Genomic DNA, 67,613 nt, shown 5'->3' with positions numbered 1-67,613 from the left:
AATTGTGTTATATCCATACCATTAAATTCTGTGAAACTGTCCAAAAATATGGTAGTTATTTGTGCAACTACATGTAAACATGCCCACAATATATTGTTATATTAAGAAAGTCAGTTTTACAGTATGTAGAGAATGACTTTATTTTTAAAGTATATACGTGTAGATATTCAAAAATATATTTGTACATAGTAATACACAGAAGTGGGATAAAAGGGTTGATGATTATCTTTGAGGGATGAGATTTCAGTAGATTTATGTTTCCTTTATATTTGTCACTGTCTTTTGGATTTATTAAAATAAACAACATTTGTTGCTTTTATAATAAAAAGGAATATTCTCATTTGAAAAAATTAAATCAGAAAACCATAAAAATAATCCATAAAAATTATTTGAAGGTCACAACTCTCTTCTGCATACATTTTCCATGAGGATTTATAGGATTTTTCATCCCAACTTTTTGTTACACTGAGAAATTTGCTTTGTCAGTTCTCAGCAATCATTTTGGTGGGCATTTCTGTAGGGTCAGACCCTGAGATTCACAAAGATGACTAGGATATGATGCCTAACCCTAAGGAGCTTGACATCTTTTATATAATATGATCAGTTTGATGCAGTAGGAAGAGCCTTGAGCTGGAGAAGACTGTTGATTCAGTGGCAAAAGCACCTACGGGGAGTCCTTAAGAAATGTATTTGAGGGCACCCAAAAGATCCATAATAAAAAGGTTCACAACAGAGTGCAGCCCACTGTCTGTCTTTGGCCATCCTAGCCTAGAAGCATGTCCTTCTTTCATAGAAGGGACCAGAGTTAGGTGACATTTCCCTGAATGCACTGATTGCCTAGTGGCTCTCTTGGTTCGGTATGTTCAGATCAGCTCTTAAATCCCCTCTTCTGTTATCACCTCATTCTTTCGCTCTCCCATTTCCTAAAAAAAATAAAAAGTTGCCGTGAAAACACTGGATAGTGGCAGGCCAATTCTTTTGGCGTGTAGGAAAGTGGACAATTTATCTGAGCATCAGTTTCCTCCAGGGATGGGCTAGCTTTGTTCCTGGGTAGATTGACCAGAGTTCTGGTTCTTGAACCCATGCTACAAACCCCACTTTTGTGATTCCCCTGGGATCAGAAACTCTCCTGCCTCCTGCCTTTATTGGATAGTATAAAGTTCATCTGGTTTCCTGTGATAAGCAGAGCCTTTCATGCTAGTTTGCTGTGGCCTAAGAGCCTGACATTACTTGATAGAACTCACATCAGTAAGAGTACAAATGTGTCAACCCAGAGAGGCATGGGTTTAGCTTTGTTCTTTTGGGTCTCCATATATCCTGTGGGGGGGGGGAGGGGGTAAGCCATTCATACAGATGACTGAGTGTGCAGTACAGAATGAAGAACAAGCAGGGGGCTATGGAGGCTCAGAGGAAGGAGAATTACATCCCACTAGAGAGACATAGGATGATTAAAGGAACAGGTAGCATATAGGATGTATAAGATTTCAGTGAACGACAGTGATAGGGAAAATGTGAAGAATGCCTTAGATGTCCCCTTCCTATAGGGGTCGGATGGCCTCTGGGATGCAAGTTCTGCATCTTTGTGGTACTTGAGATTTATGTGTCACTAGAAGGTACCTGAAAACATATGATTGTTCTTTAAAGGGTTTTTTGGGCAGAGGAACATGAAGGGGGTTATGTAGAACCTGAGAAGTGCACATCATTGGGGTCTGAAAAATAGCTAAGTTTATGATGCCTCCTTGTCAATAGTAACAAGAAAAGAGAAGGTCATAGGACTTTCAGGGACCTTAACAAGATATCAGAAACAACAGGATCATTGCCTGAGTAATCTGAGATTCTACTTGAATCTTTCCCACAGATGCTTCAAATATTTTTTTCTGAAACCATGACCTCTTCCTAGAATGCCCTTCACTGCCCGTCTGTTTATATCAGGTCCATTCTTCAGTGCCCAAAGTATATCTTCCATGATGTCTTCACTGATTCCTCACAGAAATGATGTACTCATTCTGTGAACTCTTGTAGCTTTTTATATTTCTTTTATGTATAGCACTAATTACACACTACTTTGTGTACTCTTGATAGTATACGTTCCGGGTCCCCTATGAGAATGTAAACTCTGGTCCCATAACTTAGTAAGCACCATGCTCGATACAATTAATTATGCAATTTGTTGAATGAGTGATGAGTGAATGAATATTCAGACAGATTTTTGTCTAGATCACTGGTTGTGTTACTACCTTTTAAGGGGTGTTTTGGAAATTTATGGGGGGCACTTTGGTTTATCATAATGATTTAGGGAAATCACTGACATGTACTGGACATGAACCAGGCATCCTAGATGTTCTGCACTATGTAGTACAGTCCTGCACAGTGAATAATCCTGTGTTCCACATGATTTTTGAATGACCCACCAGATATTCAGGTAGGTGAAAAACATGTTCATAATTAGTGAGCCTGGAAGCAAACTCCATTCTATGTATAAACACAAAGTTTATTTTTTCACCATTTTACTATACAATGAATTTTCCAAGAATGCAACCACTATGTAAATTGAGAGAAAGTTGTATTCTTTTTTATTTGAAATTTTACCAAGTGTTGGTTCACCGTTTTGGAAAATCACATCACTGACAGCAGTGCTGCTTGTAGTATCTGAATCACCAATACAATACACTGGCATAGATTTTTACTTGTAGAGGTTGCGTTTATAAGGCACCCGTCTGGCTGCTTTGTGTGTGCTTGGATAGGCATGCCCAAGCACTGAGTTATTAAAATACTTATTTTATTATAAATTACTATCTTTTTATTTATATTTTATATCACCAATAGGACATTATTTTAAAATCGTGCAGAGGAAGTCTATATTGCCTTTGAATTTCATTTCGGGCTATTAAAGGTAGCATTAGGTCTGATAAGGTTGAAAATTGCAGATCAGATTATCAGGTTTTCTAGCTATTAACCATGGAAAACTTGGGTACCTTGCTGCAGTCCAAGAAATGTTGTCAAAGGTGTTCTCAATGAAAATAAACTCAATTCACACCTATGGCCTCAGTTAAAAGCTAACATTTCAGAATAGCTTGATAGATATCTGGGAAGTTGTCTGCAATATAATCATTGGAAGTTACATAGTAAGTTGAAATTTTCCAAAGTTGTTAAGATGACCAAATCATTTAATCCAAGGTCATTCCACCCTTTAAGCTCTATCTGCTCTCTTTTTCGGGGCCTCCCTCATGATTCCTGCAGCACTGGTAAGCTTATCATCTATTAGGACGGTAGTTCTCACACTTTGGTGTGCATCAGAGTCAATAGAAAGCTAACTAAAATACAGATTATGGAGCCGTGTCCCCGAGTTTCTGACTCAGTATGTCTGAGGTTGAGTTTGAGATTTTACAATTTTAACAAGTTCTCAGGTGGTACTGCCGTTGCTGCTCAGGAGCTCACACACTGATAACCACTTAGGAGATGCTAGAAATTAATGTATATTTATTTGCTCCTGCCTTATTCCAATATGGACGTAAAGTAGGTAATATATTTTTGAAGGAGGAGAACAAAGAAGAAAAACATGGAACCAACCATGAGTCTAATACAAAATGTAAATCCAAGGATCTCATAAATTTGCTGAGGGGAGGGGTGTGTACAAATATAGTACTAAGTTTTTTTTTTTTTAATCCCTCTTCCTGTTTTAAACACCCCTTCTTTTTTTTCTTTTCTTTCTTTTTTTTCTTTTTGAGGAAGATTAGCCATGAGCTAACATCTGCTGCCAATCCTCCTCTTTTTGCTGAGGAAGACTGGCCCTGAGCTAACATTCGTGCCCATTTTCCTCTACTTTACATGTGGGATGCCTGCCACAGCATGGCTTGACAAGTCGTGTGTAGGCCTGCACCCGGGATCTGAACCTGCGAACCCCAGGTCGCCGAAGCAGAACATACAAACTTAACCACTACACCACTGGGCTGGCCTGTGCTAAGTTTTTAAAAAGTTTCCACTGCCAGAAATGCTGCACGATTTTAAAATAGGAATCATCTAAGGCACCTGGAAAAGGACCATTAGACTCTTCAGATCTTCTGTTTGGGACAGAATTCCCATGGCCTGCCTGAGGAGGGGGCAAGTCTGGTGCTTCATTATAATACATTTTAAAAAGATAAACACACACAGACACACACACACATACACATGCACACATGTATGGGATGGATTAATAGATCCACCATGTGCTTTAATTCAGACAGTTGTGTCATAGCCATTTAATTTTAAGTAAATGGCTATAATTAGAAGCCCGTACAAAATTTTTGACTGTTCCATCAATGTCGTTCACTTTTTACTTGTAGATATTTGACTGCAAAACAAACTGGATGGTAATTGGAGGAAACTGCCAGATTAAACATTTTTCCCAAAGGAAAAGGACAGAATTCCATTTTTTATTGTCCTTTATAAAAATCAGGTCTATGGGGCTGGCCCCGTGGCCGAGTGGTTAAGTTTGCGCGCTCCGCTGCAGGCGGCCCAGTGTTTCATTAGTTCGAATCCTGGGCGCGGACATGGCACTGCTCATCAGACCACGCTGAGGCAGCGTCCCACATGCCACAACTAGAAGAACCCACAACGAAGAATACACAACTATGTACTGGGGGGCTTTGGGGATAAAAAGGAAAAAATAAAATCTTTAAAAAAAAAAAAAAAAAAATCAGGTCTAACAGTCACAATGAATCCTTCACACATGACCAAGCTATTCTTTGTTTCTCATCGTCTCCTACAGCGTTTATCCTAAGGTTCTTCCATGTGTATAATTTCCCAGAAAATTTAGTACTTAATATTCTGATGGTTTCCACTACATGTTTTGTCTCCCTACTGAGACAGTAAGTGATTCAAGGGCAAAGTCTTTGCCTTACACCATTTTTTTAATCTTCCAATGCTGAGCCCACACAAGGTGCTAAATAAATAGAGCAGTAGTTCTTCATGTGGGGCGGAGGTGAGGGATCACATCAGAATCACATAGGGAGCTTTGAAAAATCGAGGCACACACAGAAAGACCCATATAATTCTTAAGGTATCAGATTTTAAATTTTTATTCATATTATTTATATTTCCAATGGTAATTTTGGCATGCCTTTTCAAGATCTAGTATCTTAAATATAGGAACTTGGCATATAAAGGCAGCTCCACAAAACCAATAGGTAAGTGATGGATTATTTTGTAGCAAATAATAGGAATACTGGCTCACTTATTTGGAGGGGGAAAAAGCTGAATCCCTCAATTAAATCATGTAGATTCATTTATTTAACTGAATTCCACACCATATGCCAAGCACTCTTCTAGATTTTGAGGAAACAAGACTGAGCAAAAGAGACAGTGAGGTGCTGGTCTCATGAAGCTTTCATCTTAGTGGGGTTCTATGGACAATTAACTTTCACATACACATATATATGTGTATTTATATATATATATATACACACACACACACACACATACATATTATTTCAGTTTTCCCTAGTGAGAATGCTATAAAGAAAATGAAAGCAAGATAAGGGAATGCGGGGAATGTTCTTTTAGATAGGGAAAGCCTATCTGAGAAGGTGACACCTGGGCAGAAATTTTAACAAAAGGCAGAAGTGGGGCATGAAGCAATCTGAGAAAAGGGCATTCTGGGTGAAGGAGGACATTCTGGGTGGAGGAAACAAGTGACTGTAAAAGTCTTCAGGCAGAAAGGAGCTTGCTTGGCTCTTTGAGGAACAACACAAAGGCCAGGGCTTGGAACAGAATGAGTGAGTGGGAGTGTATTAGGAGAGTGGTGGGGGAGGGATGTGTCTTTGTCCTTGATGGTTGAGAGTGGAAGTTGGAGAGTGAGCTGGAGAAAGGTGAGGGACTAACAAAATCCAGAAATGGAGACAGAGACTTCTCCAGATGTGTGAGTGGCACATCTAACCCATCATAGGAAGGCCACTAGACTCCATTAGCAGATGTTAATTCTCATGCCTCAGACTTGAAGCTGAGTGATATGACTAATGGTATTGAGCAGGGTGTGGTGAGTGCTGCTAAGCATGGAGAGATCTTGGTGGCTGTCTTTGGGCTGCTGTAACAAAATACCACAGATTAGGTGGCTTATAAACAACAGAAATTTAGTTCTCACAGCTCTAGAGGCTAGAAGTCTGAGATCAGTGTGCCAATGGTCTGGTGAGGCCCCCTTCCAGGTTGCAGACTTTTCATTATATCCTCACATGGAAGCATGGGCTAGGGAGCTCTGTGGGGTCTTTTAGAATAGCACTAATCCTATTCATGGGGCTACACTCTCATGATCTAATCACCTCCCAAAGATCCCGCCTACTAATTTTGTCATCTTTGGGGGTTAGGGTTTCAACCTATGAATTTTAGGGAACACAAACATTCATACCATAGCAGTGTTCAAAATAGATAAGCGAAAAATAGTTCCTCACAGTGGGCACTGTGTAAGCTGATGTGTCTTGGGAAAACAACTCTGGGTATGGCAGAGATTGGCTTATATGAGGACCAGAGTGTTTCCCAGGACACTCTCTGCACAGGAGTATGGATCATCTTCCCCTTGGTGAAAGTTCCACTGGGGTAGAGTGTGGAATAATGGGGTTCTGAAAACCCCTCACCGCTTTTATTCCTGCCTCTTTCTTGGAAGTGTTTCTTTCAGTACAATTAAGTGTGAAAATTATGCTTGGATTGGCATCCCATATAGGCAAGATTTTAAAGACTTGAGAGACCTAAGCCTACTTAGATGCTATAGGTCTACTCCCACACTTGTAGGAATAGGCTCATTCAATTGTAGATTATAGGTGCTGGTAAGTCTGAAATTTGTAGGGTGGGCTAGTGGGCTGGAAGTTCAGGTGAGAAATGATGTTGCTGTCTTTTGTCCTAATTTTCCAGGCAACATGCTGGAAACTCAGGCAGGGTTTCTATGTTTCAGTCTTTTTTTAAAAAAAATTTTATTTATCTGTTTGTCTGTCTATCTGTCATCTATTTATCTATCTATTTCTCTGTGTCTTTAACATTTATACTCATTTTTCCAGCTTTACTGAGGTATAATTGAAAAACATTGTATATATTTAAAGTATACAATGCGATGATTTGATATATGTATATGCTGTGAAATGATTATCATAGTCCAGTTAATTAATACATCCATCATCTCAATGGTTACCTTTTTTTTCCCCCCTGTGGTAAGAATGCTTGAGATCTACTTACTCAGCAAATTTCAAGTATACAGTGCAGTCTATGTTGTGGTCTTGAGGAGAATTCCTTCTACTTAGGGAACTTCAGTCTTTGCCTGTAAGGCCTTCACTGGTTAAATGAGGCCCATCCACATTATGGAGGGTAAGCTGATGATTTACTTAAAGTTTACTGATTTTCCCAATTATTTACTTGTTATTTACTCATTTACTCATTCACTGGTTTACTGATTTTCTTATTCAAAGTCTATATCTAAGAAATGCCTTTACAGAAGTATCTAGACTGGTGTTTGACCAAACTACTGGGCACCATAGCTTAGCCAAGTTGATACATAAAGTTAACCATTACAGAGCACTAAACTGCCTTATATATTAAAATGAACTAGGTCTTCCTTGGGTATAGAGATGGTTCTTTGGATGTGCAGTATTAAGAAAGTAGTTCAGACCATCATCTCTGGTGTCGGACTCCTAGGTTTTGAATCTTACCTTTACCACTTAACCAGTTAGCTAAACCTTGGATAATTTACTTAATATATTTGTGCTTTAGCTACCCCATCTATAAAATATGAATATAATATTATTCATCTCAGTAGGCTATTAGGAGTATTAAATGAATTAATGCAGATAAAGGGCCTAAAACAGTGTCACATTGAAGTGATCAGTAAATGTGAGCTATAGTTATGAACATAATTATCATTATTAGATGGTTTTAGGGACAAGGACTGGGGGCCCAGGAATTAGGCAAAGACAAATCAGTGGAAGGAAATCTGATATGAGCAAGGGTAGACCTCAGCAACAGGGCCAGGACTCAGGAGAGAAAGGGTTAGTGAAGGTACGGAATGGGTTATAGCTAGTCCATTTTAGGAATGTTTAGGTTTTCTTTTTCAGTACTATAATTTCTTATGATATCTCTTCAAGTGTTCAGGAAAGTCGGTTAAATCCTACAATCTAGTGTCAGTCATGGTTTGCAGTTGCCTTGGGGACTAGCAGCAACCACATGTTTGTGTTCGCAAGGAAGTGGTGTGGTAGGAAAACAAAATAGGGACTCTGATTATTTTATGTGAATATTAAAGGAAAGAATGACTCTGGAATTGGAACATTCGGGGACATTTCCGTTATATACACATAAGCCATTGCTTTCCATCTGATATCTTGTGCACCAAGCAAGCTCACTGCTCACTGTGTGCATTGTTGGCCTATTTCTGTCTCTTGCTTTGTGTAGATGAAAACATTCCCTTTGGATAGTTTTACTTAGAACATAGATAGGCATAATGATAGAAGTAAAGAGGGGGAGAGATTAAAAGCAGGTGCTTGGAATGCTATCTTGAAGCTCTGGTCAGGCTAAAGTTGGTAGAGACAAGTGGTTCTAAAAAGTGGCCAAATGACCTTGAGCACATAGTGATGAGGCCCTGGAGCAAAGTGGGTAAACTTTAATTACTTTCCTTAATTTCCCACCCCACCCTGGGGAATTCCAGGCTCAGCCTTAGCACTGGGAAAGGCCAAATTGACATTGGTCAGACTTGAGCACCTTGCAAACAGCTATCACAAGCCAAGTCACTGGTGCCTGGCAAGGAAATTAGCATTTATCGCATTTCAGTAAAAATGATGTGGCCCAGTTAAATTAGATTTCCTTTCATTTACAATAGACTTAAAATCTTATTTAGCTATAATCCAGCCATTGTAAAATTGGTTACAAGGATCCTAATTTTCTGAGATATTGAAGCCTCCCTATTCTATCAGAGCATCTTGATTTTATCCATTTTCATCCATCGTTAAATTTCTTATGGCTGAGAATGCCAGAGGCGACCTACCTTTCCAATTCGCTGCTGCATTCAGCAGTAACTGGATTGAGATCAGAAACATTTATTTTATTCAATGCCTTATCTGCTCTTTTCCACTATTTTAAACACTACTGAGGGTCAAACTGAAAATCCTTCTCTGATTCTAACTGTAATCAAGCAGGAAATGGTTTTATTTTATATTAAACTAATATCAAGCCTAGGAAGACAGCATCATTTCATATAGTGGAATTGACTGGCCCATTCTGCCATTGCTGAAAATTTACAGTTTGCATATCTTAGCACAAAACCTATGCTTATGTGACATTTTACTTAAAATTCTCCAAGCCTTCTTTGTACTCAAATTGATGTCTCTCTCATTTGGGAGCCAGCTCAGGGTTTGCCACCTTTAGGAACCTACAGTTGCAGGTGCTCTCTCTCCTTCATGTGAATTCCTGCTGCTCTGAAAGTCTGTGTTACCTGTCCAGTCTATTCATCCACAGTATGATGTCCTTAGCTTACTTCTGTGTGTCTTGCCTCCCCATCCAAGTAGGGCACTTGTGAAGCCTGAAACTATGGCTCAAATGGCTCCTTGTGCATGCAGTGGTCTGGCTTTTCTGGGTTCCTGACATTAGGATCCTTAAAATGTTAGTTAGATAATCCTATGAGAAGCTTGTTGCTCCCTCCTTCCCTCCAGTTTTCTCTGGGCCTTAGTAACTTCCAGGGAGATGTCAGTAGGCTCAATAGTGCAAGGTGTGAGGTACTGTGTGATCTGGGAGGCGGGGATGGGGTGGAGGGGGAACAGCTGTGTCTCATAGGCCATGCTGGGCTCACTGGTTTCCCAGCCACTGCAGCTTCCTTCTGTGTAGAGCAGGGGTTGACTCTGCCGTGATTACTCACTGTTCCTCCTCCCTGCCCACCCTGCATGGTGACCGCTTAAGGCTTTCCCCTGGGGCCATCTGCAAAGAGATGGGAAGGGTAGGATTGGAGCATTTTGGGTGAACTTGGCTTGCTCTTGTTCATAGCTGGAGACAGGGCAGCAGGCAGTGTTCATGATCCTGACCTTGGTGGTCGATACTCTCACATGACCTGGGGAGCTGGCATACACCAAAGTATGATGCCACCAATAGCTGCGCATCACTGAGGCAAGGCTAACTGAATACATGCTTTGAGTCCTGCTCTGTTGGAGGTGCTAGGGTTGAGAGTACAGAAACTTGTCCAATATGAACCCTGCATTTGAGTTGCTGAACTCTCTACCTGGAAGGACTGAAACTGAGCCCAGTGCCAGGCCACATATCTCCTGGGTCCCAAAATTCAAAGAAGAGAAAATCTCTGTGGTCTGTAGTGGGATAGGGAGATGGACACAGGAGCATCAGAGAAAATGGAACTTTATCTGTTTATTATTCAGTAAACCTAATGAACCTCCCATCAGCCAGAATATACAAAACTGAAAATGTTCTTTCCTTGAGGGAGAGGAAGCAAGGGACAGTAACAATGTGGTGTGGCACGAGTTGTGCTGTGGATGTCACGAGAGCTGTGTGAGCCCCAGGCAGCTGCAGTTCGTCAGCCAAGACTTCCTGGAGCTGAAGAAGCAGAGGGCATGAAAAAGACTGAGAAAATGCCTTGCTTTTTCAAACTTATTAAGAAGAATATCAGCCAGAGTGCCAACAGAAAGAACTGTTCATTGTTCCAGAAAGTTTGGGTCAAGTGTTTTGTCTCTTTTTAAAACTTTGTTTCCCATAGTCAAATAGCCTATTATGATGACTTTATAAAGAAAGGATCTTCTGGGTCTCTCTCTGGCCTTGGTCACATTTTATCGCAGAAAATACACTGAAGGAGAAGTTAGGAGCCTAGACTGCTCCCAGTTTCTTCCCCAATTACGTGGGAGCTGGGCAGCTATGGTTGCAGCCCTGTGCCAGGTGTCCCCTTCAGGCAGGGCCCATACCTCCTTCCTTCCTTTCCATGTGTCTGTCCTACTAGATGGCACATAGGGTATGGAATGAGCTAGGAAGAGGGAGCCATCCGCTGGAGACAGTCCTGACCTGGCCTGGGATCTGGGCCCCCCTTTTTTGTTGTCCTTGTCTACTGACGAGCTCCTGGGTCCTGCTCAGGAAGACTTGTCATTTCACATTCCATCAATAAGCAGCCCCATTCTCCAACATTAGCTAATAATGTTGTGTCAGCAGGATTAACATCAGACGGCAGAGAGAGTGGTCTCAAGATAGCTTTATTGCTCTAGCTACCCTTGGAGTTTGTCTACAAGAGGAACACTAGGATTCTGAATGCATTGAATGTGGGGCCTCCTTCTGAGTAATCCAACAGGACTGGAAGGGAGGCCCTCAGAGAGGATCAGGGCTCTATCTGGCCTAGCCATTCAAACTCTTCTCTCTTCTACGTTCCCTATTCTTATAGGAGTTGGCTCCCTAAGCTCTGAAGGGCAGGGGCAACCTGGCCAGGAAGCTGTGGTATAGCTGAGGAAAGTGACAGTGTATTTCTTCTTCAGTGGCAGTATGACTGAGGCAACTCCCTCTGCATTAGTTGTGTGGGCCAGAGGCACTGTTACTAATCGGTCAGCATAGGGTGAGCAGCCCTCTTGCTCCTAGCCTACCATAGAACTGCCTGCTGAGAAGGGGTCTGGGGAAGCCATAGTGAACCACTAAGGATAAGGGAGCTCACAGTCAGACTCAAGGGAGAATTTCTCCCCTTTTGGTCCAAGCTTTCCTCCCTTGACTTCTTGCCACTGAGGTTTACTGAAACTCGGATATGCCATTCTGAAGATAGGCCATTAAAGATAAGGTAAGATTTGAAGTCATGGGCCAAGGACTCTTGAGTTTGTTCTCCCAGGGACACTGAAAGCTTAGTTCTGCACAAAGCTCTTGCCTAATTTTCACTGTAGCCCTCTTGCAGTTTTCATGGCGGTAATTTACAAATGGTAGAACTGAAACCCTAGAATTGGAATTAACCACTTGGACGTTAACAGAAGACCTTGGGTCCAACACGATGACCTCTGTCTCATTTATCTGTATATTTCTGCCACCTGTCAGGCCATGTGCTATGTAACCTTGAGAAAATTATCTTATCTATTAGAACCTTATATGTAAAGTGGGGTGATCAATGCCAATCTCACAGGGTCTGCAGAAGAGTATATCAGAATAGAGTATTTTGCCTGGTGCCTCTTAAAATGGCAGTTATTATTGTAAGACTTTTATCTTGAAGACTAAGTGACTATAGCTACTCCTGAGGGCCAGGATACCACAGCCTTTGAGGGTAGTGGTAGAGGGTGGGTAAGGAGGCCTGGCACCATGCTATTTGACCCTATTATTCTACTCTTTCTGGTTGACAGACTTGCTTCAGAGATGATTCAGCTTAGTCCAGCACCAAGGCTGCTGGGATTCTGGATTGTATTCTACTGGGGCTTGCAACAAAGTCAGGGAGACACAATGAAGGATGTTTCCCTTTGTGTATACAGCTGCTTCCTGGTTACAGTGGGCCATTGTTGTGCTAAGCCACACTGGAAGGGAAGTGTAACTGATTGGCCAATTGATTGTGTCTCATGTTCTGGCCTCAGAGGTCCTGCTCTGTCAAGGTCTTCTGAGGTTTTGGGAAGTTGTCTCAAACAGTAGTTATTACTGATAGTAGATGGATTGTTGATCTTAACTCTTTTCTCCTTCCCTGTAATGGAATAATACCTTCATGAGATTTGCCATGTGACTTTGGTATACCTCCCATTAGAGTAGGAGTCTATGTCCCATTGATGTTGAGCATGGCTTTAACCAATAGGATGTTAGTATATATGATGTGAGCAGAGACTTTGAATGTGCTAGGGTTGTTTGGCCTGGCCTTTTGTGTTTCTGCTATCTGCCATGGAATAACATGCTCTGGATAGCTTCTGGTCCACAAAGAATTATGAGATACATACATACCTGAACTCTATGCTTAGTCCAGATCCAAGCCTAATGGAGCCCAATTGAGATCAGCTGAATTCCAGCCTACTCACAGACCGATGAAGGAGAAAAATGAATGTTTGTTCTTATAAGCCAATGAGATTTGGGGATTGTTTGTTATGTAGCATTGTTTTGAATAGCTGACTAATGCACTGACACATGGATCCTCTAGTAAAGAAAGGATCAGCAGCAGAATGCAGATTAGCTGATGTAATCCTCTTGGAGAGGGACTGAGAATTTTCAGAACTAGAATGCTCAATTATCTTTTCCCCTTGAGGAGACTATAGTGAGCACTGGTTGGGCATGGTTTTTCCCCTTTCTGCTTCCAGTACCCAACTTAATGCCCTGCTCAGAGTAGAGAGTTGATAAATTGAATGGAATGAATTGAAACATAGCCAGGTTAGGGAGGGTTTATTTCTGAAAATAAGGCTTTCTGTAGGAGCATCCAAGATGAAAATCAGAGAAGAGGCCATGATAAGGGCGGGCCTAGCCCACCCAGGGCAAGGCCAACTCCAAGAGAAATTTTAGAAATGCCCTGAGCCTTTGAACAACATTGATAGCTTCTGTTCTTTGAGAGTTGCTAGACAATACACTTAGAAATGTATCATTTTCTGTCTCAGTCTGGACTGCTGTAGTAGAATATCATAAACAGAGTAGTTTAAACAACAGGAATTTATTTCTTACAGTTCTGGAGGCTGGAGAGTCCGAGATCAGGATGCCAGCAAGGTTGAGTTCTGGTGAGAATTCTCTTCCTGGTTTGCATATGTACATCTTCTCGGTGTCCACATGGGTAAGAGCAGAGAGAAAGGAAGCAAGCTCTTTCCTGTCTCTTCTTATAAGGCTCCACCCGCATGACCTAATTACCTCTCAAAGGCCCCACCTGCAGATACTATCACATGGGAGATTAGAGTTTCAACATTTGAATTTTGAGGGGACACAAACCTTCAGTCTCTAGCATTTTCTCTTCTATTTTTTTTTTTTTTTGAGGAAGATTAGCCCTGAGCTAGCTACTGCCAGTCCTCCTCTTTTTTGGTGAGGAAGCCTGGCCCTGAGCTAACATCCGTGCCCATCTTCCTCCACTTTATATGTAGGACGCTTGCCACAGCATGGCTTGCCAAGTGGTGCCATGTCAGCACCCGGGATTCGAACTGGCGAGCTTCAGGCCACCGAGAAGTGGAACGTGGGAACTTAACTGCTATGCCACCAGGCCGGCCCCTTCTCTTCTAGAAACAACTCTTGACTATGCAATTAAATGACCTCCCCCCTCCTTCTTCTGTGCTCTGTCCCCACTTCCCCCTCCCCGCAAAAATATCAGGTACCAACAAAGACTGGTTGTCAGCTGATCCACACTAACCTGATTTCATATAGATGTGAGAAATAAGGCTTCTCAGAGATACTTGTATTTTTAAAACGAATTCTAGGAGTCGCAAAAGACTTCTCTAAGCAAAGAGATGAATTACCAGTAACAGACTGTCAAAAACTGTGTCCGGCTATCAGGCTTTTTGGGTGGGAAAGTTCTGTGTGTTCCCGCTACCTCTTTACCCTGATCCCTCTATATAGATTCCCTAAATCCTTTTGTATTAGGGTGAGACCTGCTCATCTGCTTCTATGGCTCCTTTTCCTCTGTGTTTGGAATGACACAGGGAGGCAGACAATGAATTGTAAAAACTGTTTCTATTTAAAATTTAAAATTGCTGAGGGGTCTCAGGGCACACATGTTTTTAAGAGTGCCTGGTTGTGCTGACATCTGGTGTTGCAAGGTAAGGTGATGCCTGGGGACTTCTTTAGGAGGTGGGACTGTGGAGACTGCTTCCTGCCACTTCATCAAGCAGCCAGTCCTGAGGTCTGGATGGACATCATCCCATCCCCTTCCTCTGGCCGGCCCCTTGGAAGGACTGGACTTTTAGGTTATTGTTTCCAGGTAAAGGCCAACTGGAATTAACGAAGGACCAGCATTTAAAAACAACTGTGTTACTTTCCATTAGTGCAGGAAAGCAGCAGAAGAGTGGGAACATTAGATGGCAAGAGCCTAAGATTTGGAGTCTGAGGGCTGGAAGCTCAGTGTTCTCATCTGGGAATCATAGGAAATAAAAGCTTGTCTCACAGGGTTGTTGTGAGGATCAAGTGAGATACAGTATGTGAAAGCCCTCTGAGGGACAGAATTCTGTATAAATATTAGTTGTTAATGGAGTTATTACAGAGATTAATATAATGTATTAAGGCTGATGAAGTTTACTTCACCTTCCTTCCGCCAGATGGAGTGTCATGAAGCAAAGTAGTAGTCAAGCAGAAATGCTCTGGTACCGGACAGCCTGATCCTAATCCCAGCTGCATCGTCTACTTTCTCTCTGTGGTGGTGATCAGATTTAAGTGAGTCGATACCTAAAATGAATACCTGAGTTTTAATACAAAAAAGTATTTAAACAGTGCATGGCAGACAGTAATCTTTCAAGAGATGCCAACTATTTTTTTAACTTATTACTTTGAAATAACCATAAATTTGCAGGAAGTTGCAAAGAAATGTATAGGGAGGTCTTGTGTGCTCTTCACCCAGTCTCCCCCAAAGCTGACAACTTGCAAAACCCAGGTTCAGTATCAATACCAGGATATTGACGTTGGTACAATCTACAGAGCTGGTTCAGATTTTACCAGTTTCACCTGGACCCGTTTCTGTGTGTGTAGGTCCATGCATATCCTTATGTGACCACCACCACAGTCAAGATACAGAACTATACAATCACCATAAGGCTCTCTCTCACCACCCCTTTATAGCTACACCAGACAACCGTTTTTAATTCGTTGAGTAGTCATGAAACAATTCTCAGTAGAAGTATATTTTTATAGTAAGAAATGCCTGACACTAAATTTGTGAAATTGTAAGCTTCCTGTCTTTGAAAGCATTCTTTTTTTAAAGATTTTGTTTTTCCTTTTTCTCCCCAAAGCCCCCCGGTACATAGCTGTATATTTTTAGTTGTGGGTCCATGTGGGACGCCGCCTCAGCATGGCTTGAGTGGTGCCATGTCCGCGCCCAGGATCGGTACTGGCAAAACCCTGGGCTGCTGAAGCAGAGCGCATGAACCCAACCACTCAGCCACAGGGCCGGCCCCCTGAAAGCATTCTAATAGAAGCTGTTCTTTATCAGGGATTCTTTAAAGTGGTAATAATAGGAGAGGGAGGGGGATGGGGGAAATTGAACTCTGAGGTCCCAACTCTAAGCTTCTAGAATTATACAGGGACGTACCCTAAAGGAGATGAGGTTTCAAATGCACCTTGAGGAACAGGAAGGCAAAGGGGAGAGGGGAGAATATACCAGGTGAGTCAAGGGAGAGCCAGCTTTTCTCTATTCCCTGACACTGGCTGATAAAGGTATACTTTTGGGCTAAAAGATTAGGTTTCTCTGAAAAAAGCTTTCTGGGCCATATGGAGCCCAAGCATTAGGCTTCTTTATCTCTATTCTGGGCCAGGGAGTTAATAGGTGGGCTGCCCAGGAGTCAAGGTATCTGCCAAGTGGCCAACACCTAGAGAGGCATCCCAGGTGAAGGCATCCTTCTTGCTCTTCTGGGCTGTCATGCCACAGTCCATGTCCCCCAGTCAGTCTGCATGGAGTGGTCCCATAATTGTTTCTTCTTTATAACCCAGACTAGTTTTTGAAAAGGAAATATGAGCAGGCCCAATGGGTCTGCTTCTTGTAGCACCCTCTATGACATTCTTCTTTCCCCAGAATGCATTTGTTTGTTCTTTTTCAGGGGACCTCAGCAGGTAATTTAAAAGACTAACAAACTTTGGCATAGATCACTTTAAGAGCCAGAGAGCTGGCTGGAATATTAATGAAGTCGTTTAGTGATAGAGTTGCTTCCTGATGCAGGAGCATATCAAAGAGGTTAGGTCCATGAGTGTTGCTCTGCAGAGCCCCATCTCTATTATCTCGCTCTTAATTACTTCATTAAAATTCAGCAGAGAAGCTGCCCAAATCCAGTAAGCACGCCCAAGGCTTGCTGGGTGATTTCCCTGCCTCTGGCCATACGTGATTTTTAGTTCTTTGGGTCTCCAGAGATGGGAGGCCAGATCTTAGGCAGACGGATCTGCTGCTGCTGGCTATGTTAACTCACAGTGCTGGGACAGCTGCCTGCCTTCTGCACAGCTGGGTTTCTGCTCCCTTTCCCACAGGTCCCAGGACCCCTTGCTTATCCTGTGTCCTTCGGGAAGGAGTTGCCCGACAGAAGTGTTTTCTGGATCACAGAAGTCTCTTGGGTTAAACATACATGCTTTCTGGAACTCTTTGGAAGAGATAGATTGCCCCCTGCCCTTCTTTCTTAAAACAGCAGTCAGGACACCGTTTCAGCTTGAGTGGCTCATCTCGAGGAAGAAGTGGACACAGTGGGCTATGAATGAAAACACTTTGGCTCTATCCCTAGTTTTCTGGCCTCCTTGGGCCTCAGTTTTCCTATCTGTATAATGAAGCTGTTGAGTGACGTGGTCCCTCCTTAGATCTAAATTCTCTTGGTCTTTAGGAGGCTTCGTTTTCTCCTAGGGCTATAATATAGCGACACCTTCTGGCTTGAAACTGCACCAGTCAGCTTCTATCTAAATTGTCCCTTTTGGCTCTTACTTCTAAATGCTGTTCCTTTCAGTGATAGCCCCCCTCACTGCCTTTTAAACTAACCCCGGGATCAGGAAAATTGCCTGAAGTATCCTTATGTTTAAGCATAATTTTTAGCCCACCAGGGAATGACATGAAGGTGGTACTACCTCTTCTTCAGAGTCCAGTGAGTACATGGGCTTTCTGATGGCTATTTTTAGATCCAGAGGGCCTTTTAATTTCTCTGGGTTTCTGTCTGTGCTCCAAAGGAGTGGATGTTTTAGAAACACACCGAGTCAGCAAAAGACAATGCATCTAAACATGTCTACCACTTACTGGAAGCATCATGAGATTATCAGTAAAAGTTGTAGAGTTTCATCTGTCTTTTCTTATGCTCCTTCTGCTTTCCTGTGTTTATTTCACTTTTTTCTAATCACTGTATCTGTCAAAGGTCCATCAGGGAAGAACAAGGAGAGTTCAGAATCTCCTGGGTTGTGGCTACTGGAGCCTCCACGAGGCCCACCAAGGAGATCTTGATGTGACAGAAAGCTTCATGGAAGGCTCAGCACTAGGCAGGCTCAGGCAGAGAGTGCAGGGTCCATCCCCCAAACAGGAGGTCAGGGAGGAGCACAGGCTTTTAAAGAACAATTAAGGAGAAGAGCTTGTGCTGCAGTTGGAACAAGTCATACAAGTGAGCCAGACTGAGATTTCTGACAGACAGAAAAAAAAAAAACAAAACAGAAAAACAACCAACCAAGTGTACATCATCTTCTGAGTATTTACAAGGTAACAAGAGCCTTTGACGGGTCCTAGTCCTCCTTGCTTTCTGTCTCCCCAGTAAGAAGAGAGTCTGGGACCCTTTCCAGCCCCAGCCCTTGGGCTTCCTGGGGGGCATTTCTAAATCCAGGAAGTATAGGTGATATTTGAGGACTTAGTATTTGGCAAGTAATTGGCTACAGAGCCACATCTTGCCTCTGGTCTCAGAAAATGCTGGATAGAGAAAGAGTTGCTGGCATTGGATAGCATGACATTACTCAGAGAACTTCTTTATGTTTCTTTTTCTTTGTTTGGTGGTTAAAACTTTGGGGAAAGAATGATCTTTTGATAATATTTCTTTCTCCTGAATTTATTCCTCACGTGAAATGATCATATTTCCCACAGTTTTATTTGAACTCTCAGATTTATTTTTAAAAAGTAATTTGCCTTGTTTCTCTGTCTGGCTCAATGTCTTTCTGTCTCTTTGGTAGTAGAGCACATATACCGTTTGGTAAAAGATGGTCTCTATACTGTGTGATTGGTCTTAAGGACATGTGGCATTGAATTACTGCCTGGGACCTCTATTATTTTAGCTGTAATGGTCCCACAATAAAGGGCCTGGACTTGGTATGAGTTTGGGCAAGTCATGTCACCTTTGCAAAGCCTTGGTGTCCCTGTGTGTTAAATAACTGTTAAATGGAAATGCTATCTACCTTGTCTGCTTTGGAGACTAGCTATGAGTATCAGATGAACTATAGTCTGTGAAAGAGTCTTGAAAGTTGTAAAAGTCTGAAAAGTGATATGATAGTAAATTTTATGTGTCAACTTGACTGGGCCATAAGGATGCCCAGATTAAACATTATTTCTGAATGTGTCTGTGAGGGTGTTTCTGGATGAGATTAGCATTTGAATTGGTGGACTCGAAAAGTAGATTGCTCTCCACAATATAGATGAGCATCATAAAATCCATTGAGGGCCTAAATAGAACAAAGAGCAGAGGAAGGGAGGATTCTTTCCCCTTCCTGTCTGACTGCATGAACTGGGACATTGGTTTTCTCCTGCCTTCAGACAGATTTACACCATCAGCCCTTCTCAGGCCTTCAGACTCAGACTAAATTACCCCACTGACTTTCCTTGGTCTCTAGCTTGCAGATAGCAGATTTTGGGACTTCTCACCCTCCGTAGCATGGTGGAGCAACTCCTCATAATCAGTCTCTCTCTCTCTCTCTTTCTTTCTCTTATATATTATATATATATATATATATATATATATATATATATACACATATATATATACACACATACACTGTTAGTTCTGTTTCTCTGGAGAACCCTTACTAATACAGGTCAGTATATAATGCTTGACCCTTCCCAGGGCTTCTTGGAAGTGCAATTACTCTAAGAGGCAGTGCTAACTGAAGCTCAGAAGCTTGTAACTCACTTCTCTAAGTAGAAAACATTTTTGGGGGGTTCAGGGTTATTTCTGGTTCTGATATACTCAATCTAGTACAATACATTTCAGCTCTTTATGGAATACCTACTATATGCCAAGCTCTATGCTAAGCAAAGATGAGGTGATATGGCATAGAGATGAGTCACATAGAAATTCTGTCCCCCAGGGTCACATTCTGGCTCTGATGGGGCCTATTATGGCTTACCTGACCTTCATAATTGGCAAAGCCACATGTACTTGAGCCCAGGTCCTTAGGAAAGGAGTGCCTGTGGCAAGAATTAAAGTACTAACACTTTATTTGGGAGGTGCAAGCCCAAGGTGATAAGAGTGAAGGCCGTAAGGGAGAAGTGAGGCAAGGAAAGATGTAAAAGTAATGCAATGTGACGTGTAACTGTGCTGGCCAGAGGTTTATGGTAAGCATTATAGGGACACCTTAGAGTCTCAACAGGCACGTTTACGTGGCACACTGGACGTCTTGGGAAGGTTTGCAAGGAAAAAACACACTTTGAAGCAATTTACATTGAGGAGAAGAGAGAGTATTTATCTGTCCAGTTTCCTTCTATTTCTCTTTCTCTTTGGTCAAGGCTACATCCAGAGGGATTTGACCCAATTGCACTTTCACATTGTTCATCTCACCCCTAGTGGATGTTCAGAAAGCTGGATCCCAGGCCCCATGGTGTTGTACTTCATACAAGGGCAGAAGTGAGGGGGCAGCTTGGCACAGGTGGGGTCCAACCAAGAGAAAGAAAGAGACATTTGAGGGTGTCTGAAACGGTATACGCCAACCCTGTTCTTCTCAAGGTTAGGAGAACTTGAAATCCACTGGAGTGAGGGGGTGGATATGGCTCAACTTCTAAATTCCTTCCTTCATCTCCATCTGCTGGAAATGATTGCATCCTGCTGACAGGCGGCTAAGCTCAGAATCCTCATCCAGGGGCTTAACCATAACAGAAAGGCTTCTGTTGCCCCACCTTGGCCTCCCCTGGGGACCCAATCCAGCTTTATCCTTTCCACAATCCCTTACGAGAGGCCAGATTCTTATTAAGAAACACTATGGATTTTTAGAGTTAAAAATCTATAGAGAGACTTCAGAAACAGTCTGGAGAGATTATAAAGAAATGTGGGCCAGTTTTCCAAGGAGATTTTATAGAATATTCAATAGCACTCATGTCATAAAAGGCCTATGGAGGTTTCCAAAGCTGAGGTTGGCCCTGAATTATGATTCCCTGATGCAGAGCCCAGCAAAAGGTCACAGCATAACAGATTAGGGCTTGATTCTGTGGCGCTTGTAAAAATAGAGCCACCTCACTAAAATGCAGTGCGGATATTAATTTCCAGGGCTGAAGTTCAATGTAACAGAAAGACAGAGTAGAAAATAGAGCTGTCTTTTCAATCCCAATGGTCATAATAGAACCCCACCCTGTACCTCTCTGGAAACTGTCTCCCCGCCAGCTCCCAGACATTCTAAAACGTGCCTTGTGCTTTTCTCTTGATGATAACTAGAGCTGGGTAGCTGTAGGGACAGCAATTACTGTCCACAGATGAGGAACCTGAGGCATTTGGAGGTTAATCTACTCTCTCATGGGCACAGAACAAGACAGAGGATGAACCAGTTTGCAGTTACTATAATTCTACTCCCAACTGGGAGCAGATGAACACATTTACATTTAACTTTTATACGAGAAGGAAGGGTATTAACATGTATCCCTACTGTGTATTATGCCCTGTATGAAGGGCCTGAAATACGTCCTTTCACTCAGTTTTACAGTAAATTTGATAGATAAATATTCTCTCCATTAATTAGGAAACTGAGGCTCAGGGATGCAAGAAAATTTGTCCAAGTAAATCACATAACTCTTAAGAGATCTGGAGCTGAGGAGAACTGGTGTCACATGGCCTGACTGGTGTAGATTCCCTCTTCTCTTGACCCCATGGATGTCTGTTCTGTTTCTCAGCTAGACTGCAACCTGTGCTAGATTATGAACTGTGGCCCGGCTCTTCTCCCCTTCAGTACCCAGCTCAGGGCAGGGCTCTCAAGGCTGCTGAGAGCAGGTGAGTTGGTGGGAACTCATGAGATTTCTGGGGTGGTGGGAGGATCTGGCCCATTATTCTTTGAAGCTGGTCTGGAACTTTAACTGGAACTTTCACTCCTTACCCTAAGACTCAGTGAAATGTCAGTATCTGCACAAATAGGGAGAACCTAAGTGTGAATTAGTCTAGTTAAATGAGAATGGGAGCATGAGGACAGAGACATTTGAAGGTTAGACAAGGGATCTCAGTTTATGGGGTGCAGAATGATGAATGGAGAGGTCCTGAGATGTCACCATTTTTAAGGTGGACTCAAAGTAGGCACTTAGTCAACATCTTCTGGGCCCATGACAGTTTCTTCCTTGGATTTTCACCATTACTCAACAATGGCTACTAGCCTGGGGTGGAGCCCAGCAGCTTGGCTAGCCCCCATGCTCAGTGGTGGTAGGAGGTTCTCAGCTGTGTTACGGTCCAAGGCACTCCAGCAGATTTTGCCCAAACAGGTGTTCTATGTAGAGCCTGGTGCCAGGTGCTCTTTCCAGAGAGGAACAGAGGTACAGGCTGACTCTGGGGCTGTGGGTCATGTATGGGCTTTGGGCTCAGCCCCATCTAGGACTGAATTGAGGGAGGCACTAGTGAGAAAATGCACATGAATGCACCACAGAAATAGAATGTGCTCTCATTCTCTGCCTCTCCTGCTGCCTTGATTTACCAGCCACCCTCCTGGTCCCTCTCATGAGCCAACAGGAGGATGAAGGCATTCTCCTGTTGCCACGGCAGTGATGACTGTGGTGAACTAATGAGGGCATTATCTGAGGCAGTGATAGCCATATGACCATGATCATGGCCTGGGATTACAAAAGGAACTCAGGTTTGGCTATGGTCTGTGACACTTGTTGCTATAATCTATATCACACTGAGAAAGGATCTCATTAGCATCTGAGGAAATATTCCTTCCTGGCCCTTTTCTCTTCTAATAGTGAGCAGTTTTAATTGCATTCAATCACCTTTTTCAATGACCTTGATGTCATCTAACCGTTTTCTTATCTTCCAACTATTCTGAGACTGTATTTACGCCTTTCGGCTGCACCTAGTGGGTGTAAAATGGTTACACACAGGACTCTGAGCGGGGGAGTAGATTGATGTTTAATGGCATTATGCAGGAAGTGTCATGGCCTCCATATTTGTGCACAATGGAGAATCTATTTTCAGCTCACACCCCATCTGCAAGTTACTTTTCTAGGCAAAAAGAGCAGAATTTACCCACCCACTTCCTATTACCACAGTATGACCAAAACACAGAGCTAGCTAGGGAGAACAAAAGATTTGGATCAGAGTGGTTGGCTTTCAAATTTCAGTGTGTGTCACACCTCCAATACCTGGGAGGTGTGTTAAAATGCAGGTGCTTGAACCCTATCCTTGGAGATTCTGGTTTAGTAGAACTGAAGTAGGCACCACGCACCTGCATTTTTAACAGCTTCTTCAGGCCATTTCTGATCGTGGACCACACTTTTAGAACCACTGGATTCAAAATATGAATCAGAGGCATATAGCTGTAGCACTCTACACATGGAGAGAGAAGCCTTTCCTGGGTAACAGTTAATTAGCAGCCGGTGGATGTAAACCTCTTCAATGAGACAGTGATAAAGCCTTAAAGTTCGGGTGACCATATGCCCTGTTTTGTCTGAGGTCATGGTTGTTGTAGATCAATTAATACCTGTTAATTATTTTTAGTGCCTCCTCTTCCCCTCAGAAAATTGGGTTTGGACGATAAATTACATAGTTACCCTATTTTAAATGAACTTTGAGCAAGCTTTATACAGGAAAGAGACATTTCTCCTGCAAATATATAAGCTCTGGAGATGAGTTAATCATCTCCCCAACCAGTGTCCTTGGAATCCGAGGGTGGGAGGAATGAGCACATCATGTTTGCTGACTGATCCCTTCTAATGTCCCCAGCTAAGGGATCACCCCAGGAAGGTTAAAAAGCCTCTGATCTTATTGAGGTTTCTATGGCATAAATGATTCAAAAAGACCACAGGCGTGTTTCCAGAAGCATAACAATCTTATTAAAATCATGGCTTACTCTCAATAAATTCAAATCTATTTGCATCCAACTTACCACATATGGTGGCAACAGAAAACCTTTATTTTTTCTAATCTCAACAATCTTCTCTCTTGTTCAACATTCAGATTTTATTTCCACAAACACAGAACTGCATTCTACATTTGAGGATGTCATTTAAGGCCAAGAAACTCCAATAAAAAAGCATTTATCAGCAGTAAAGTTTGTTTGAGGATTACCCACTGCGAATAAAGCCAAGCTCCCCTTTTAAACTGAAGCATGCTATTTCGGGAATGTGACCCCTTTCATGAATAAATGACATGGTGACATTTACAGATAAAGCAAGATTTAACTGCTATGAAAGGAGGTGACAAATGTCAGGATGTCAATAATGATCTGTGAACATAATGGTTTCTTGCCTGAGTGCTGAACAGATACATAATGTAACTACTGCCTGCCAGCATTCTGCAGAGAATGAACCCCGCAGTCTGGAAACAGTCAAGAAGGCTCCCAGAACAAGGAGAGCCACGAGTCTGGGGTGGTGGGTACATGAGGTGGGGGTCTGAGTGCAATCTGACTAATAAGTGAGGATATTAATTCTTTCATATTGCTCTCATGTTTGCACTCCAGGAAGGATAAAGTTTTTCTATCATCTATGGCTAAATGTTGTCTGTCAGAGGAGGATTCAGATGTTGTGAAAATAGCTTTCTGATTATGCCTTCGTTTTCCTGAACAGTCAAGGTTTAGAGAAAATGTGAGGAAAAAGTGTGTGCTGTCGCTCGCATAGTAAGGCCAAGGCCACGACCAGGAGGTGGAGGCATAGAAGCCCACACCAAGGTCACCTCTTACTTGGCATGGGGCTAGCCAGCTGTCTCAGCATCACGTGACCAGAGTCGCAAAGCACGCTAACCAGAGTGCAGATGGCTTAGCTGGACTGTCCTCACACCTACAAAGCCCCTTTCCTCTGGGCCGTCTCTCTTGCCTTGCATTCAGGGCACTCTTCCCTCCTGATTCTGCTCCTACATCTTTGAAGCTGTTTTTTGCTTTCATTTACTGGCCTTTTATCTCCTCCCTTAAAATTAGATGCCCTTGGGCAGTGGTAAATGTTTAACAAACAGCTCTCGGAAAACAAGCCTGTTAGTTTGCAGCTTTCTGTGGTGTAAATACTGCCCCCTATAGCCAATTTTAAACTGTTTTTCAGCATAAAGTCACTGAACAGAGTTAGGAAGACATGCACACAATTGCTCCAGCCAACTTCAGTACCCCACAGGGATCTCCAGAGTCCTATTTCCTTTTCTACATTCATTCCCTACCTCAGTTACTGCTCTCTTCCCCCAGGTGGAACTATCATTTTCATGCAAAGAGCCCCCAGTGTATACTTCCAGCCTGGGTGTATCTCCTCAGCTCTGGCCCCATATGTCTAGTCCAAAAGACACTTTCTCTGCTTCCATCTTTGCAATTGTCTTGCCTGATCCCCTCCTTTCTCTCTCATCTCCTATGGCAAGGTCAGTACTGACCTTTCCTGCTCTGAGATGCTTTCTGGGTCTGGTTCATGGTCTCCGGATCTATAGGGCACCTCCACTACTCCTAGGTCTGGCAATGTTTTCTTATAACATGTTAGAGTTTATAAGTGTTCAGCTGTTACCTCATTTAGCAATAAAAAGAGAGGAAACAGAGGCTCTGAGATGTTAATTGGCTTGCAGAAGCCTTATAGTACATTGGATCCAAGTTGTGACTAGCACCCAGGTTTCTTGATTCCCAGTGCCTTTTCCTGTGTAGCACTCTATTTTCCATTACTCCTAAAGGCCAAGGCCCACCTAAAATCTCCATCTCCTCAGCTCCTATGCCCCGCAGCCCAACTCCCTGCCCCCTAGCGATCCCTTGGCCTTCCTCTGAGTTCCTGTGACAGGGCCACTTCAGTGGTGAGGGGAGCAGAAGTTGTTGACACTTGTCATTCTGGAGCCTCTAGTGCCATATGGTGGCACGTTTTGCTCAGCCTTCCTTCAGCCCCTGGGTACAGATGTGATTTTCTTGACAAATGCCATGGTTCTGTCCCCTGTGGCTGCCGGAAAAGCTGTGAACTTTAAGAACAAGAGCGGGTCAGGAAGCGAGGTTGTCATAACCAGCACTGACAGGCCACCAGCCTCCATCAGCGGTGTTGAGCAATGCTTTGGGTTTCTGCTTCTGCTGGGGGAAGTTTTCTCCATATGGGCAGGTCTTTCCAAGACAAGTAAGGGGACAACATTCCGTCTCTTTCTGTAGCTTGTGGGTCTGGATTATGTGCCCTGCCTTCTGTCTGTGAGCAGTGCCATGCTCAGTTACATCGTAAGGTGAAGCCAGAAGCCTTCCCAGGCCCAGAATCTGAGAGGCTGGATCTGAGTGGACAGGATTCAGTTCAGGGAAGGGAGAAGTTTATGTTGGCTGGAAGAGTCAACAGTGATTTTCTGCATGAGGAAGGGTGTGAGCAGAGCTTTGAAAGACAGACAAGATTTGTTGTGGAAAGACAGGACAGTTGGGAGAGGAAGGCTGCAGTAAAGAAGAGGTTCCGAAGAAGGAAGGAGCAGTTCTCCTCCTCTCAAATCCATCTCCCATCTTCTTGCTGTTGCTAGTGAGAGCTCAGGCTGAGAAAACAGGCCCTCTAGGGAAGAGGGCACTAAAGTGTAAATGACTGAAGACCTTTTCCTGAAAGGGGGAGCCGAAGGGGCCCCCTACAGAAAATACTCCGGGCACTGTGAAGGCCACAGTGTGAGGTGGGTCCAGGTCACAGGGTCAGGGCATCCATCCACCACTCACTCCCCATGTGCAGCCTGTGACCTCTGGCAGCAGAGAGGCCCCTGCCTTGGTATTTCTGAGACGTCGGTGGGGCCACTGTGGGCAGCACGGGTACAGGCTGGGGACTCTGCACCTCCTTACTGGGTTCTGAGACAATTAGGAGTCTGACTGACATTTCTTTTCTCAACACTAACGCACTTCCCTCCTGCTTTGCTCTTACAAGCTGACAAGATTTCAACCCAAGGCAGGAGACTCACAATGCCGTCATAAAGTACATGTGGAGGAGAGCTGAGAGGTAAATGCATTTCACTGGAATTCAATTTTGTCTGGAAGTTTCTCTGTGGTTGGAAGTTTCCTTGAAAACTTGGTGATTAAGATGTCAGTAGTAGGAAGGGTTTGCTGCTGCCTTCCTGCTGCCCGGCCCTGTCTGCTCTGACAGTCTTCTTCCTTAGGCCTCTGCACCGAGTAGGGCAAAGAAAGGACAGAGGACATTGAAGGGTGGTCACTGGCTGAGGAAAGGGCCCTGCAGTGCTTGGTGATGTGTGCCCTGGCCACTTGTGCTGGAGGTTTTATTCTCTCTCCCTCTACACATAGCAGATCCTAGACAGTTATGTGGCTAAAAAATACACACAAACACAACATTCTGTCATCTAGGAGTGGCCACAGAATCTGTCTTTGAAGGAGCAGCGTCTGTGGCCTAGGAAACTTTTTAGTGAGCTCTTTGGTTATGCAAAAGCAAGGCCAGAACCTAAGCTGGAGGAAGAGAGTGACAAAGGAGGACACTGAAGGGGCTGTGCCCCACTGTAGTCAGAGCAAGAGCTCTGGGAGAGAGACTCTGAGGTGAACTGTTTTGTTTGGGCTCGTGGAGTTGTGGAAAATAGGCAGTGGGACTCCTGATTTGGGGAGTGAGGAGAGAACCCTAGTGAACTGCCATCATCTGAGAGCGTCCCCAGCAACATGGTGGAGTATGTGGGTGTATATGTCAGTATGTGTGTGAGGGTCTGTGTTGCCTGACGAGTGATCTGCCCTCTGCCGCAGAACTGCATTGTTGACAGGCACCATGAGCTGTGGGTTCTGATGTTCAACTTTGAGTCTTTCCTTTTCGGCACTGTGATCCCTTAGTTCATCCTCAGACGGCACTGAAGTTCTGAATTCTACAGCTGCGTGTCAGCCTTGGTGTGGGGAATGACAGGAGAGGTAGTGCCCCCATGTGGGGAGAAGCAGAGCAGAGGGCACAGGGAGGGGCTTCAAAGGCTTGAGGTTAGCAGGAAGGCGCTCAGGGCGTCTGTCTGGAGGGAGCAGTGAGGAGTAGCCCTCTCAGGCTCCTACTACTCGCCTTTTCTGAGGTTCACAGCAATGCTAAGATAGGGGACCTGCTAATCATTTAGATAGAAAAGGCGTTGATGACCCTGAAAGATAGGAAAATTAGGAATACTTGCATTTACCTATGTATTCCCTCTTTTAGCACATTATATGTTTAGATACCTGTTGAACACTGTTTTGGGTTCAGACTCTCTCAAGGATGCAGAGAAGAAAAAGACCCAGTATCTGTTCTCAAGACTCTTTCTCTGCCTAGTGGTTTATCATCATCATCATAATAATAACTATAATTATTACTACTACTATTACAGCAGAGTCTTAAATGATTTAGGAAATTTGCAAACTTTAAGGGGAAGGCTAGCTCTGCCCAGACCTGGCCACAGCTACTGGGTGACACTCTGGTCTTGTACTCCTGTTCCCAGTCAGCTGTGGGCTGTGGGGTCCTGATGAGAAAGGACAGAGTTCTCAGGAGCAAGGGGAAATAGCACTTGCTCTTATTATGCTGAAATAATTTTATTTTGAGAACTTCACAGAGTTAAGAGCAATGTGAATATAAACTAGAGTTGGCATTTTGAAGACAGTCTCAACTTTCTGGCCAAACCATGCCTTTGAGAACTTTAATGTCTCTCTTTTCATGTTCTTTGATTTTGTAGTCAGTTTCTGGCCCATTGGACTGCCGGTTCAGAAACCTTCTCCAGAGAGTGGAGCATGGGTCTGAGCACCCAGCAGGTCCCAGCCCACCTTGGCTGAATTAAATAAAGGGTACAGAGCCTACTTCAGAGGGATATCCTCTCTCTTCCATGCAGCTTGAAATTACCAGCCATTGGTCTTCACGGTCCCCTGAGCAGGAGTTTTGGGTTGGCAGCCTTGATTTTCCCTTTCTGTCTTAATTGTCAGGGCTGCCATAACAAAACACTACAGACTGTGTGGCTTAAACGACAGAAATTTATTTCTCACAGTTCTGGAGGCTGGAAGTTCTAGATAAAGGTGCCAGCCAATTCACTTCCTGGTGAGAGCCCTCTTCCTGGGTTACAGAGTGCAGTCTTCTTGCTGTGTCCTTACCTGGTGGAAAGAGAGAGAGTTAGCTCTTTTGTGTCTCTTCTTATAAGTATACAAATCCTATCATGGGTGCCCGCCCTCATGACCAAAGGCTCCATCTTGAAAGACTGTCACACTGGGGATTAGGGCTTAAACATACGGATTTTGGAGGGACACAAACAAGCAGTACATATCACTCTATCTGCCCTCTTACCCCTGCCTTTGGGCCTCCTTGATTTCCTCACCTGGAGGCAAATAGGAACCACATTTTCCCTCCCAGAATCCTGTGTTCTGGAAGGGCTCTAGTGCTGTTCCCTCACATTACAAGACAATGGCCTTTCTGCTCTAGGAGCTGTGTTCTCAGCCTGATTGTTCTGGAGAGGGAACTGATGGTTCCTAGAAATGAAGTTCTCAGCTTCAGCTTATGTGTCTGAAATTTTTATTCTTTGGTCAGTTTGATTTAAAGCCAGACACTGCTGGGTGGCCTTCTGCCTCAGCCCCCTGGGATCGGTCGCCAGAGGGGATCCCATGGCTGCTGCTGCTGCAACAGTAGGCATCCCTGATATTCCTGATAAAACCATGGCCGGGGAATGTTGTAGGAATCAGCAGCTTTTCACTCTCAGAGCTTTATCCTAGTGAAACATCAGGGTTGTAATGATTCAGACAGCGTGGGGGAAATTAGGATGAAACCAAAGCTTTATTTTAATGTATCTATGGAAATAAATGTGGTATGTGCCACTGATTTTGGAAGAAATGTGCACGTCTGTGCATGTGTCTGTGTGTAGGCCCATGTGTGTATGAGTCTGTGTTAAAACGCACTTAACAATGTAGTTAGGAGATTGGTGCTTCAAAACAGAAATCTAAAAGAAAACACTGAGCGACAGCTTGTGCACTTGTCGTTGAAAATATTTTCTTAACTACCATAATGGGAAAATAGCAATAAATCATAAAATTCAGTTTCCCTTTGACCAGTCCTTCAACTCACCCCAAGGTCTGCTTCCTGCCTGTCCTGTCTCACCATCCTGGTCACTGACATTCACGTGTGTGGAGCCACAGACACAGGCAGCAAGAACAGGGCTGGTCCAGGGGGTGGTGGCCATGGCTTTGCTTCACTGGGGATTGTAGTCAGAAGAACTGCTCTCTGTGACTTTTAAACTTCCAGGATGAAGGGCATGATGCCAATTTTCAGGTGTGGCATTTCTGTGAATGAGCCAAAAGCAGTTGGGGAGCTATAAACATATGCATATTACGGAGCAGTATGTAGCAGCCAGGCCTCAAAGGCTGATGTTTTCTCATATCCCACAGTTTTATGACCCCATACCTTTAAATATTCATTTCCATTGCTCTACATGAGGACATAAAGTCAGATTGTGCTTCCACGAGTCCTAGTGGGTGCTGATCCTTGCAGTCCTAACAGCAGCTTCCTTGAGAGAGGAGAATTGCCTCCCTCCCTGACCTGACCCATGAGACAGTGACAGCTCCGGGCCAAAAGAGCTGGCCTGATGGTCAGAGTTCCCAGTATCCTCTGCCAAGGGTCACCTCAGGGCACTCTTTTCTTTCTATTTTCTTCTGGTGTCAGACCTGGTTACTGCATTATTTGTGTGTGTCTGTGGGTAACACACCGGGGAGGAGTTACTCACCTCTCCCTTTAACCTGGGGCCTGCCAGAGCTCCTGAAACACAGCTGCTGGTCAATACTTATTTGTTGAACTAATGAATGATTCCCCCATGTAAGAGTTGCTTCTTCATTGACTATGGCTTTCACAAATGAATAACACTGGGCTGTAGATAAAATATGCTGTGGGAAGACCAAGTAATGAGGCCACACTGTCAGGTGAAGTGACAAAGTTAGTCTTTCACTTCTTTGCCATTTGATTTACTGGAGGTGAGGCCTGCGATTTAGAGACATGGCATCAAGTCTCCTGATGACACCAGCCAGGCCAGGCTTCCCTGACTGAGCTTCAGTTGCAGCTAAAGATCCTCTTTGGCATGTGGTCTTCAGCTATCAGTGAATCTATTGGCTGAAGAGAATTACTTGGCTGCTAAAACTGCTTGTAATTTAAAGCAGAGTGACATAAGCCAAATGCAGCTTTTTTTCCCCTCTATGGAGTACCCCAATTCTTCAATTTCTTGGTACTTGGACACATTATAGAATTGCTGATCAAGCTGAATCATTTCGGGTATGTACACAATCACTGTTACTAGGCAGGTGTCAGTCACTAGAGTGATCAGGAAATCTGGATCTGGGGCAGGATCCACAGCATCCCACAGCAAACATTCAACCATTTTGTTTCTATGTTTGATTTTCTTAGAATGACATCACTGCACAGTTCATCTGAGGTCAAATTAGTGGAAGGTAGTCATTGAATGAAGAAAGACGCTCAAATTTGGGGCCATAGAATGCTGAAATGTATTATTATAACACAGCATGACAGAATACCTGTCCATCCCAGCATTTCATAGACATTTATTATATATTTATTATATACTACATTTCTTTATAGGAGCCAGACACGGCACACTGGACAAACAAATGGTCCCCACCCCAGCATGACTGCTGGGTTTCATTGTAACAAAATGACACAGAGTGAGAGGCAGGGATGTGGTCAACAGGCCCCGTGTCCAGGCATTTCCTATGAAATGTGAAGAGTCTCACTACAGCCATCAAAGCCACGCTTCAACCTTACTTTGTGTCTCAGCCTATAATTTAGGGAATCACGTCTCCTCCCACATCCTTCTGTGCCTTCTTCTCTTCTCAGTGTTGATACCAGCTGCATGACTGCAACTCCAGCATTGAAGGTTACAAAGCACTTCCTCATCCCACAGTGACCTTGGGTCTCACACCACCCCTGTGAGGTGGGCTAGGCAACTATTGCCCTCCATTTATAAAGATCTAGAAACTAAGGCTCAGAGAGGTCAAGTGGCTTATTCAGAACCATCTAGCTGATTGGAGACAGGCTGGCACCAGAATGCAGGATTTCTGAATTATAATCCAGTGCTCTCTAGGCTGCTCAGCATGCTGCTACCCTAAGCCAAGAATTGTCTTTCTAAAAAGGAACGTCAAGTTTTCTCCAATGGTGCTTGCTCCTAACAAGTCCTTTCAGTTGTTATCTTCAAAATTTCTGAAGTAGACTCTGGTTTTATCCCTGTACACTCTCCAGCCTCTGGGCTCCATTTCTGGGTGCTGACCTGATGTATTCCACGGATGAGATTATTCCTGATCCTTTTTGCTCTCTGCCCCTCCATGTGTCCTTTGAGAGGAGCTTCAAAATATCCAGACCTGGGCCATAAGTGTGTGTGGGTTATGATAGCTGGCTCCTCCTTGGAGAGAGGATTATAGGGCAGAACCTGGGTGAATGCACCTGTGCAGGGCTTGGCACACAGCAGGGACTCAAGAAACATTAGTTCAGTTAAAACTTTAGAGTCCAAGCAGTGATAGAAGGTGAAGAATGGGTGAGAGGGTGAGTTAAGGGCATTTGCCTTTGGGGTCCCCTGTCTCTCTCTCCTGGCAACTCCCCCAGTGCTCCTGATGCTCACTCTCAGAGGATTTGTGCTTTTCCAAACGTTCTCAGAAAAGGCCAGAGATTCATCACTTTTTATAAATGACTGGTGCTGGCTTTCGGGTAGACTTTGGGGATGGGAAGAAGTAAAGCCCAGATAAAGGGAGGAAGCTCTGCTGACAGGATTCTTGACACTGGCCAGCATGTTGGGCCAAGGGTGGGACCAGGGGAAAGACCCTTTGGATTTTCACTTCCACGTCAACTGCCTAGGGGTGCTACACTTTGAGGAGTGATTAAAGTTTTCCTGCAGTGCCTGGGATCTGGCACTTAGAAAAGATTTTAGGGGCCCGCCCTGTGGCCGAGTGGTTAAGCTTGCGCCCTCTCCTGCGGCGGCCCAGGGTTTTGCTAGTTTGGATCCTGAACACGGACATGGCACCACTAGTCAGGCCACGTTGAGGCTGCGTCCCACATGTCACAACTAGAAGGACCTGCAACTGAGATATACAACTATGTACCAGGGGGATTTTGGGAGATAAAGCAGAAAAAAAAAAAATTGGCAACAGTTGTTAGCTCAGGTGCCAATCTTTAAAAAAAAAAAGAAGGGAAAATATTTTAGGTGCTGCAGCATTGCACCAGTAAGCTGTGCTTTCGACTTAGTTCTGGGCATATTGCAATCCCTTTCCTTCTAGAGCCAACTGAATTAATTGAGAAAGGAAGAGAGCCCCAGTGACTTGTGCTCTGACAAGTCCTTGGTCTCTTTGAGCTCTGGTGACAGGCAGCCAGACTTCAAAGGCCCTCCATGCCCTCCTCCTTTTACCCTGCCTGTCAAGACAGGCTGCAGAGGAGCGAATGCTGGGGCTGGGGGAGGGCGGCCAGGGAGTAGGTCTCCCTGACACTTGTCCTTCCCTCACTGCCAACAGCTAACTGAAGCCTGGCTCTGTAGCCTGCTGCCATGGCCCTCCAACCTCTCACACCAGGGAGACAGCTCGGCCTCTAAATTTAGCAAGAGGACGGGGAAGGGAGGTCAGCATGTCCAGGGTGAGGGCTGAAGGTGGATGCAGAATAAAAGAGACAGTGAACAAGCGGGGGCATGAGAAAGAGAAGAGTGAGTGAGGGGAAGGGCTTCTGGTCAGAGTAGCTGTACAGACTAAGAGAGAGGAGTCTCTTTTAAAGAGTTTGTATAGAGTGTGAATCTTTCACCATTAGTACCACAGAGCATCACTAATGTGTGCTAATGGAAACGGTCAGTTTGCATTTGTGAGGATGCTGAAGTAGAGCTCTCTTAGTGCAGCCTAGCCTGTTTAAGCAGTTAAATCTACTGTAACTGAGAGGGGACCAATGACATTTCGTCCAGCACAAGGCAAGGCAGTGGAGGGGGTACTTATTAAGCACCTATTAGGAGCCAGGACTGGAATTTGCACGTTCCATTACTTAGCTCACTTAATCCTTACCGTGGTTGGGTGTGATAGCCTTTAGGGTAATTTTCTTTTTTGAATTATGAATTAAGCTGAGGCTTGACTTGTAGACTTTAAGTGACTAGTCTAGGATTTGGCTAGATCTGTCTGATCATAAACCCATGCTCTTTACACTCCTCTAACCAATGAATGTGAATACTCGGAAACCCCTCCCACCACAATGCTTCTCTAGGGCTCTAACCTCTTCTTTCACAAAGGTCACATTTCTAATGTGCTTTTTAGTGGATATGGCAACAATTTGTCCTTTTAATTCTCTGACAATTTTGTTTATACTATTGCTTAACTTAGCAAACCATGTCTGTCTTGAAGGGGGCTCAGATGTGGTTCAGGAAGCTTTTGTTGTCAGATCAGAGCCTCAGAGTTGAAAGTGTGAATCAAAGGACCTGTGGGGCTGGCTGGAGCTATGAAAGCTTAATAATTTTGGTTACCAGTGCATGCCTGCACAAAAGAATTTTGGTAAATATCCTGACAATCTCAACGGAAACTTTTGGTCATTTGGATGGAAACATGTCCCTAAGTAGACAGAAATACCACATTTAGCAAGGGAACAAGTACAGCATGGAAAAAATATACATCCTCTGAATCCTACAATTCTCCAAGGAAGGCTTTTTTTTTTCCTAATGACTAAATGACAAAATTCAGAAGGTTATTCTGAAGTATGTTTATTTATCATTGGGCTATCGCCACTTGTTGCTTGGCAACTGAGTCTGAACAGTCATCAGTGAGAGGACCGGTGTTTCCAGGTTCTGTGTCTGGCTCGGCCAGCATCGATGTGGAGCTTGGCACTGGACAGGAGGTACTCTGCTGGCCTCTGCTTCATCCCAGAAACTTGCTTAACAAACATTAGGCACTTCTACACCTGCCTTCTGGACCAAGTAGGGAGATGAATGAAGGAAGGACTGTCCTAAAAGGATCGTACATTTTTTTTTAAAGCCAACCTCTTAATGAATCCTGGAAGTAGTTTTAAAAAGGGAAAGAATGGAGCAAGCCTCTGAAAGGAGAGAGAGAGAGAGAGAGTGTTATATGCGTGTGTGTGTGTGTGTGTGTGTGCATTTGGAGGAGGAGAGGGAGGGGAAACATGAGGTCCTTCCTGGGCAGTGGAGAAAGAGAAAGGTTTGAAAGCTTGCTGGTTCTCTCGGCAGCCACCATCTTGTCAACCACATATGCTGCCGTGCAGGTCACTCTGCCGGTAAGGAGCCTGGCCACCATCCATTCTGTATCATGCTTTCTCTGCAGTCCACATGATCACTGCAGCTCCCTCAAGTGCCCAGGGCTGGCTGGGAAGGTGGGTTGTTTGCTTTCTAACAGGCCAGGTTCTGCTTCTCTCACTTCAACTCGTAGGTGAGATGCTGACCTCCAGAGTTCCTGGAACATAGGATTCTCTGCTCTGAGCACGGATGCATCCATGTGAGCAGTACAGGCCTATTTGTTGTACAAGAAGTGACTGCTGCATTATGAAATACGGCTCATTTCTAGCTAATGTGCGTTGTTTCCCCTGCAGCTCTTTTTATGTTAAAGCCTGTTTCTCCCAGTGTTATCTGATGGTTTCCTAGGAGATGCCCTCACCGGCCAAGCTCTCCGCTGATGCTGGAGTTGGATATTATCTATAAGCACTAAATATCTGCTTTGTTCACTCAGCACTGCTCTGCCCTTTCTCCCTGGGTTGGTGGCTAGTTTCTCTCAAGGGTCCCTAATGGCTGTGCAGAGCAAGGGAAAGGCTAAATGTATCTGCCTTCCCACATCTTCCACAGCTATGGAGCTGGGTTCCCAGTCTGCTCTGATGAAGTTACTCACTGGTAATTTTCCATTTTAAGCTACTGTAAAGATATTGGTGGTAGCTGTAGATTTTCCAAATTGAAACAAAGTTGGTGCACAAAAACATTTCCAGATTTCATATGAAGGAGAACAGAGACCCTTTCCTTAGAAGGGTAGGTTTTTTATTCTTTTTATACCTCAGCTTCTAGGTCTGTATAATGGACCTCTGTGGTAACATCTAGAAGCATCAGCAACAGCTGCTGGAAACTTCAAGTAGGGAGTTTTACTTCCTGGTTCTTAGTCTTCTCTGACAGAAAGTTCCAAATATAGCTCCAGGCTGGCTTTCCATAATGTGATGAGAAGACAGGGCGTCCCTGAAGTTTGAGGGAGCCTGCTGTCACCGTGGGAAGAGGGCTTGACAACTTGGGCAGTATCCACGCAAAGATACAATTTCTAATCTGTCAAAATTGTTTTTTTCTTAGAAGCTCTGATTATATTAACACATTATCTCATCTGATTGTCTCTCTTAGAAATTTTCTTCTTACAGCGGTAACCAAAGCCATCAAATTATATTGAGATCAGAAATAAATACATCCTCTAGGAAAAAAAGGTATGCGTATATATTATTTCTGGAACTGAATTTAAAGGTAAATCACAGATATCATGGTTTAGCCCTACATTTCTGAAACGAGAAGTGGTAGAAGATGACAAACAGGAATTGAAAAGAAACAAGAACTGTTAGAAGAAAATGTGATATCAGTGAGCACCTGAGAGTAAAATGCAGTTCAACTCATTTCTTATGTGGTACAAGAACAGGAAATAAAAGAAAGATGGAAGACCATTATTTGATTAAGTGAAGCAAATAATCCCAAGAGACTGAATGAGTCAGTGTTTACTCCTAAAAGAAAACCTTCTCCTTATGTCCTCCCTTTCCCAGCCCTGTCTTGGCTGGAGAGCCATGAAAGGACGTGTGTTTAGTTGAGTTCATGACAGACCCCACCAAAACAGGATGAGCACAACTGCTTTAACAAGTGACAAAGGCTGTGCCTATAGTGCAGCTGTTTGCGAATTGAACTATACCATCTAGGCTCTGACAACTTCATTTATCAATTCTTTAACCATAGATCTTTGTCTCTGGGTGGACCAGCTGTGTGGTCAAAGCTGAAGATGATATCATGACATCATGGGTAACAAGCTGAAGCCATTTCTCATGCCCCAAACAAGGCTACACAAAGTGCTACCAGGAGACTTCACCTGACCATCCTCAAATTTCTGGAACCTTCTAGCTATTGGGAAAGGTGTGACTTCTGGGGCCTCTGGGGTACCATCCAAACTTGTTTGATTGGGACCCACAGTAAAAAACTTTTGATGGTGCCAACTAGTGCACATATACTATACATAGATAGATAGATAGTGCACATATATATATAGATAAATGAAATATTTCATAAAACAGTACTTCATCTCACTATGTGGGATGCACTGATATTTTTCATTCCATTCCATTGCAGATAATTGATTATAACTCTTTAAGTTAATTTTAGTACTCTGAGACTGATCTAGAACAAGGTGTAGGGCAGATAAGGGGCACCTTGGGACCATGTCTTCAATGTTGTCATTATTTCTGCAGGCCTGGAAGAGGACAGTCTCATGTGGCAGCCCTTAGCCTACTTGAATGAAATCTGACAAATATTGTAAAAATACAGTCCATTTAAAAACTTCAGTGGATCTTCGTTTTGTTTCAGCATAATGGATTGAATCAAATACAAGTTATTTGCAGTGAACTTTCATAATATAGGTATTATATTAATTTAGTAAAAAAATTAGCCATTTTCTTTACATTTGTTTTGGGAGGGGAATAGTAGTAAAGGGTGTTAATATTTATTGAACCCTTAGATGTGCACAGTATATTACACATGTTATCTTATTTAATCCTCAGGGTCACCCTGAAAGGAAGGTTATTATTATCATCATTTTACAGATAAGGAAACTGCGGTACAGAAGAGTTTAAGTGGCATGCCTAACTCCATGTAACTCATCAGTGAGGAAGCCAAGATTCATATGTGGGTCTCTTTCAGTATAAAGCAGGTGCTGCTTCACCTATACTCTGCTACCTTCCATATAAGCCTCAACGTGAGCTCTGGCTTTATTAGGTTGGCAAGCATAGACTACAGACATTTCTCTAAGAAGTCATTTGGTTGCTCCTGGGTTCAGAGATATCCTAAAAGTAACTGAAACAAGGGAATTTTTACTCCATCATTACACATTCCTGGGCAGGAGATCCTGTTTCTGGCCCTTACTTAGAACAACAAGTTGAATTTGCAGTCAGACTAGTGATATTGTCAAAATTTTTCAAACACAAAAACCTATGACTGATTGTATACACTTGGGATCGAAATTACATTGCTCTTTCAAAGAGCAGCCTACAATGGCCTACCAAGAGGCCAAGCCAGTTCTGGGGGCTGTTGGCTAGAGGATTTGATTGTTGGTCAGAGGACACCAAATAAGAGATGGGATGGTGTTGTGGGAGGGAGGGCTGGCTCTGGACATCAGAGCTGTGAGTTCCAACATAGAATGGGCCGCTGTGCTGCTGTGCAAATTTGCAAAAACTACTTAATCCCCATGAGCCTGTTTCCTTGTTCGAAAATGATGTAAATTATGGCATCTACTTAAAGAATTGTTGTCTGAGGATTATATAAGTAAAGCACATAGTAATATTGTTAGATTTTATCACTGTTGTTATTATTACTTGTCACTCAAAGCATTCAGCTTTGCTGTCCTCAATTCTCAGCACTTGCATTAATGTCCAATTTCAAGTGCTGGGTAGAACTGAAGCCTTTGTACCTGCCTCCAGAGAGGGCTATTTATTTTTCATCAGTGCCTGCCAGGAACACACAACATCACCATTTGCCTATCCAAAGGTACCTGATTCTTCAGTGTTTTATGTTACTAAAAAAGGGTCTACTTTGAAAACAGTGAGGCCTTTAGGAGAAATTAGGTCTCGCCCTGAACTCAAATCTTTTAGAAATTTCAATTTACTCTGCTCTCCTCTCTGCCCTGCTTATCTAGGAGAAGAGGCACATTGTGGCTTTTGACTCAATAATGGGACTCATATTAATAGGAAAGAAAGTTCAGAAGCAGAGAGAAAACTCTGGTGGAACAGAAGAAAAGCTAAATGGATTTTTCAAAAATGTCCTGCAAACTCCTTTGAATTGATGAAGGCACAGTTGAGAATGCCTCCCAACATGTAGGCTTGAGGGACTGTTTTGCTTTATAAAGCCTCAGAGAAGTTCCTCTGGCAGAATTACCCCAAGTTGAGTAGAAATGGATCAAGGAATGAACAAAAGGCTTTAACTAAGCAGTGAGGGCAGATAAAAGCCCAGGTCCTCGATTTGGAGTTTCTGCAGGGTCAGGCCTCTCCCTGGTTCTATTGCTGGTTCCACGGTTGAAACCAGAGGAGATAGCTGGAGAGTTATGTTGTCCTGGACCAGTCACTTATGCAAGAGGATCACGATTGAGAAGAGGCTCAGTAGCATTTGAGGAAAACAAGTCAGAAGTGGATGTCTTAGGTGGGAAAGTACTGAGAAGCATTAATGCTGAGAGGGACAGTAGGTTATAAATTAGAATGAGGCTCTAAACTAGAAAGTGCTCTTCTCTGGGATTGACTAGCCTGTAAAACAGTCTGGGGGTGGGTGGTGAGCAGTGAGGCTTTCTGATAGCTGGAGTTGTCTGAGAAATATGGACTGTCCCTCAGGGGGCCGCAGCCTGCTCAAAAGGTTTGTCATGATCCAAATGCTCCTCAGTTCTTGGAAGGACAGTGGTGCCCAAAGGCTAGACCACCATTCTGAATCTTTCCTTGAGGCCACTAACCCATTAACAAAGAATTGTTCTGTCATTGGTCAAGATAAGGCAGTGGTTCCTAGCTGCTGGTCCTGTCCTAACACTGGTGGAGAGCCAATAAAAAAATAAGTCATCTTACATTTCCAGGTTGTGCCTTTTGCTTCAGGCTCCACCCTTGTCATGGGGCAACTGTAGGCAGCAATTGGCTCCTAATGTGACATGCTGGGTTTAGGGAACCAATTCTCCATTCCTCCGTGAGTGTTACAGAATTCATAGAAACCCAAGGAAGATGCCTGTCCCCCTGTACATTTTATCCAGGGTCATGATCTTCAAATATATCCTATCTGCTCAGTCCTGTCTCCCTTCTTAACATACACTGGTAAAAGGTTTGGACTCTGGTTCCCTCTAGCCTACCTCCTCACCTCAGCTCTCCCTTTCTACCTCAGACTTCAGAGTCCACTCCTATCCCCTGTTTCTCAATTTCCTATCTAATCCTGCTACCGAAAATCCATATACAAGTCTTCCTCATGAAGGTAAATGACTGACATCATTTAAAAGCATGGCCTTTTCTTGATGATATTTGCAGTTGAGCAGAGTGACAGTGTCACTCACAGACCAATTTTTTTATTCTTTTCTGTACCTCCTACTTCATGGTTTCTGTTTACCACTTTGTTTCTACAAACACACCTCCATCCTCTACTTCCACCAAAACTGATTGCCATCTTCTTCACTTATTAATTAATCACCTGAACCATTTTTTTTTGTCCTTGCTTTTCATCTCTTCTTTGGTTTCAACAACTGTCTGATATCCCAGTGTTGGAACTGTTTCCTTTTCCCCAGTCCCTAAAATCTTCCCATAGGTATCACAATATCCAGATCTTCGCTGTCACTAGACAAACCTAAACACTTGAACCTAGGTTAGGATTTTCCAGCCACAATCTATATACCTTGCCCTTCTTCCCCACTTCCATACCCAACTGAACTTTCCTCTGCCTTTATTGGGCTTCTCAGTAGCTTCCACTCTTCAAATAAAATTGAATCAACTTTGAGTTTGCCTGAATCCTGCATTGCCTGAGTTCCATCACCATTCATGTCAAAGATTCTCATATCAATATCCAAGACTCTTATGTACCCTTATCTTCCTCTGAGTCTGCCATGCCATCTTCTTCCTTAAATACTACCATCCTTATGAAGCTGACAAAACAAGGGCAGTGAACCAAGCAGGTCTGCAAGGAAAGCTTGGATTTGGGGAAGCTATGGGTCTTTTGAGAAATTGGGTGGCATGATCCCACCTGTCTAGTGTTTTGTCTTTTAATCTTTCCAATCCAAGACACCTCTATCACTTGTGGAGACTCTAAGCAGGGATTAACTGTGACTGCCACCTGGAAAGGTTGAGAGATTTAAGTGCCCCAACTCACAAAGAGGCAGCTCAAGTGAAATAAACATTGTGACATTTAAGAAGCAAAAAGAGCATTTACTTTGGGCTGGATGTGACATTGCATATCACCATAATGGACTGCTCTGTGCCAACTGCAAAGTCCCAGGTGATAAGTTATAGCCAGTGACAGAGCAGGCCTTGAGTCCACAGACCTATTCCTTTGGAGCCTGGTACCTGAGTTTCTTGCACTTTATATGTAATTCCTTCCTCTTGTATTTCATGTAATGTATTCTTCACAGTGAGGCCAACAGGACAGTGAGTCTGCTATGGAGGTGTCTTCAGCTCTTTTGGAAACCCCAGTGAGCTTCTAGCTTCAGGGCATGACTTTCCTTGTGGATTCTCATGCCATAGTCTTCTGGGAAATTCAGAATGATCTCCCTATTCTAAGATGGTCAGTATTCACCTAAATTCAACTTGATATTTAGTCCTCATTTATGAAGCATGTGCTAAATTTAAAGCACTGTGCTCAGTTATTTGGATATATAGAGGAAAAAAAGACATGGATGCTGTCATCAAGAAATAATTTAACCTAGTGAACTAGAGATTTATGTGCACATACCTATAAACAGTGAAAAGTGTATTGAGGAAAGCTTCTTAGAGGAGCTGGCATTTGAGCTGTGCCTTGAAGAACACATATTTCTAGATGAGCAGAGATGAGGAGGGAGCAGAGAAAGGAGAGGGATTGGAGGAGGAGGTAACAGAGTGAGAAAAGAGCAATGGGTAGGACTATGAGGGCAAGACTTTGTGGAGTATATATGTTTGAGGTTTGGGGGGAGAGTGAGGTGAGGCATCAAAGGGGTTGAATAGGCCTCAAATTTAATGTTCACTCAATACATACCAAGAGTTGTGCAAAGCACAGGTTAGCCTCTGAGAAAGGAAAGAAGGATACAACAGCTATCCCTGCATGGCCAGGAAGTCAAAGCCACGCAAATCCAGGGGCTGCTTTCAGAGCTATAAGTGTACCCAGACCTGTCCATGGCCATGGATTTTTCATTGCTTGGGTTCTCTGTTACCATCTCTCTTTCTCTTGGCATTCTGAATGCTCACCCTCAGTCTTTTCTTCATTTGTTGAACCCTGATGATGTGGACCATCTGATCCTTCCTAGTCCCCAATTCTTGCATAGGTTGTTGACTCTGATCAACTTTACTGCATCTAGTTCTCTGCCATGTGAGTGGTGACCTAATCCTTCTTTGCTCTGGCAGCCCTGAGTGAAGTTTGTCTTCATATAAATACAGACATATTTTGCCTTGGTAATTCTTGCTTCTGCTGCATGTTTTTCCCTCCAGGCACTTACTTTTTTGTCATGTAGGCACCCAGTTTCAATGCCTGGGGTGGTTTTCAGTGTTATGGATACACCAGGAAAAAAAAACAACACAAGAACTGTCACAATCAAGAGTTCCGACTTCAATGAGTAATGAAGTTGCATGAATTCCAACTCGTGGTTCCAAAGGATTTCCATAAGCCTCTTGATTTCCAAATGAGAAAATCATGATAAGCAGTTAATTAGCTCTTTAAGCAAAGGCAAGCCGTCTCAGACACTGCTGTGCACTCCACACTCTTGGGAGAGGGAGGCCAGTACCACATCCTGACAAACATGCAGTGCAAGCATGAAAATGGAGTTCATATAAATTCAAGTAATGTCCTTTGACTTTTCATTAAGCCAGGCATGTCCCAGTTACCCCTTGGGGACTTTCTTAACGTTATCATGGCAACATACAATTAAGTCAGATTACATTTTTTTATATGCAGGGAGAGGTGCTAAGATACCATTCTAAATTATTCAGCAGTTCACTTTTCACAAAACAACCCCAGATATAACTTTAAGATGTGCAATATTAAAAAATACCAGATAATTTGATATTGCTATATCATGTAAAGAAGCCTTTTTTCCTTTCCCCAGGGAGAACAAAAGACTTAATCGAACTCCACAAGCATAGCTGTGCTTATCACAGCTTACCGTATTACTCTGATTTATGTGGCAGATTGTGAACTCCTTGAGAATTAACAGAAGTTTCTTCCTCAGGGCCAGAATATTCTTATTTCAGCATTGTAAAGCCAGGGACAGCTTTGAAAAGGAGCTAAATCATTTTTCTCTTTCTCCCCCTGACACCCCACACCTCCTATGTGTGGTGTATGTAGATTTGATCCTTAGTTATCATGTCACGGTTCCTAAGGAGTCTTAAGGAGACTGATTATATAAAGGCACCTTTAGAAGGGCATCATCTTAGTGAGCCTTAAAGGCTCCTCTTAGTCTTCAGAACAAGACCCCTGTATCAAAGGAGGAAGAATGAATTGGGGTGCTGAGTTATACAGCTAGAGGCCAACCCAAGTGGGATAGGACTTAGTGTGGGGAAACACTCTTTTATGGGTCACTGGTGCTCCTATGCATCTTGCTAAATATGCCAAGATTGGAAGGTCCTGACCACTCTTTATCTGGACAATTTTTCAAGGTTTGTTTGTAGCAAATAACTTGAGGGATGAGGTAACATCTCCTCCAAGATAGAGAGCAGGTCTCTTTACACACTGCTATAGAGCGATGGCTTCCTTAGGTTCAGTATTCCTTACTTGTAATGCAACCTCCTTCCTGCGCATCCATCTAGGTTCACCTGCACTGCCCCTCAGGGAACTGGGGCCAGTGACCCTGCTGAGGCTTGGCTAATGCTTTTGAGTAACAAAGGCTTTTATCTCTGACTCAAGAAAGCATCCATGAAATTCTGGCAAGTTAACTTGTTAGCTTGCAAGTAGGGTAACATAGCAGACCCTTTATAGACCTTGATAGTTAATATGTAATGCTTGTGGTTGCTTTCTCCTTCCCCTGTCTGATCTGAAGATATAGTTCTTCTTGTTGGAGATACCCTTTTCTACTGCACGGAGTCCTCATATTTAAGCCAAAATCTGAGTAGAAGCCTTCTTTCTTAAGATCTCAAGAAGCGTAGACTGTCATGACTTCTAAGAGGTAAGATACCATGCATAAATTCCTATTGTGCCAAGCCTCTCTATAACTGATGTACTTGATAAGTCTTGACTTATTAACCCTTTGTGGGCAAGATAGGCAGAATCTTTGATGTGTGGTAAGTGGTTGCTGCCTGGGTCTTACATGTTTAATTTTATGTCATCATACGTCAGGGAGAAGTTAAGGTTTATTACTTAAATGCCCATTTCTAGTCCATGTCCCAAAATTCAGATTCAGGGTACACTGGAAGCTGTGTCTTTGGAAGTTGCTTTGATGGTGGGGCCCCAGACACTAATTTGTAGGTCATTGCTGTTGTTTCACAGGTGCCTGTGGAGGCACAAAGGGGTAAGCTGATGGGCAATTGCAGCTCTCCCTTCTAGTTCTGAGACTTCTCTCCTGTCTAGCAGGCAACAGTCATGTTGTGTTTGTTTGGAGAAAAAACATGGTTCCTTTCCACCTGGGCATACCCTTCTCAAGCTGAAATGGCTGCTCTTATTGCTGTGTCCTACTTCTGAGGGGCCAGCCTGGCCAAGGAGTAAATGACAAAGAAAACCACCAGCATCTCAACGACCACCACTCAAGCAACAGTTCTTCTTATGGTAATTGTCTTCTATGTTCTGGGTTCCTTAAATCTATGATCTTTGAAATTCATAGCAACCACAAGAAGGGATATTATACTACTCACTTTACACCCAAGGAAACAGGAACTAACTCAACATGATCACATAGCTTCTGAGCACCAAGCTAGGATTATAACCCAGAGCCGTCTGAGTTCAAAACCTTTCCATCTTTTGCTGGTGCCTCTCTAATCCTACTTTCTTTGTAAAGGCTCAGCAAGATGAGATGTGGTCTGTGAAATTCATAAAGACCATCATACCTAGTTCAAACACCTCTGAAGAATCCCTATCACTTACAGAATGAAGTCCAATTGTTCTGCCTTTCAGTCACTTCCTCTTCCCAGTTACATTGCCTGCTATTCACCCCCAAACAGACCTTAAACCTTAGCCAAATGTAAATATTCATAATTCCCTGTAGTGTCATCAATTTTTCTCACTCTGTGCTTTTGATCAGGCAGCCCTAGCTTCAAACAGCCCACTGTTTTCTCTAACAACTACCTAAAATCCTCCCCATCTTTAAAGATCTGAAATCAGATATCACCTCCATGAAGCCATTCCTGATTCCCAAAACTTAATGTGAACTTTCCCTCTTTTTGACATGGCAATTCTATTTCGATCCTTTAAAGCCCTGATTACACATTGCCGTAGTACACCCATCTGCTTATAGAAGAGCAAGTTGTCCCAGAAGCCCAGATCTTTCTTGTGCTTTGGATCCATATATCCTGCTGCCTACTAAATATTTCCCCTTGGGAATTCCATAGGTGTCTCAACCTCAGTGCAGCTGGAACTGAACTCCTAATGTCGTTCACAAACTTCTGCCTCCCCCTATCTCCGTAAATGACCCTCCTTCACCCATTTGCTCAAGCCAGAAATATGGGTATCATCACTGACCCTTTTTTCTCTATCATTTGTCGCATCCAGTCAATCATTTAATCCTATTGCATCTATTGCCTAAATATGTCTCAAATCTAATATATTATGTCCATTTCCACTGTAATTTCCCAAGTCCAGGTGACCATCATTTGCCAACCAGATTACCATAGCAGCTGTCCTTCTAATTAACCTCCAAACTTTCAGGTTTCCTTCATCCAAACTGACTCTCACTGCTCGAGTCTGAGGGAGGCTTTAAAAATGCAAATCTGACATGTTACTCTCCTGCTCAGAAGACTCTCCTGCTCAGAAATTGCCCTTAGGATAAAATCTAAACAAATGGTTTATGTGCCTTTTCTTTGGGTGCCTCTTTTATACCTCTCTAGCCATATCTTTCACAGTTTCTCCCTCTTGCCCTTTATGCTTTGGCCGTTCTACACCCAATTCGGTTCCTCAGATAAGCACTGTTCCTTCCCACATATTGTTTTCTTTACCTCTAAGGATATGCTCCTTCTGCCCCTTCCCCAGTGCATACGTTTTTGCCTGGCTCCTCCTCTGCTCTATCCCAGGTTAGATATAACTTCTGAGAAGCTTTCTCTGACCTTATAAAGACTGAATTTGGTGTTCTCCAATGTCCTCTATAACTCTCTCTACTCCCTAATCACAGCAAAGTGTTAGAATTGCTGCTTTCATGGCCTATCTCCCTCACTATACTGATTAGAACATATCCATTAAAACTTGGATATCCATGGAATTCTTTCCTGCAAAATATTTGGGGCTCCATAGAATTATGAACCTCTATGGAGCCTGGCGCATAGGAGGTGTACTAAATACTTGTCTTTTGTTTATTTGAGAAGAAAACAGGTATTTCCAATGTTAAGTGTTTGCAACTAATCACATAGATTATTAGAGATATTCTTGAGTCTTTTGATTTCCATGTTTTCTTTTTTTTTTGGTTGTTAAATTAATACTGTCTTGGTGGCAAGCAAGGGTTAATAGCTATTTAAGGACCCAGGGAAAGTACGAAAGAACATGTCTCTGTTCACAATGACATTAATTTATAAGGAAGGGTTGGAGGAGCAAGCCAATCAAATACTGGTTGCCAAATTACCATATATCACACAATTTACGAGGCAGTCAAAAGTGTTATTAAATTAGAGACCAGAACAACCTTCTTAATTCATCCTTATGACAGTGATTGTAATGACTCTAAGAACCTGGTTTAACCTGAGTTCATTTTATGAAAGGTCTTTCATTTTTAAACATTACATTTATTGAATTTTAAAGAAAGCTTGCCTTAAAATGCATACAGTTAAAACATAATAAAAATGCCTCAATAATCAATCTACATTCACTACCTGAGGGATACAGTGGATTCCGTTTTTCAAAAATCTGGTGTTGATGTATTTTTTTCTTTTTCTCTGTAAAACAGAATCGTTAATCTTCAGATTTCACCAAAGTAGTCCTGCTATTTTTTTTTTTTTTTCCTGTTTTATGCTCTTATGCCCCGGCATCTTTCAGTAGATTCTAGTTTTTCTATTCTGATAACTCTGGCCAGTAGTGGGCCCCTCCTTAATCCTTCTGCTTTGCAGGTGAAGCCAATGCTATACAATCCAAGAAGAGCCTTCGTCAGGGATGAGGGCTTACTATTATCAGTGTTTTGGGTCTCACTGATCCCAGGCCTTATGGACTCATGTGAAAATCACAAGTACAGCATCACTTTTACCTCCATTGTTGGCTCCTAAGGGTCTGGGACACTGTTGGATGAAGTAAACTTGCATGGCTCCCTACTCCAACCTCCAGCCCCCAGCTCTCAGCACGAAGTGGTTGCTCAATAACTCTTATGGCATGAGTAAGGAAATACTTTTATTTTTTTATTTCTTGACTTTTATGATCCACTAGTTTATGCTCTCAATTCAAGATGGACACAGATAAGAACAACCTATGGCACATTCTTTTCATTGGGGCTGTCCTGCCCAGGGCGTTGTCATATTTGGGTAGAGTCAGTAGGGCAGGATGCAGCTCTGCCAAAGCTCATTAAATGGCAGTGAGAACAGCATCTTGGTGTGCTGTGTGCCCTGGCCTTAGTTCTCAGAGCAGTTGGCTCTCTTAGTGGCATCCAGTCAACCAATGGTGGCAGAGTTTCTTCCACTGTGATGGGGTAGCTTTTTGTCTTCTGCAAAAGCTGGACACCCTGGAGAACAAAGTAGCTTCCAGGATCTCGGATGAGCCTCTCTCCTAAAAGGGCACATTTCTAATGGCCCTCAAGTTGGGCCATGGGTCCTGAGGGGGCCTGGTACCAACTAGGTTAGATTGTGGCCATGTGATTGATAAGCGTTAAATAAACATGGAGAAACCAAGCGTATGCCCAGTGCATAAGAAACACCTAATAATTGTCACTACCCTTTCCTACTGTTCTTTCACCCACTTTTGGATCCATGCCACTTTGTTCCCTTGGAGATGTCACTTGGCTTTTGGTTGGGGGGATGGGGAAAGCAGGGAACCAAGAAAGAGTCCAAAATTGTGATGTGTGAGCTGACCCTTGAAGACTGAATAAGAATTATTCATACAAACAAGATTATAAAGATGTTTTAGGTAGAAGCAGCTACTTAAACCAAGACAAAGAGATGAGAAATAACAAGAAGCGTATGGAGAATTCCATGGTAGTCAGTGTGAGGCAGGACTGGCTAGAATTGAGGGAAGAGAGTTAGGTCTAAATTATTGAGGACCTGGAAGGTGGTGCCAAAATCATGGACTTTGTTATTAAGTCAATGAGGAGACACTGGAGGGTTTAAGTGGTTGTGGGTAATATGGTCAGACCTTCATTTTTGAAATTTCACTCGCTCTGGCCACGATATGGAGGATGAATTTGAAAGCGGGATTCTGAGGAGTTAGTTTAGGAAGCTGATGAAGAAAGGTTGTTAAGAGACTCTGAGGCCTGAACTAGAGCAATGGGATGGAGAGGAAGAGATGCTGCTTCCGCTCTGCCACAAGCTCTTCTGCTCTGTAATTTGGCATTTCTACTGAGGTGTTTGTGATTTCATTCCAGGATAGATTGACCTCTCTCTTTCTCAACAGTGATCAAAGCTTTTTGATAAAAAGTAAACGTTAATGGTAGAATTTCAGGAATCAATAGTGATTACAGCAGCAGTTTCAGGAGAGGACAGGCCTTTTAGGGTCCCCAACATCATACTGTGTTGTTGGTTGCCCTGGTTATTAAGACCTTTCATGGCTCTGATCCAGGGTGACTTTCAGGGCTGATCTGTAGGTGCTCTGTCTCTCTGCTTCACCCCGTCCAGCATGTCTCACATCTCCAGCTAGACTTACAGCACATAGAGAGGCACCAGAGAGCCACTAGAATTTAGTCTACTATCTTCCTTATGAGGAATAGATGCACACTGTTGTTCTCTGCTTTCACTAGGAGGAGTAAGGACACATAAAATTTGCTTGTTGTGTAGCCCCATGTTTAGAGTCATGTTAGATTCTTCCTAAAATTTTAGAATCTATGCCCAGCGATTTCTTCTTAGACCCCAATGTGAAAATCTCTCCACAAATATCCCTGCTAATATCTAGCATATGCTTGAATATGTCCATCGACAAGGAACTCGTTATCTTTCATGGAAGAACTTTCTATATTAGAATAATGTCTCTACCTATATTGTTAAAAAAATCTCTCTCTTTGTACCTTCCATGCATTGGATTTTATTCTATTTTCTGAACCTCCTAGAACATGACAGAACTGAAGATAATCACTGTCAATCTTCATGTCTTGCAGAGACTTCTCTTCTTGAAGGTGAGCATCCTCCATACCTGAGATTATTTCCAAAATTATGTGGTTTCTCATCTCTATACAATTTTCGTCTTCCTTTGATATACTTCTTTTTAGTGTGGGCCCACAGCTGACTCTAGCTAGGGAAGTTAGCATTCTTCTACATAATTGGGTAAACCTAGTGGGGATTATCTGACAGTGATCTGAGAGCAAAACTCTGAGGGAAAGAAGCACAGGATAGGAATAGGGGCAGAGGCAGACAGGGAGGAGGAGTCAGCATTCAGGACTGTCTCTTCCACTGCAGATGGGCTTCTGCAATGTAGCAATCGGGGGAGAGAGCAGGCTTGTAGTTAATTGCAGGCTGCCATAATCCCAGCTTTGTAACTTGTTTGATAAGAGGCACCCAAATATAAAACCTAAAGGAAAGCTTCTGAGGGGTGTGACTTGGGTTATGACATCATCCCTGAGCCAATCATTGTGACTCAAGGGATGGGGGCATCACAGTAGATGACACCTGTGTTGTCTGACTTTCCTGTAGATGAGGAGAGGGAGGCATGGGAAGCATTGTGGTTTGGAGCTCTGACAGAGTGATCTGGAGTAGGGAAGAGGCAGTCCTCAAAAGGAAGGTAGCGTTGTTTCCAGGAGAAGGGGGAAATTATGCTGAGTAGTTAAAAATCAAGTGATGTCCCCTACAGAAATTGTTTGAGGAAGAAACAGAAGTGGAGAGAGTGAGTGAAGGGAGCGCAAAATAAACTTATCCTTAAGCATCACAATTTAGCAAAGTCGTTGGAAGAGCCTAGTTTCCAAATGCCAAAGGTCTGTCCTTTCTAAACTTTTACTCTCTACTTGAAGAATGGCATCCATGTGGCACTGGGGTATGTTTCCTGAACAGCTTGTGTAAAAGCAGGCCGCTGGGAGTCCAAGGCTCTGTCCAGGATTAGATAACAGGACATTCTGGCTCTGTCCACCGGCGCCCAGATGGTGCCCCCTCTCCCTCCTGTTATGGAACTGCAGAGTAGGGATCACGTTGACAAGCTACTGAGACGATTCCCAACACTGTCTTCTAGACAGAAGCTGGAGGAGATGCTGAAGATCTGGTCCTGGCTCTGGGACCCTGGATTTTCATCCACCTTGAAAAATTCTCCTTGATTTCAGTTCACCTTAACATACCTAGAGTTTGACCTTATAACTGAATGACCACTTCAAGGCAGTAAGCAAATATCTATCTAATGTAATGTTTTGAAAAGTTGTTTCAGCCTCTTTAAGCTTAACGCCTGCCTGTACTTTATCGTAATGATTTTCTCAATACCTCATCTCCCCAGAGCATTCGTGCATTGTAAGTACCTTCTGTTTGCTGCTTAAGCTATTTATTAATCACATTCTTTCCTATTCAGCCCTAACCAGGAGGAATGACAATTTCAGACATTTCTCAGTTACCTACTGTAAATTGGCCCAATTACTATATGATCTTATAGACTATTCCTTGGGGTGTTTCACCCACTTCAGTGCTGTAATTGGTTTGCTAAGAAGGAGAAGGGAAAAAAAAAAACCTGCATCTTAATGCTGTGCTATGGGTTTTGTTGGAGCCGAAGTTTTCTCTTAAATGGTTAAAGGAGTTTTAGGTGTATATCATTATTGCAGGAATCACGTTTAATGAACACATAAATGCTCACCACAATTTTAGTGAGAATATCCCATTTTCGACATTTATAAACCTAAAAATTGAGGCTCTTTGTCTTCCCACGCTGGGTAAGCTGTGGGATTGAAAATCTAAATTGGATGCAGTAACCATTCACTAAAGATTGGAAAATATTCCCCTCACAATCAGGGCACATGGGCATCATTTATTTTGTCTTTCTAGAAATTCCTCTAAGGCTGCTAGATGCCCAATATCCCTGCCTCTCCAACAAAAGGAGAAGCCATTTTTAAGCTTCATCACTTGGAGCATTGAGGGAACATAGTGCCCTTACAAGATGCTGGAGGCTGAGCTTCAGGGACATGTGGATGGAGGGCAGGAAGAAGAGTGTGGGTGTAAGCTTCATCAAGCAGATGAGTCCTTGGATTGTGTCCTGGGGTGGTCCTGACCACTGACTGTTCTAGGAACGAGGACACTGTGTCCCGTGGCTTTGGGACCTGGATTTTATATCGTTGGGCCATTTTTGGAAAAGAAAATTAGAAGTTGGAGATGGTACTATGTGAGAGAGTTAAGGTAGCTTTCCACTTGTCTCATTAATACTTCCAGCTTCCTTCCAAACTCAGTTCAGGTTTCATGCTGTCCAGAAAGTCATTTCTGAACTCTAGGCTGAATTAGTGACCCTGATCTAAGCTTTCAGCACCGTATGCCTCTTGGCACCTATGACATTGCATATAAATGATCTGCTTACGTCTGATCTCCTTTCCAAGGCAGGGACTCTGTCTTATTATCCTGTGAGTCCCTGGCACATGGCGCAGGACCTGGAAAGTGGGTACTTACTGCATGCCTGTGGAATCTGATGTGGGTTCAGGGCTTGGTATCCAGGGGAGCACTCTCAGCAGAACCGCAGTGAGGTTTTCATAGTCATAGACTACATGGGCTAGAGTGCAACTAATTTCTTTTCAGGTGATATTTTCTTTCTGGGTCTTTGGTATGAAGTGCAACAAAGAAGAAGGAGTGCTGTTTTGGAACATGGGCCCAGCCTGCTGCACTAGGCTTGGGTGGGCAGCCATAGCATAAGCAGGAGTGTGTGCTGGGCTTATGGCAGCAGAAAGGTCTCCTGGATGGGGCAAAGGGAAGGCAGACTGGTAGCCGGGAGCTCAGACAAAGCCCTGCTCATCAACAATCGAAGAGCTGCTGCTCCTAGGTTTGGCTTGGGGACATTGAGAGCCTCATTGTAATCTGCAGGAGCTTTGCTGCCTCCCCAGGTTATTTGGGGGCATCCCTTTATTCTTAATGTTGGAATAGGTCCCATGGAGAGACAGCTCATAGTCATTTCCTCCTTTATTAGATCATGTGGTCTTTTGGGCATTGCTATAAATGTGGAGGGATGGGTAACTAGTTGACCTTCTAAGGCTCCAATGCCAGGGTTAGAATGCCAAGTCTTTTCCTTAAAGTTGCCACTGTAATTGGCCTCATCTATTAAATGTACTGTATCATCCTTCACTACCATACATTTAATTATGCATTGTGGATGAGTTTAGATAACTTTTGCTTCTAAAAGCCTACTCCAAGTCTTCCAGCATTACTAATAGAAATCCCAAGGAATAAAGCCTATATTAAAATAGGAAATAAAAAATGCATAAACCTCACCAAGCCAATGTGATAGAAATCGTGCCAAAAACATAAAAAGCATATGCATAATATTTTATTAAACTTAAGAAACACACATAAATTCCTCTGTGGGATCCAAGTATATTAGTAATAGACATACCATAAAACTCAGTTACTCAACAGTCATAAAAGACAGCACAGACCAAGAAAATGCTGCCATTTTAAAGGAAACATTTCAAAACAAATGAAGAAAGACATTTACTATATAATTGCAACTGGGAAAATGACAATGATGTAGTCAGTGGCCATGAGTCATTTCTGGGCAGCTCCAGATCTACTGGCAGCCAGAAGGTGCTGTGTTACTCAGGGTTTTCCAGAGAAACAGAGCCAATGAGATAGGTATATCTATATATCTCTATCTGTCTATCTATCTATTCATCCATCCATATACTTATCTATCTCATTGTGTGTGTATACATATAAAAATAAATAGTATACTATATACATAAAGATATATATACTTTGTGTGTGTGTGTATATATATATATTTAGAGAGAGAGAGAGATAGAGATATATAAGAAATGGCTCATATGATTATGGAGGCTGCAAAGTCCCAAGATCTGCAATCAGCAAGCTGGAGATCCAGGAGAGTTGATGCTGTAAGTTCCAGTCTGAGTTTGAGTCCAAGTTTGAAGGCAGGAGACTGATGTACCTGCTTGAAGACAGTCAGGCAGAGAGAGAGAGAATTCTTTCTTTCTTAGCCTTTTTATTCTATTCAAGCCTTCAACGGATTGGATGAGCCCAACACATTGAGGAGGGCAATCTGCTTTACTCAGTCTACCAATTCAAATGTTACTCTCATCCAGAAACACCTTCAACCTTCACAGACACAACTAGAAATAATGTTTAACCAAATATCTTGGCACCCTGTATCCCCATTAAGGTGACACATGAAATTAACCATCACAGGTACTGTGCCCTGGAGTGCTCCAGTACAGAAAGGACCATCTGATTTTACAGGGTGGGTGTGTGATGTCTGTACGATACCACAATATTCAAAAATTAGATTAGAACTTTTGGGGCTGAACATAAGGTATTCATGTGACATTCGTGGCTTAATTTATCAGTATGCAGTTTTCTTCTGTCCAATATTTTGCACTTAAGTAGTTATTCTAGATGCTTGGATATGATTTGTATTAAAATGCATTTAAAAAGACAGATGAATTGATATTGGAAGAAGGAATTTGATTCTATTGTAGACTATTGCTTTTTCCTAGGAAAAAGAGACTGAGTTAGCAAATGGAACCTGGATCCCTAAGAACCTCCTGATTCTCTGTTCCTGACCAACTCATAGAGTTACTATGAGCCTTCCATGCTACTGTACTTGTGTACAAATTTGGAATATGAGGAGCCAATTTAGTTGGATAGGTTTTGCAGGGAATAATTACTCTTTCTTTCATCATCTTCGTCTGCCGAACCAGAGGTATTATGGCCTAGGCCTGAGGACTAACTTTGCAGGTTGGAGGATTGAGCTTAAAAAGCAAGAATTGTGTGAGGAGAGTGGTTCTTTCCTTGTCTTATTCCACCAGAAATGCTTCTCAGAAGATGAGTCTAGATGGCTTAAGTGGCATAATGGCATTTGTATAACAAGACTCCACTAGGATAGAGTAAAGGAAGCCAGAAAATCAGCAATTTTATTCTCATGAAGCAGGGCATGTTTCTTAAACTTGGGTGCCCATAGCCCTGGGAATATTGCAAGATACAGAATAAACACGGTGTCTTCTTGAAGCACCAATTCTGTCTAATAATTTTTGGGGAAAATGATTTTATATTCAAACAGATGCTTCACTGAGTATAATACAAAATGAACAAAAATTTAAAAAATTGCAACATATGAGTTCAAAGAAGTTTTATGCTTGTTGTCAGCTGTTAGGTGTTATAACCCCTTTCCTTGGAGTATGTGTATACCTTCTTCTTTAATTAAAAAGATTTAGTTGGAAAAGATTGAGAGTTCTGGCAAAGACCATTTGCAGGTAACAGACTCTTATCAAGTCTCTTACTTGGTTTCTAGACTCAAACGTTTTGTTGATTTTGCTGTCTGATCCTGAGCAGTACACTGGCCCTCTCTTTACCTGTACCTCATTTATAAAGCTGAAATAAACTTTTGTTTGTCTAGACACTTCAGGCTGAACCAAATGATCTCTTGAACCTCTTTGAGCTCTTGGCGCTTTAATTTTCACTGGGCTTGAGAAGAGGGAAGAGCTCTTATGACATTTGAGGTAGGGTCCATTTTTCTACCCCATTCAACCTTTTCAATTGCCCTGCACCTCTAGATCACAGCCTCAGGGAACCATCTTTGAAACGCCCCAAAAGAAGCTGGAACTCACTGCTGGCACAGAGCTTTTCCCTATCTCCCTTGTCATTATATGCACATTTCTCTCTCATTGGAAAAGAGTGATGGCAACCACCCAGCAGGTGACGAGCTCCAGTCAGCCTAGTGGGGGTAGCTGTGGAAGCATGCACCTTATTAAACATAACCTGTGACAGATTGAAGTGCTGTGAACACTAGCTAAATGGTTTGGCAAAGATACAACTCCTTTTGCCAAGCAAAGTCTAGAAACTACAAATCTCAAATCCTTTATAGAACAGCTTTATACTGAGGACCTAGCTGATTTGGAGATTATAAAATGTATCACACCACTGACAGATTTTTCAGATATTTGCACAGAAAATGGATTCTTTTTAGGATTACAAGGCATCTTTGTTTTGGGAAAATCAAATGTGAGTGGAAATTTACTAAAATGTAAGAAAGACACATGTGGGTTGTTTAGGATAGTCTACTTGTGAATGCAGCTGGCAGTTTCCCACCCAGATGTAGAACTGTAGGAGCCCCTGAAGGGTCAGCTCTGTAGGCTCCTGTTTCCAGAGTAGGATAAATGTAGGATATAGACTTTACATTCTCTAACTGTTATGGTGAGGTCTTTTATGCTAAGGTGGTGACTTGGAGGTCCCAGCCTTCCTCAAGAGATAAACATCCACCGCTTCTGTATTCTGGGCCAAGTCATTATATAGTGCTGGGCCCAACTCCAGCCATTGTCATTAGTGTCCCAGGGAGACCGCCTTTGCCTTAACTAAAAGCCTCTTCATTTATTCACTTGGTTATCCAATAAATACTTTTGAACACGTACCATGAGATCTGAAAACCTAATTCTTCCCTCTTACTCCTACAAGTAAATTTAACATACCTATTGGCATCTGTTGGTTTGAGAACCAGGGAATGTTCAGTTCCCTGACACCTTACTAGATATCACCCTATGACATCCTATGACATACTATTATAACACCCTACCACTTCCCCTATAATAGCACTTATCATACTATACTGTAGCTTCTTATTTAATTACCTGTCATCCATACTAGCCTGGAAACTCTATGAGGGCAATGATTATGTCTCCTTTCTTCATTGCTGTATCCCTCAAGTTTATAAACATTTCTGGGTACATAACAAGCACCCAGCAAATACTTATTGATTAAAACAATAAATACTTTATTGTCTTTGACCTTCTGATCAATTCTAGCAAAGATATAGCAGAATTCTCCAATGATACTCATCCCATCTTCCTTGACTCCTCAATATTTTATAGATAGAGTGTAAATCAGAGGGCAAGGGTCAAGTTAGATCTACTGAGAATGTATGTTTGGCTACTACCCAGCATGAGATGTGATGTCAGGGAATTAATTTGACTTCAAATGACAGCGAGACAAAAAACAAATACAACTTATAAGTGTGCTGTTTTGAGACTCAGTAAATAACAATCCAAAGGCTTTAATATTTTAATGAAATAATACCCTTCTCAAGAAAGTTAGAGTCATTGATCAAATTCTAGAGTAAAGCCAGATATTTTTTGCTATTTCTTTTTCACTTTCGCACTTTCATTCAGATGATAGTAGATTTGGTAGAATGAGAAGAAATACTAAACATACAAAACAATTTTGTTCTAATAAATTCTTACTTAGGCTTGTGGTTTATTCCAGAGTGAAACTGTATCATCATCTTCCTGTGGAATATGGAACTGTATGGTCAAAACAACCAACTTTGCCTTTAGCAAATTCTTGTGGCCTGATGAAAATCTAAACAACGCAGTTTAGACCATTTTGTCTATACATACTGACTAGTTAGAAGCAAAATATATGGCACATACATTTTTATGAGCAATTTGCTGATAATTGTATTGTTTGAAAAATGTAGCTGAATTTGGGGAAATAATGAAAATTGTGGGACTTAAGGAAAAAAATGTTGAACCATTCTGCATTTGTCTAATGATTATGAAAATCCTTCCTCTTTTTTTCTATGCACAAGGCCTAATGGATCCAAGCTGAATAGATGATTGCTGCCTTTAAAGACTATTGTCTCAGTGGGAAACACACATATAAATCTGGAATTACAGTACATTGTACTCTGAGAGAGTTTTGTGCAAAGTATTGAGGGAACACAGAAGAGAACTGGGCTTGTGTAAAAGCTGACATCTGAGCTAAATCTTTGAAGCTGAGTGGGAAGTCTCCAGATAGAAAGGAAGGGACAGGATATTTTAAGCAGAAAGCAAAAAATATGCAGACTTGAAGTTATCAAAGAGCTTGGTGTACTGAGGAATGTCTAGGGGTGTGCTGCAGCTGGAGAGGAGTGGTGATCTCATGAAACTATTGAACAGTGAAATTTACAAGAGAGATGGAGGATGAGGTGAGAGAGGTGGTTTGCTCTGATCTGTGAAGGAACCTGAGTGCCAAGATCAGGAGTAAAGTGGGCAGATGATAAGAGCAAAGATAGCATTGGGAGAAGATCATGTGGAGATAGCAATATTAAGGAATCCCGGCAATTCTAATTTAGATAACAAGACCTTTTATATGCTAAAGTAATGTTTGTGAAGGACACCACTGACAGGACAAGTTATCCTAATTAGGGGTCAGAAAGGCTTTCTGGAGGGGTTAATACCTGAAGGATAAATAGGAAGAGCCAGGGAAAATAAGGGAAGAAACTATTCCAGGAAGAGGAACCATTCTGTAGAAAGAGATGACTTAGGGAAGGGAAAAGGGAGGGCAGGGAAAGGAAGGAGAGGGAAAGAAAGGAATGAGAAGAGAAGGGAAGAGGAGGGAGGGGAAAAAAGGAGAGAGGGGAGGGGAGAGGGGAAAGAAGGAGAGGAGAGGAGACACCCAGAACTGAGAGTAGTTGAGTATAGCAGTCGGAGGAGTTGGAGGAGATGACCTTTGAGATGAAAGCAATAGCTAGATCAAGCAGGTCCTTGTGAGAATCTCAGGATGGGGGAACTGTTGAAATATTGAAAATGGAGGTGATGTGATCAGGTTGTAGTTAAGAAAGATGACCGCAAAGAGTTGATTGGAGAATCTGTGGGAAGCTGAGAGATCAATTAGTTAGCTGTTTCAGTAGTCTAGAAAAGAGGTGATTAGCTCTGTAGAGAAGAAAGTGAAGATAGGAGTGAGCCCATAGAGAGCAAGAGGTGCCAATGTCAAAGGGCAGACAAGCTTCATGGGGTTGAAGGTTGGATGTGGGAGGGGTCTCTGTAAGATAGTGTAGTGCTCAGAAGGCAATGTCTAAATTATTTTTTTATTTCGGAAGTGCAGTGGTTCTTGGCGATGATAAATTGCCCACGATGTGGAGATGGGGAAGAGAAATGGAAGAGAAGGTGCCCAAATGAGAAGGACATGGACTGAGTGAGTATATTATTGGAAGGCCATCCATCTCGGCCTGGGATAGCTCTAGATAGAAAAGAGAACTGTGGGTGAGCTGCTGCAATCTTTATTGACTAAGACATAATATGGGAGTGGATAGATCATGATGAGGAGGAGCAGGAAATGGTCCTTAAATAAAATGACACCAGTCTAGAAGGAGCAGAGGGTTTTTACAAGAAAAGAGTTGAAAAATAGTCCAGAAATAGCACTGAGCAGCTAGTAGAGGATGTACAAGAATGATTTGTGTCAAATTAAGAGAGAGGCAGAAGTGATTCCTCAGAAAAAAGCCACATTTTATGTAAGACAAGAAAGTGAAAGTGGCTGTCATTGTAAATACCTAGACCATGTGGACCAGGATTGGGGTTCTGGAGAACACAGATTTAGTAAGGAAATGAAGAGTTGCAGACTGGGTAACTAAAGTTAATCTGGATGTGAGGCTTTTGGGTTTTGATGGCTATAAGGTTTCCAAACTGCTGGAGGACAGAGTTGCTCACGCTTTTAGAGAAGATTAGCTATATACTTTTATTAAATGTGAAAATAAGGAACTATCAGTTCCCCTAAGTAGATTTTGTATATTTAGAGCTGGAGACATAGCTTTGTGGTGCAGCCAGTTGGCCGTATATCTGAACACACATCAGGGATGCGAACCCATAGGGCATCTCTGGGGGCCTGTGTCCTGGGAACAAGCTGTTGTTTGTATTGCTGACCCCTCAAATTGGTGTATAATGATGATATATCTAGATATGATGTTGCAGTAGCCAGGAAAATTTGCCCCACAAAGATTTTTACTCCAGATCTTTTTCAGAGACTTCCTCAGCAAAGATACATTTTCTCTTTTTATGCATTTAAAGGAATAAGCTCTAACCTTGAGGGAAGAGAGAATCAAAGATCTGGCAACATTTATCATAAATAATGAATGAAAAAACATTAAAAAATTAATTGGGAAAAATTAAGTATCAGTGTAGTATTTGTGCAAATTGGCTCATGGGAGTTGTGGTAGGTTTGCCTCGCTGCTGAGCTGTCTGCATGAAATTCTCCTTCCATGGCACTCTCCAGGCTCTGCTTAGGTTCTCCTCCTCCCTTGCCAAGAGCTCCTTCTGTTTTCCTCCTCTGGTCCCTAAGTGAGTGTTCTTCAAACCTCAGCTCTCAAGCTTGAGAATGCTTTCAAAGGTTTGTCCTTCAGGCTTTTACTATTTATTTCCAAATCTGTATAGCCCATTCCTTTCTCTGACCCAGAATCCAGACTCTTACTACTAGAAGCAAACATGTAGAACACCTTTCTTGGAAAGTACAATATCATCTCAGCAAACTCATTTGGAATCTCAACTCATTATCTTTCTTCCCAAACTCCCATTCTCTCTCAGGGGTGCCATTATTATCCTGGACATTCAGGCCCCAAATATTTCTGTATCTCATTTGTACTGTTCCTAGGTCACACTAGTTTTTTCTTAGCAATCCTTTTTCGATTTGCTCTTTTCACTCTTCCTCTTTTGATTCCACTGCCATATGACCAGTTTCTAATTCCTTTTCCTTACTCTCAAATCTATCCTGCTCACAAAGCCAATCTTTTTAAAGCACTGAGTTAATTTGTCCCTACTGCATTAAAAAATCCATGGAATACTCTCCCTATGCCTCTCTGATATCTCAATTTTACATTCTTTCTTTTTTTTTTTAAAGATTGGCACCTGAGCTAACAACTGTTGCCAATCTTTTTGTTTTTTCTGCTTTTCCTCCCCAAATATCCACAATACATAGTTTTGTATATTTTTTTTTAGTTGTGGATCCTTCTAGTTGTGGCATGCGGGACACCACCTCAACATGGCCTAATGAGCAGTGCCATGTCAGCGCCCAGTATCCGAACCGGGGAAACCCTGGGCTGCCGAAGCAGAGCGCGTGAACTTAACCACTTGGCCACAGAGCCGGCCCCACAATTTTACATTCTAAGGCCCAGCTCGTACTCTGCCTCCTCTAGGAAGCAACAGTTTCCACCCAAAACTCCATATCTCCATCTTGGCATCTGCTTCCAAAGAACCCAACCTGTGAAAGTTGGTGCTGGAAGTGGTCCACAAAAGCAAATGATAAGATGAGGTTTGGGATCACTAGCCACCAAGCTGCAATAAAGACCCAATCACTGGTGCACAGACAACCCGTGGCAGTATTCCACTTGTTAAACTTTCACTAGTGGTGAAATGATGATGGTGAACTGGTGGGAGGGAATGTACTAGCACGCAGGATGTAACAAGCTTTTGAGAGCAATGTGTGAAATGAGTAAATAGTCCATATAGGGTGGTAGGATTGGGTAGCTATTGCTAAATGCCACTGATGCTTTACAGGAAAATAATGAACAGCTTCAGGTAATAGAAAGCCAGGTATAAAAGCCAGAGGGCACCTTTGGTTGCATACAAAGAAGGTCTCCTTTCAAAACCAAGAACTGAGCTAGGACTTAATAGTGATAGCGGCTGAATTTCAAGACTGTTAAATGCCCAACTGTGGCAGGTCTGCTTTGTTGAAGTCCACCTAGGACCAAGAATATTGCCTAAAGAGGTGGCTAAGTTCCTAGGAAGAAGGACCCTGTAATGCCATGGCATAAATGCACAGTAATGGTTTCCCCAGTCCTTCTCCAAAGAGAACTAAGGCCATTTATGTGGGTAAATATACTCTGGGGAAGGGGAATGCCAAGCCATTCCAGGGACTGTTGGGCACAGAATTTGAGTTGATATTGATACTCAGAAAGCCAAATTATATGGTCCTTTTGTTAGAGCAAGGGCTCATGGGGTCTTGTACAAGGTCTGGTGGTCATTGCCTCGTCCTCAAATATACGTTTGAGGGGCCAGCCTGGTGGCACAGTGGTTAAGTTCAGCACGTTCCACTTTGGTGGCCTGGGGTTCGCTGGTTTGGATCGTGGGTGCAGACCTACGCATTGCTTCTCAAGCCATGCTGTGGCAGGCATCCCACATATAAAGTAGAGGAAGATGGGCACAGATGTTAGCTCAGGGCCAGTCTTCCTCAGCAAAAAAGAGGAGGAATGGCAGCAGATGTTAGTTCAGGGCTAACCTTCCTCAAAAAAACAAAAAATATATATACATTTGGGTTTGACATACTTGGCAGTTGGTACAACCACCATATTGGGTCATTAGTCTGTGGGGTCAAAGCTACCATACAGAAAACCTCTAACCTGCTCCTCACCCTTCTCCACCCCTGCAACCAAGATAGTGAATCAGAGCCAATATTGCATTCTAGAGGGGATGGTTGAGATTAGCGTCATATTTAAAGGACCTAAATGATATAAGTAGTGGTCTTCATCGTATTTCCATTTAATTCATGAGTCTAGTCTCTGCAAAAACTAGATGGAGCTTGGCAAAGCTTGACAAAGTCCTAGCCCCAATAACAACTGCCTTGCCAGATGTGTTTTCTTTGTTAGAGCAGATTAATATAGCAGCAGGTACACGGTACACAGCCATTGATTTGGTGACCAGCACTTTTCTATCACCATCACAAAGAAAGTTCAGAAAGAGCTCACATTCACATCATATGGAATGGATAATTGCATGCATTTATAATTTTGCTCCAGGGCTGTGCTAACTTTCCTGCTCTCTATCACAACATAGGCTGAGGAGCTCTAGACCAGTGCTGTCCAATGTAAATAAAATGTGAGCCACATAGAATTTAAATTTTCTAATAGTCATATTAAAAAAGTAAAAGGAAACAGGTAAGTTAATTTTAATATATATTTTATTTAACCCAAGGTTTCCAAATATTATAATTTTAACACATAATCAATATAAAAATTATTAGTGAGATTTTTTTACAGTTTTCTGTACTTCTGTTGTGTTTTATGCTTACGGCATATCTCAATTAGATGTTACAGTTTCATGTGATATACTTGATCTCATAAAATTTACAGTTGAAAATTTTCACTGTAGATTCAGATGCCCAGGTTGTTCCAAACGCACTTAAAAGTTGACCAAAAACTGAATCAGCTACTGAAAAGAATAATTTTCCTTTAATACCTGCATCCACATTGACAAAACAGATTTATCTTTCTTGAAGAATTGATTTGACTTTGCAGCAAATGTCTGTCAGTTTCGAAACAACTGTGAAAATGAAGTAAATTAATTCTTTTGTCAATCCAATATTATTAAAATTGAATTCAAAGGGGTAGTACATAAGTTGAAAAACAACTCTAAATTATTAATATCAACAGGTGTTCTTCATATTTTTATTATGGTTTTTGCAATCAATTTACATAACACTGTCGATTACACTTAAAATTTCTATATTAATTCATGTTGGAAAACATGTAAAATCATTATTATTTATTTATATTACAAAAAGTTTCAATTTCAACATAAATTGCATGCACATGTAGCTAGGTCACAAATAAATGTTTCCTTTCCTCAGAGCTTCAAAGTTAGTTTATTCATATGCAGTGTGATATTAGTGAGAAAATGTAAATTGCATTGCCATTTTTTGTCTTTGATTATTGAATATTTGGCAAGGATTCCTTTTTTTCTCAAGGAGTTTATAGTTTATTGGAATTGGGGTTTATAGTTCAGGAAATCTTTGTACAACTCTTTCATGACTCAGACCATGAGGATAATTAAGTTCATTGTTTTCTATCTTTTTCAAAAGTTTGATAAAATGGTGATGATTTTTGTACATATATATAGTATGGTTTTAACAGTTATATCAGGGGTGCTTTTCTTTACAATTTGCTTCAGAAAACTAACCACAAATATTTCCAATATGTATCATATAGTGGGATAAATCAGCAAGGGAAAAATCAATGTCTTGTTTTAAAATTCTGGAAGATCCAATTTGGACTTAACATAGTTGGAGCAATATCCATAGTCACAGAAGCTAATTTTTCATACCTATATAAAATTTTTCTTTGGCATATGTAAAACGTTTAAAATATCCATGCCATGAGTGTAATTTTTTAGGTTGCAAGTTGGTATTTTTTTATAAATTTGGAAGTCAGATTGAGACAAAATATACCAAAGTATTTATTGGGCTGTGTCTCCTAATATTGCATGGCTCATCTAACGCTAATGAAAAGTGCTTGCAGTGTTTCAAATTTTGAATCAATTTTTGATAACTGTCGGAAAAGCTTATTATTCTAGTGATAATTGGTTGCTTAATTGATGATCTTTCACTTTTTGTGAAATACCTTTTTTATATTTTTCTTAATATTTCATAATAAACTTTCTATAACTATAATTTTTTACCATTTCTACAACTAAAAACCATTTTCTATTTTGTGTGAGAATCCAAGACATTTTATAGCTGGCCAACCTTATAAGCTCAGATCCTGTTAAGACTAACAAAATTTTTGTTGGATATTTAGTTCTGATTTCAGGTAACTAATTTTGTTTATTCCTTTTTTGCTGCTGTGAGGAATCTTCTTATCAACTTTACTGTATATCATTGGCTGAAAATGTCTCCCTATTGCTCACCTATTATCTTAAAATTTTTCTTACAGAATGAACAAGCAACTTTTTTGTTTTTCTTTGCTGTAGAAAATTGCAATTGCCATTTATCATGAAATTTATGTTGTACTTTCTTGCAGTCTCTTTTTTTCTTTACCTTTCCAGTTATAGTACTGGCTTTTACATTTTCACTCAGTCTGCAGCAGTAATATGCCTTCATTTTGATTTTAAAAATTTATCCATATTTATTTCTTTAAACTAGAAAAATAGTTTAATTATATTACAATTAAAATCATAATAAACACTTTAATTACCAGTTACATTTTATATAGGTATCACTGTAATGTGTACTGATTACAGAAAATATTCAAATGAACACAACATTACACTCATGCCTGGAGAGTCATTTGTACTTAATCAGTTTGTTGACATCCGCTAGATCCATGATGTGTTTCTGTGTAATACGAGGAATGATGCATGTCCCTGAAACATGCTGTGCAATATAACAATATTATATTACTCTATGCGATCTTTAACATGACATGTAATCCTACCAAAACAATAAAGTATGTTTAACAGAAAAAGTCCTTCACACTGTTTCAGTCTTTTAATTCAAAATGCATTAAAATGAAAAATTCAGTTTCTCAGTTGCACTAGCCACATTTCACATGGTCAATAGCTACATGTTGCTAGTGGCTACCATAAGCGACAACACAGATTTAGACCTTTTGGACATCTTACAGACCATCATATTCATCCTTGATTTAAGTGACATTATGTTGATTGAACTGGATGAGAAAGAAGTAGCTAGCACAGTAGTAAGACACATGTTCCAGGGAGTGGGAGAGAAACCCTGCAAATATTCAGGGGGCTACCATATTCATAAAATTTTTTGGAGCCAAGTGGTCAGAGGCATGGCATGGCATCCTTCCAAAAGGAAAAGAAAAAATTATTATGTCTTGTACTTTCTGACTTGAAGAAGGGAGCACAATAACAATGCCTGGTGGTACTCTTCAGTTCTATTGACAGCATGTTCTGCACACAGAGCTGTTACTCTGGCCCATATACTGAGTAATGCAAAAGTCTGCCAGCTTTAAGATGGCCCACCCAGAACAGGAAAAAGTTCTGCAGCCCTGCCATTTGGGTCATATGATCCAGTAGGCCCTATGGTGTTGGAGGTATTGGTGGGAAAAGATGCCATATGGGCTTTGTAACAATCTCCAGTGAGAGAATCACAACACAGGCTCGTGGGTTTCTGGAGTAAGGCCATGCAATCTTCAATGAAGAGTTGTATGCTTTAAAACAAGAAAAGCTCCCGGCTTAGTACTGGACCCTAGTAGAACCAGAATGCCTTACAATGGGATGCCAAGTGACCATGTGGCTGGAATTATCCATTATCAGCTGAGTGCTGACAGACCCACAGTTATAGGATGGGTAGACCCACACTCCATTGCAAGATGGAAGTGGTGTGTTTTAGGTTGCGCATGAGCAGGACCAGAGGAAACAAGCAAGTTCATGAGCAGGTTGCCCACGCCCCCATGGCATCCACCACTGTTGCATTAATGGCCCTCCCTCAGCTCGTGCCTGTGGCTATATGGGGATCCCATACAAGCAGTTGGAGAGGGAACAAAAAGTCTGATCTCTGTTTACAAATGGGCGAACTCGTTATGTGGGTACAAGCCAAAATGGACAGAAGCTACATGATAGCCCCAATGCAGCCTTGAAAAACAGCAGTGAGACAAAATTCTCCTAGTTGTAGGAGTTTTGGATAATACACTTGGCCATCTATTTTGTATGAAAAAGAAATGGCCCTAAGGTTTAATATTATGGACTCATGGGCAGTGGTGAATGGAAACAGATTGAAAGATCAGGAACAAAGAAGTCTGGGTTAATGACAAGTGGATATATGAATGGGAGTTGTCATGATGTGTGAGTTGTCATGATGTGTGAAGATTTTTATAGTGTACATTAATGCCCAACAGAGAACATCCACCACAGAAGCAACACTAAACAAGCACATGGGCAAAATTACTCAGCCAGTTAATATTAGCCACCGTGTTGTCAACCAGACTGTCATCAGCCACCTCCATGTTGGCATGATGGACACATGAACGGAGTAGCTGCTGTGGCAAAGATGGAGGATACACATGGGTTCAACAGCATGAGTTCTGACTTACCAAGAGTGATCTATCTACAGCCACTGCCAACTGTCCAGCCTGCCAGCAACAGAGACCAATGCTGAACACTCAAATGAGTACCATTCCTTGAAAATGTCAAGTGGCCATTTGATGGCAATATGACAACATTGGGCCCCTTTCATCCAGAAGGCTAGAACTTCACTTTCACAAGAATAGGCACATATAACTTGCATAATACGCCCTTACTGCCTGCAGGGCTTCAGCCAGCACCACTATTCATGGGTTTTTGTAGACATAGATCCAACAATATGAATTCCAGTAGAGGGAGAGAGAGAGAAGAGATAAAGATTGAGAATGCTGCATTCCCAGAATTGAAAGGAGTTCAGATGCCTGGAGAACAGGAGAAAAAGTTAGCAAAGTGGAGTTGGGAGATGAAATTGGAGAGGTCATCAAGGAGTAGATTACGAAAAGCCTTTGTAAGCCATACTAAGAAGTTTGGGCCATATGGATATGGGCAGTAAAGGAAGGGTTTTAAAAAGGCAAGTGACATAACCAAATTTGCCATGAACTCCTTATTATCTTGGAAATACTTCTTACCTTATTTGTTGAGAAGAGGAGGAATGTGAAGTTCTGGACTAAATTACAGTGTCACGTGAGCCAGGCTTCTGTCCTATTTATCATAGAAGATAGCCCTCTCATGTTTATAATGAGACAATTGCCAAGATTATTTTTTTCCAAGTAACAAAAACATACAAATGGGGGGGTTGTTACCTGCTCATATTTGTAAAACCTAAGAACGGAATATAGAAATGCTCAAAGAGCATGTTTGAATATATTTCTCTGTAAAACATGACAGAAAGGAGTGATTATTTAAATTGGACAGGACTTTGCATTCCTGGCTCCTTGGTGGCAATGCTTTTTGTCTGAACTCTCTTACTAGAAAAATGTCACAAAGGATAAAAAATGAGTCCAATAAGTTTTATTCAATTTCAGAGTCTATTATATATTCTGTTTTACACAAAGCAGGTAATTTTAAATTTCATAGATAGGCATACTGAACATGTGCTTGGTAGATATACAGCTGTTTGTACGGGTGAAATTGAAACCCTCCAGGGAGGGTACATTAATAATTCCTTACTTGTAAGACAGAACAGCCGTCTCATATTCCAAACAAAGCCAGGCCAGCCAAAAGTGATTCATGGTCATTTATAAAAACTGATTACCAATCACCAGATCTTAAAGCCATGGCAACCTTTATTTTTCAATCTCATAAACAGTAAAGCTCCCTTTTGTTAAACACGAGAGACCTTTTTCCCACAGAGGAGTTACTAAATGCAAAAGCTAATTTTCCACGTCTGACAGCATGTATGAAAGCGGATGAATACATATATGATAAACATATATTTCAGTAGAAAGAAAATATCAATGTGCATATATTTATGTAGGTTTTCTTTCACTGAGCTGTTGATCCAGTCCTTTGTTTTAGCGTCCCAAAGGCAAAATTTTTCCTGACGGGACAGTTTAAAATATTCACTTCATTAATCTTAGATAAAATCTATATTCATATTTAGTTTTAATGGTTCTTCTGAACAAGATATCAAAATAGTACTTTCTGTATTTAATAGTAGGAAACAAGAGATTCTAATAATTCCTGATTTGTAGCTTAATCTCAATGCTTGGTGAAGACATTAGATAAATCACTCATCAATTTTTGATCACCTAGGAGTCCCAAGGTACGGGATAGAACCAGCATGACTCTGTGACTAAGGGGTCCTGCTGGAGTCCCTTTTCCCTGTTTCAATGGTTGAGTGACAGCCAAGTAGATAAGAGAAAGTAACAAGGTCATTTCTCTCTTGGCCTTCATTTATTCTCTCAGTGTCTGTTGTGGGCTCCAGTGAGAGAGTAACTTCTCCAAGGTCA

General features: G+C 42.2%; 1 long non-coding RNA gene across 2 annotated transcripts; it reads left to right on the top strand.

The window, feature by feature from the left end:
- The first annotated feature begins 16,065 nt into the window (after positions 1 to 16,065).
- LOC106781716 (uncharacterized) lies at positions 16,066 to 42,284 on the top strand. Of its 2 annotated transcripts, XR_001378408.3 has the most exons (6): positions 16,079 to 16,219; positions 21,650 to 21,746; positions 26,783 to 26,854; positions 36,177 to 36,256; positions 36,771 to 36,944; positions 37,277 to 42,284. It is a non-coding gene; the product is annotated as an uncharacterized lncRNA (long non-coding RNA). The 2 variants fall into 2 exon arrangements; XR_011426163.1 differs by lacking the exon at positions 21,650 to 21,746 and having other exon boundaries at positions 16,066 to 16,219.
- Positions 42,285 to 67,613: the final 25,329 nt, after the last annotated feature.

The sequence above is a fragment of the Equus caballus genome, chromosome 15, assembly GCF_041296265.1.
Source record: "Equus caballus isolate H_3958 breed thoroughbred chromosome 15, TB-T2T, whole genome shotgun sequence".
NCBI lineage: Eukaryota > Metazoa > Chordata > Mammalia > Perissodactyla > Equidae > Equus > Equus caballus.
Note: the sequence above shows the minus strand (reverse complement) of the source record. Positions and strands in the feature narration are given on the sequence as shown.